Genomic DNA, 72089 nt, shown 5'->3' on the forward strand with positions numbered 1-72089 from the left:
ATTTTATTCCCCTCCACAGGGCTCAAGGCGAAGGCAGGACTTGTTGTGCTTATTCACGTGAATGGATGGCCTATATCTTGTACAGTTTTGGATTTGGAATCATTTGATGTATAGTTGGGAATTAGTTTCCGCTGCATTTGTGACATGTAATTATTGGAGACTTGGATGTATATTTGTGGACCATGTGATGTAATTTTGAGATTTATATTGTAATCTGTTTGAGGAATGTAGTGAACGACTGAGTCCCGGCGAGAGCCGGGCAGGCGGCCCGCCGAACCCTCTGGTTCGCCCTAGGGGAAGGTGGGGTCGTCACACCAAATGCCTGTAAATCAAACCCAGAACCCTGAAATAGGCGAAGATCGGGCTCTAGAGAGGTTTCAGAAGTTTAATCCTCCGAAATTCCTTGGAGGGCCTGATCCGGATATTGCTGAGCAATGGGTAGAGGCCATGGTGAATATATTCACAGCCTTAAACTACACCGAACAAAGGCAAGTGAACTTTGCAGTATTTCAATTTGAGGGACCGGCCCGAGCATGGTGGAATGTAATTCGAGCAAAATGGGAAAGAGAGCAGACTATTTGGACCTGGGCGAACTTTACCAGAGAATTTAATGAAAAGTATCTTCCACCTTTAGTTCAAGAAAGGAGGGAGGAGGAGTTTATTGGGCTACGCCAGGGAACATTAAGTGTGGCCGAATATGAGACAAAATTTACTAGGTTATCCAAGTTTGTTTCTGAACTGGTAGCCACTGAACGACGAAGAGTAAGACGGTTTATACAGGGACTGAATTTGGACATCCAAGAGGCGTTGGCAGCGGCGCAAGTGAATACTTTTACGGAGGCCCTTGAGAAGGCTCAACGAATCGAGAGTGCCAAGGCACAAGTAAAGGCCTCCCAAACTCGAAAAAGGGGTGCATCGGGCAGTGGATTGGAAGAGTTTATTGAAACGATGACGCCTTCTAAAGTGCAAAAGATGAGCCAGTTATCCTATCCGCCATGGACAATAGGGGCGATAGATGAGAGGTCTACTAAAGGAAGTCACATCGGATCTAAGGAGATTTCTCAAGATAGTCAAAAGATGACCTCTCACTTGATTTGCGGTTACTGTGGAAAGGCAAATCACACCGAGGATGCTTGTTGGCGGAAAGGGCGGAAATGTTTGATCTGTGGAAGCAGTGAACATCAAGTGAGCAATTGTCCGAGAAGACATCCACGTGAGGGTAGTACTCAGTCACTGGATGGAACTAAATCGAAACCGGTAAAAGAAAGAGGAAATCGAACAAGTGTACCGGCCAAAGCATATGCGTTAGATAACCGACCAGTTCCGGACTCGCCGGGTGCGAGTGAAGGTGAGAAAAAATTTCGAGGACGAAATTTCCTAAGGGGGGGAGATTGTGAGAACCCGTATTTCCCTAATATTGTCCTAGGGTTTTTCCCTTAATTGCATGTTTTCTGGCTTAGAAAATTTCTTGGTGGATTTTATGGGTAATTATAGTTTTTAATATGATTTTCCTAGCATTGGGTAGTTTTTGAAAAATTAAGAATATATATTGGACGTGGGACCCACTAGTGCGATAAGTTCGGAAAAATTCGGCCAATAAGGTTAAGTTTCGGATACTGTGAAAAATTTATCGGGTGTTAAGAGATAAGTAGGGTGTGTGAAGTGATTGATGTGAGAGAGAAAAGAATGATAAGAATGCATTAATGGAGGTGACAAGTGTCACCTTCTCATTGGATGGACTTTAAGAAACACTATTCACTTTCTTGACTTTTTTGACCAAAGGATTAAATATCAAAAAAATGCACAAAAACCACCATTTTTCTTCTCTTGTTGGCCGGCCATCTTGAGCAAAGAAGGAAGGAGAAACTCTTCAAGTTCTAGCTTCTACTTGGTGCAAATCAACCAAAAACATTTGCTTCCATCCATTTCACTCCATAAAATCCTACCTTCTAGTGCTAGTAAGGGTTGTAGTGAAGTTGTTTTGAAGAGCAAAGGTGTCCACAACCTCTCTTTCCCTTGTTTCTTGGTAAGTGATGCTACAACCTCTCCCCTATACCTAATGATGCTTATAATATGCTTAGAGGTGCCTTGGGTGATGAAATATATGATTTATTTCTTGATTTGAAGAGTTTTGGTGAAGTTTTTATTTTATTGGGAATTTTTCTGGTTTAATATGAAATGATTGTTGTAGCTATCTTGGATGATTGGAAATGGACTATAATGGTTCTAGTGGGTGTGAATTGTGGATAAATGCAATTAATTTTGGATTTGAATGGAAAATTGGAAAGTTAGGGTTCATAAAATCCCAATTCTGTCCGGTTTTAGATCACTGGGTTAGAGGCCGAATTGGACTTTGCTCAAAACATTAAAGTTGTAGGTATTGATGTGTTTGAGGTGCCTGTAAAATTTCAGGTCATTTGGATGAGTGTAGAGTGAGTTATGCCGTTTTTACTGTAGCTGTTCTGCTTTGATCAGAATGCGAAAACTGCGATAGTAATTGGCCTTTTTGACTGGAATTGGTTTGGATTTTGGAGTTGGTGTCTTCTGATGAAATGTAGCTGAATGTCTTAGCTATCATATGCCTTTGGAATTTTGGCATTTGGACCTGTATGGACTGAGATATACCGATTACAGTTTTCTGTGTTTTGCAAACCTGTTTTGGGAATTCTGGGTTAGTATTTGGCATATTTGACCTAGTTGTGTTAAGAACTGGATTGAGTGGTCTTCTACATTGTTGTAGCCCTGTTTCTTAGCTTCGAAACGGTGGGTCTTACATCCCAAACCGATAATTGTAGTGAGAGTTGTGCTATTACCGCATTAGGAGGCCAAAACTGTTTTTGTTATTAGGGCTAATATAGTTACATTTCCTGATTTTCTGGTTTGCTATAGTTACATTTTCTGGGTTGTTGTTATGCCGTCCATTTATTTTCTTGGAAATTGAATGAGTTAAAATGGTTTTGGAAATGTATTTTGTATTAAATTTGGGTGTATTTCCTTGAGAATTTCATTGGATCGTTCAACTAAGGATTCGAGGGCTAAGTTCTAGTTACATTTGTATATTTCTGCAAGGCAACTAATGTGACCATTTTACCATTCGAAAGCATGAAACCCCAAATGTTCTTTATGCCTTTCCTATGAATACAAGTGAATTATTTTTAAGCGAGGCTCTAAGTGTGGAAGTTAACGTATTTTGTCTTCCTTTCGCATGCTTTATAGTGAAGACATTTAGCCTATACTATTTCTTTGAAAATGAGTTGATTTTGAACCACGTGAACAAATTTATTTATCAAGTTGGGTTATAAAGTGTTCTAGTTAGGTATTTTCCGTCGGAAACTTATTAACCTTTTTGGAGTTAGTTTTGTACTTAATTTACCAACCCTAGTTATTTCATCCACTGGCCCTAATGGACTCCTTTCACTTTAAAGTCACCTTTATCTGTTTTACTCGCTTTACTCGTACTTAGCCGAATTCCTTGATTTCACTTACTTGTTTTGCTATATGACTTGTAATATTCTTTTCGTTAAATCTTAGGTTTTCTCGGTGACCGAGGGTAATATCTGGAAGAATATTTTGCACGTTATTTTGCGTAATTAGGTGAGTGTTCCTTGTTTGTTATGTTTCATGATGGTATGGCTTGTATGAATGATTGATAAATGTTAAATGCTTTCAATAATTGCTAAAACGAGTTTTTGAGGCAAGTGTGTACTTTATCGCACTCGGCCTAAATGATTGTGAAAGTTTCAATGATTGAACGATTGAAATGTTATTTGTGCATGAATGTAAGCCTTTGGGCTGAACTGGCCATTGCCCCTTGTTACCGGTCGTCTCGAGCCAGAAGCGGACTCGGTCGGGCGACTAGGGACTTGGGTGATCGTTTCGGTATACTCGAGTATTACCTTGTAGGTTGGTGGAGTCTGGCCAAAAGCCAGGGACGGGGTGAATGAATGAATGAACGAATGAATGAATGAGGGTTTTACTTATATAAAATGCATTTTTCAAATGATTGGAGACATAAGGGAATGAAAGGAGAATGAATGAATGAACGAATGAACGAATGGCTCCTTGTGAGCCCGTATCCTTTTCATGAATATGTTTATCGCTTTATTTGTACTTGTAACTTGAATTGTTGTTTATATGTATTGAATGCATTGATTCTCTTCTTGCCTATGTGTGCGGAACCTCACTGAGCTTTCCAGCTCATTCCTTTAGTTTTTGTTTTCCTTAGCAGGGGAAGACGTGCAAGGACGGAAGCTACTTATAGACTAGCCGGTCTAGAACTTTTGACTTTTTTTTTATGGTTCTCGCCCCAATGTTTGGTGGGCTAGTTGTATGGAGAATAGAGAACCTTTGTACATACGTTGTATTGCTTTTGGGATGGTTATGTATATAAGTTTACGTTTAAGTTTGGAATTATTGTTATTTCGTTTGCTTTGTGGGTTTTATTGCCCTTTTCTTATAGTGACTGACTGAGTCCCGGCGAGAGCTGGGCAGGCGGTCCGCCGAACCCTTTGGTTCGCCTTAGGGGGAGGTGGGGTCGTTACATAGGCACTTCATCAGCTGTAGGTCTGGAGAAATCAGACTCGACCAATAGCTCCTCAGCACGATTCTCAAGGTCAATTATCTCCATGTACTCTGGCAAAACTCAAAACAGCTTCCCAAACTTCAATGGTCGACTCAAAAGGCGTATCCTCAATGAACTCCAAAGCTTCAAACAAGTGTTCAACTTGACTCAAAACATCAATAACACCCAAGTAATGCTCAATTCCTGGCAAAATTCTATAGTCATTGTGCATCATCTCAAAATAAAAGATGCCTTCTTTCACTGCTCCTTCACAAGCATAAGCTGATAAAAAAAGTCACGTTTCTGTTGTTGCAACTTCCGGCGGAGGGAGGGAGAGGTGGAGAGGGGAAGAGGGGGAGAGAGAGAGAGAGAGGAGAGGGGAAGAGAAAAAGCAAAACAAAAATTTCCATCTACTGCTTCTAGCTGGAAGGGGTGGTGAGGGAGGGGGGAAGGGGAAGGGCGAAGAAAAAGAGAGGAAAGAAATGAATGAAAGAAAGAAATAGAAAAAAAAGTTTCTATTTTAAAATTTTTTTCTACAACTTTTATAATAAGCTACAGTAAAATTTTAGGCAAACATCTAAAAAATTCATTTGTCAAATAGGGTCAATGATGATTTTTTCAAGAAAAGAAAAAGCAAGATAGCCTAAGAACAAAAATGTAAAGAAACTGAGAAGCTTGTATATAATGATGATGGCTTGCCACCATCATTTACATCTTTAAGAAGCAAGTTTGATAGAGGAAAGAAAGAGAATACTAGATAAGGAAAAGAAGTTAAATCATTGCCACTGGTGGAGGAAAAAAAGAGAATACTAGATAAGGAAAAGAAGTTAAATCCTTACCATGCTAAATGTCTTGATATTCTCCAAAAAGAAAATCTTTTAAAATCCACTTCATCTACCCTAGAAGTCTTCATGTTTAATTCAGAAGACTTCCCTCCTTTGAGCCGTTCACAAAAACTCATGCTAGACATTTTTCAAAGATATCTAATGCTTCTCCAACCATCTTGCTATCTAGCCAAACCTCACCAATGAATAAGGCAAAAGAAGCATTAAACTAGCAAACAGAAAATTCTTTGGATCAAAACAAAGTATTGAATTCTATCCAAGAAAAATGACTCAGGTATCCTTTAAACTTGATCATATAGAAAATGAGGTAAAACTCAAAATGCATAGACTTCTCATATGATCTCTGTATTAGAGAAAAGATTAAATGGGTTAAATTATGCCTTGCCTACAACTAATGTTCCTCTCTCTCATTTCAAGGAACAGTAGGATAAGGAAGAAAATTTTCTAAAAAGACAAATTGCTAGTCTCAAAAGTACAGGAAAATTCACAACTAAGCTTGAACCTTCAAGTCAGGATACAAGTGCTTTTGGAGAAATCCCAACAAGCTTCTTGCCTACATCTTGTTACTTTGATACCATGCCAGTAAACCAACATATTGTTGTGTTTCCTAGTCAGAATTCTGCACCTCCAAAATAGGAATTTGATATTACCAAGTGGTGCAAAGAATAACGAGCAAAAAAGAAAAAAGTACAAAAGGCTACACAAAAGGCAAAGAAAGAAAAGGGAAAGAAAGAAAAGGGAAAAGATGCCTAAAGAAACTACAGACTCTCTAATGTTTGCATCTAACCCTATCTTCTCTTTTTTACAGATTGTTCATTAGCAACAAATTCCACAAGTCTCAACTATTGAGACACACTCAAAAGATGAATCTTTAGAGTAGCCAGAAAGCTCTAGAAATAAAGATTCTACGGATGGCTCGGTCACTTCTTCAGAATCGAAAGATTCTTCAGAATCAGAGGAATCAAAGGAAATCTCTTTTCCTTAGATTCATATGACGACAAATGAGGGTGAGGTAGAGCATCTAGATGATTACGAAGAAGAACATGTTGGTACTTCAAGCTCAAGTTAGAAGAAGAAAAAAGTATAGGGAAGTATACAAATTTTTACAATTGATGACATACCATCCTCACAAATGGGAATCCAAGTTCCAAGATTTTCGTGCTTGATTAACTATTCAAAATCTTAAAGAAGAATCTCACTTTGAAATTTGATCAGATTTCATAGCACGATTCTCTTGTATGTTAAAAGATTGGTGATCTAGTCTTGGAGAAACTAATAAGTTACATTTTTTGATTAGACAAGATTTTATTGAAAATATAAATATTCTTCATCTCATATTTTTAGGAGATGTGAAATAAAACAAAGAGTTGAAGAGAAAAGAATTTTTTTTTTTCAAATGAAATGTCACTCTTGTGATCGAAAGATCTTAATAAACATTTCAAGAAAATGATTCAACTATTCTTTACTCTTGGAGCAGATATTAATTTAAAGCAAATCTTTTTAAGCTCTCTTCCAAAACCACTAGCTAATAGAGCTAAATTCTACATATATAATAAATATAGATCCATTTAAAATCTTTCTGTAGGACAAATCAAGCAGTCCATCTTCTTGGCCCTCAAAGACTTGTGCCATAAAAGAAGAATAGTAAGAGAATATTTGAAGGGAGATGTCTGCATTGACCAAGCTTGTAAGAAGCCTGAACTAGAAACAAAAGGAGAATGTTTCACATGTAAAACTCCAAAAGGAAAGTTCAAGAAAAGATTCAAAAAGTTCAAGGTTGCTGATAAATCTCCGTACAAGAGGGCTACGTGGAGATATTTCAGGAAAAAAGAGAAAATTCTTTAACAAGAAAGGAGATCAGAAGGGTGGAACATGTTTCATCTGCCACAAAAAGGACATTATGCAAAGGATTGTCCTTAAAATAAAAGGGGGTTCATTTAATTGCAGAAATTACGTATCAATTAAAGATTCATATTCCTGACAATCTTGAGTCTATATTATTCGAGTAAGAGGAGCCTACTAACAATACTCTTTTGACTTTGTAGGTATTCCAAGAAGATTATCCTTGTAGCTATCACTGTAAGGAATTAAACCCTGCAAAAACGTATCCCCAAGCGCTTATTCATATTCTTCCTTCCGAGAAAGATGAACCCATCGTGGCCATAGCTCTTTTTTTTTAATTCAAGAGTGTGACGACCCCACCTCCCTCTAAGGCGAACCCCAGAGGTTAACGGACCGCTTGCCCAACTCTCACCAGAACTCACTTACTAATATTAACTTTAGATATAACATTAACTTCAAAGTAAGCACGAAACTCCCCAATAAATATTACAAACCACCCAACATCACAAAACATCCATACATAGGTATACAGCTAAGCGAAATGAGATACAAGTAGTTCAATCACTTCACTAAATATAAATAGGATTTGCAATTACTTAAAATGAGCTACAACTTTCGAACTCGCTATTCTTTGGATACCAAAATCAATAACACTAAAATTCTTCAAAATAACATTTACATGCTACAAATCGGTCAAATAAATGAACCAAAGTACAAGCTAAAAGATGAGAACTTGAAAACTACTACCCTAATACAGTGCCAAAACTAGTACCCTAATACAATGCCAGCCGATTACAAGTTTAGGAATTTCTATTACAAACTAGTACTATTCTTTTCTATCTCGTCTCGCAACCTGTTAAGGAAAACAAATAAAGGGATGAGCTAAAAGGCCAGTGAAGTTCCAAGAAAATAACAAACAGTTAGGCATTACAACATTCACATGTTGGTATGATCACGTGTTCCGTGGGGCAAGTAATATCCAAATAACTCATTTAACAATGTAAAGTAAATACACATTCACGACAAGGATATAGTCTGCTGTCGGGAGCAAGTTCCATCGCAACTTGTCCAGGATCTGTTGACACTCCGTCAACGATGGAATTATAATAAGTCCAGTAAAGCACCACTGTGAGAACCCAGACAAAAAAAAAATTATTTATTTATTATTTTATTCCTGTGCACCGTTTTCTTGTATCTTCTTTATTATATTACTTTTATCAACATTTTATCAGTAAATATGGGTTTTAAATCATTTTTCTAGTATAAGGTAGTTCGTGAGAAATTAGGAATGTATATTGGACGTGGGACCCGCTAGTGCATCTAGTGAGAGAAATTCGGCCAATTCGGTTAAATTTTGCATGAAGGGATTTTATTACTAGGTGTTAGGAGATGATTAGAAGTTACCTAGATGGATTAAGCCATGAGGGACAAGAGGATAACTATAAGCAAGACAAAGTGCCAAGTGTCCAATCTTGGTTGGACCAAGCTTGCCTAACTTTTGACTAAATGTTCCTTACTTTACTTAAAGTGTAATTTTGACCAACAAGTCTTCATTCTTCATCTCCTCATAGCCGAACCTCTCCAGCCAAGAAGGAAAAAAATTCTTCAACCTTTCATCTCCAAATCCTTGCTAAATCTTGAAAACTAACCGATTGTTTCTTGAATTAGTCCATAAAATCATCTTGCTAAGGGTGTTTGAAGAACTTGGTGGTGTTATTTTGGAAGAAAACCTCCTAAGCTTCACCCTTTCTTGAAGAACTAAGGTATCTTGCTTGGAACTCATCTTTTGTTTCTAATTTTGGCCAAGTGGTGCCTTATAGTAGCTATATACGTGATTGTACGGAAAATTTGGTGGATTGGAGTGAAGTTTCCTAATTTTCTGATTTTTCTTGGAATTTTTCTGTTTGCATATGATGGATATGATTGGGTTTGATTTGGTGGTTCTAAATGGTGTTTTATAGCTCTCTTGTGCGTTAATTGTAGTTAATTGCGGAAAATTTCCGCTTGTGCGGAAAATTTCAGATTTAGGGTTTCAAATTGGGGCTTTTCTATGGTTGATGGTTGATCTTCTAATTGGCTATAATTGAGGGGTATTGTGACCCTAATGAAGTATATTGAATGGCTTGTGAATTGTTTGGGTGCTTGTGGTTGTGTTGGATGGCTTTTAATGGTTGTTTTGTAGGTTGGAAAAGCTGAAATTTTAGGGGAAATGCTGTCCGAGTGTCTAGGATATTAGGTTCTTGTGAGTTGGGCTGAGATTTGATAGAAATGAACGGTCATAGTGTTTGTTTCCACTTTTAACCCTAAATGTTATGTATTTTTCATTTCCAGGCTATATTTGGGTCTTGCCTTAAGGGTCCCTATTAAAAAGGTATTCAACTCGTGTTTGAGTCTTAATTGTACTTTCTTGAATATTATAGGGCGTGCCGGTGATCCAAGGCTCACGTCGGGCGAAAACTTGTGAAATTTCTTTGTCGAACTTGGTGAGTGTACTACTCACATGTTTGTTATTCCGTGGCTTTCTTGTACTTGAATTCTGTGATTTGGACTAGTTGTGATTATTGTTTGGACTAGGTGAGGCGAGGGTGTACTTTACCACTCTCGTACTCTCTGGCCTCTTGACTGTTTATTATATCACTTGAATGCTCTTGAATGTACTTGATTTGGTGTCGATTGGATACCATTGTTTACTGTATCTCTGAACCTTTACTGTTCACTCTGAGCTCTACCCCATTGGAAGTCAATGGACTCGAGCCAGTAAGAACTTGGTCGGGGACATTTGACAAGCCATGGGGACTGTATTTGGGAATCTTTGGGTATGAGACCCTCGATTCCGGTATAGTCGAGTAATACCAATTCTGTACTGGTTGGTAATAGTGAGTGTACTCTTGTCCAATGTATTATATTTGGCTTGTATATATTCTTTTCAGTGATTGTTGGATTACCTGTATTCGATTGGGTCTTGGCGGATGGTGACGTGGCAGTCACTATTCACCCTACGTTTTGACTTTTGTTTTCCATTTTACGATTGTTGGGTTGGCTAAGCGCGCTAATAGTTTCCCAAACGACTGGAGTTCTGGTTTGACCGTTTTAGTAGTCCTGGCGAGAGCTGGGCAGGCAGTCCGCTAACTCCTTTGGTACGCCTTAGGGGAAGGTGGGGCTGTCACAAGTGGTATCAGAGCCTAGGCTAGAATAACCTGGGCGAACCTGAAACCTGTTTCTTAGAACTCTTGGGGATTGTGTGTAGACACCATTAAGTGTGAATATATTGGTTAAGCTATAAACATTTGCTATCTTTGTAGGTTATGGCCGGTACCAGTGGAGCAAGCGGAGGCGAGCCACCTCAGAGGCGCCCCCGAGTCATCGACTATCAGGAGAGACCCGGAGGTCCGATCCGGCTGTGGTATACAGCTAGTCGGACCCGCCGCTGTAGGCGTTGCCAGTTTTACTCCTACGCGGACCACGTGGTTGAGGCGGTACTTGCCGAGCGACGGAGGCTGAGATGTGACGCCGCCAGGGAGCGCACTGAGACCCTTAGGCTTAGAGGCATCATGCGGATGCAGGCCGATAGGATTGGAGAGCTCCAGGGGGACGTGGCCATGGAGCAGGAGAGGACGGACGCTCTGCGAGTGCAGTTGCAGGTGGTGAACGACCGCCTTACTCGCGTAGTCCGGGAGGTGAGGGACCGGTCCGGCGCTATTATCGATGAGTGTGGGGCACTCATCCAGGGAGTGATTGGCGCCAATGCGCCAGGGGGAGTTCCAGGTGGTGGAGCTCCAGGTCAGGGAGGCGCCCCTAGCTCTAGTTCTGGGGGGGAGTCGGTTGGCTCCGTGGAGGACTAGATTAGGGTTCCTTGAGCCTTGTTTTGATCCCGTGTGAGGGACACCTAGGAAAAGCTTTTGGTTAGTTGTTTGTACCTTTTGAGACCTAGGTTGTACAGTGTATTTTGGCAGACCCTCTTTTGGTTTCACGGGAGTACTTGTGTATATATTTGCTTGACTGCTTGTACGACTGTTTGACACAATTATGTGTTCCATGTATAAATGTGCTATGTGTATACGTGCTTTATGTGGTGTTTACTTTTGATTTTTGTTCATGCTTATATGACTATATTGATATGCCCTTTTGATATTAACTTTGTGCCTCGACTTTAGATTGACTTAGAGAATGGAAGGCACTCGTAGTGGGCGAGGCCGCGGGCGCGGGATTAGGCAACCCACCACTGACGAGGGTACTAGGGATACCACGACTGAACCAAATCCTGAACCTAGGATTGACCCTAATGCCCAGATAGCTGCTGCTATGCAGCAAATGACTGACCTATTGGCCCACGTAGTGCAACAGCAAGGCCAACCTCCTATCCAGCAACCTGGGAACCCTGGCCATGTAATAGAGAGTGAAGATCGGGCCCTAGAGAGATTTCAGAAGTTCTCTCCACCAAAATTTCTGGGCGGGCTAGATCCGGACGTGGCCGAAAAGTGGTTAGAGAAAATGATAGATATTTTTGCCGCCCTACACTATTCAGAGGAAAGGCAGGTTACTTTCGCTGTCTTTCAATTGGAAGGGGCCGCGCATTCTTGGTGGAACGTGATACGAATGAAGTGGGACCGGGAACAAACACCAAGAACATGGGTAAACTTTATGAGGGACTTTAATGCGAAATACTTTCCCCCTTTGGTCCAGGAAAAGAAGGAAGACGAGTTTATTAGGCTCCGTCAGGGGACTCAATCAGTGGCTAAGTACGAAAGCCAGTTTACTCGTTTATCTAAGTTCGCCCCTGAACTCATTCTGACGGAACAAAGAAGAGTTCGGCGTTTTACTCAGGGGCTCAATGTGGAAATTCAAAAGGATCTGGCGGTAGCCCAGATCCATACTTTTAGTGACGCCGTGGAGAAAGCTTTGCGAGTTGAAAATGCAAGGCTTCAAGTAAGGAATTTTCAAGTGAAAAAACGGGGGTTCTCTGCGAGTAGTTCGACCCAAGGGGATAAAGGGACCCCTCCCAAGTTTGGAAGAGGAGCCGGTGGAGGAAGGCAACCGAGCATGATACGAGGGACTCCGCCAAGGGGTGGTCACAATGGACGGGGCCCACAGAAAAGCACCTCACAAGGAAGTTCGGCCTCAGTTGCACGCGGACCCTGTGGATTTTGTGGAAAACCAAACCACACTGAGGACAACTGTTGGAGGAAGGAGAGAAGATGCTTGCGCTGCGGGAGTGCAGAGCATCAAATAGCTAACTGCCCAGTGTTACCTCGGGAGGCGAGAGCAACCACCCAATCGTCAAAGGCCAACTCGGGACAGTCCAAGGTAGAAGGGACAAAGCCAAAGGTGCCAGCTCGGGTTTACTCCCTTGAGCAACAACAAGTCCCTGATCCCTCTGGGGTTGTAGAAGGTACGATCCCTATTTTCCATCGTCTAGCTAGGATTTTGATAGACCCTGGTGCTACCCATTCCTTTGTTAACCCCAATTTTATGTGCGGCATTGATATAACCCCTGTTAGCTTGCCTTATGACTTAGAGGTTAGTACTCCTACGGGGAACCAATGTTTGATTACTGGTTCGATGTATGCGAATTGCGAAATTTGGGTAGGAGAGAGGAAGCTTTTGGGAAATCTTATAAGTTTAGCTATTAAGGGGTACGACGTTATATTGGATATGGACTGGCTAGCAAGGTACGATGCACAACTTGATTGTAAGAGGAAAATAGTGGAACTTCGTATACCAGGGGAAGCAACCGTAAGGCTAGATGTAAGAGGTAGTTTAGCCTCATCTGCATTGATCTCAGGTATTAGGGCTAGGAAATTTCTGTATAGAGGGGCCCAAGGGTTTCTAGCTTTTCTGATAAACACTCCCACTGATAAGTTGAGGGTGGAAGATGTGCCTATTGTAAGTGAATATCCGGATGTGTTTCCTGATGAATTAGTAACTTTACCTCCGGAAAGAGAGATAGAGTTTAAAATTGACCTATTGCCAGGAGCGTCACCTATCTCTAAGACCCCCTATCGAATGGCACCTGCTGAACTCAAGGAGCTGAAGTTGCAGTTACAAGACCTGTTGGAGCGTGGGTTTATTCGTGAGAGTGGATCTCCTTGGGAGGCTCCGGTACTATTTGTTAAGAAGAAGGATGGAACTTTAAGACTGTGTATCGACTATCGGGGACTAAACAACTTGACCATTAAGAACAAATACCCACTTCCCCATATCGATGAACTGTTTGACCAGCTGCAAGGCGCAGTGGTCTTTTCAAAGTTAGATCTCCGACAGGGTTATTATCAGTTGCTAATTAAGAAAGAAGATGTACCCAAGACTGCTTTCAATTCTAGATATTGGCATTTTGAGTTTGCGGTCATGCCCTTTGGGTTGACCAATGCCCCTGCCGCCTTTATGGATTTGATGCATCGTGTTTTCAAACCCTATCTGGACCGATTTGTTGTCGTGTTTATTGATGACATTTTGGTCTATTCTAAAACCCATGAGGAACATAAGCAGCATTTGAAGTTAGTGTTACAAACCCTGAGAGATCATCAGCTATACGCCAAATTTAGTAAGTGTGAATTTTGGTTGCAGAAAATCTCTTTCTTGGGACATGTGATTTCAAAAGAAGGTATCACTGTCGACCCCGCGAAAGTAGAGGCAGTGGCTGAATGGAAGAGACCAGAAAATCCCACTGAGATCCGTAGTTTCTTAGGGTTGGCTGGGTACTATAGACGCTTTATTAAAGACTTTTCCAAACTGGCCGGTCCTTTAACCGACCTGACGAAGAAGAATGGCCGCTTTGTGTGGGATACTAGGTGTGAAACCAGTTTTCAGGAGTTGAAGCGAAGGTTAACCATGGCTCCTGTTCTGGCCTTGCCGAATGGGAAGGACAGTTTCGCTGTTTATACCGATGCTTCGAAGGAAGGCTTGGGGTGCGTATTAATGCAAAATAAGAACGTGATTGCCTTTGCCTCTAGGAAACTAAAAACCCATGAACAAAACTACCCTACCCATGACTTGGAGTTAGCTGCTGTGGTCTTTGCTCTGAAAAAGTGGAGACACTATCTTTACGGGGTTACTTTTGAGGTTTATTCAGACCATAAGAGTCTTAAGTACCTTTTCTCCCAAAAAGAGTTGAATATGAGGCAACGCCGGTGGATGGAACTTTTAGAAGATTATGACTGCACGATCAACTACCATCCCTGTAAGGCTAACGTAGTAGCGGACGCCCTAAGTCGGAAGGCTCAAGTAGCCGGGTTGATGGTCAAGGAGTGGGAGATGTTAGGAGCAGCTAGTGAGTGGAACCCTAGCTTGGGATGTGAGAGAATAACTTTTGAAAATATTCGGGTAACATCTGCTATTCTTGATCGAATTAAAGAAGCCCAGGAGAAGGACCCGATGGTACAAAAGTGGAAGGAATAGGTAGAAAAGGAAGCACTACCAGATTTCAATATGGGTCCTGAGGGGATTTTGAGGTATAGGAACCGAGTAGTGGTGGCCAATGATGAAAACCTGAAAAGAGAAATTTTAGAGGAAGCCCATCGATCGAAATACACGATCCATCCTGGTAGTAATAAGACGTACCAAGACCTGCGACGGTTGTACTGGTGGGATAAGATGAAAAGAGAGATTGCCCAATATATCCAAACCTGTTTGATTTGCCAGCAAGTCAAGGCTGAACACCAAAAACCTTCCGGACTGTTACAACCTCTTGAGATACCCGAATGGAAGTGGGAAAATATCACGATGGATTTTGTTTCTGGACTTCCAAGAACTCAAAAAGGACATGATGCCGTTTGGGTGATCGTTGATCGGTTGACCAAATCGGCTCATTTCTTACCTGTGAATGTGAAGGACTCCATGGATAAACTAGCTCGGTTGTACCTGAATGAAATTGTGAGGTTACATGGGGTTCCAGTGAGTATAGTTTCAGACCGAGATCCTCGTTTTGTATCGAGGTTTTGGCAAAAATTTCAGGAGCACTTAGGGACCAAACTTAACCTTAGTACCACTTATCACCCCCAGACGGATGGCCAGTCGGAGCGAACGATTCAAACCCTCAAGGACATGTTACGAACTTGTATTCTGGATTTTGAGGGTAATTGGGGCCAACACATGACTTTGGTAGAGTTCGCCTACAATAATAGTTTCCACTCGTCCATTCAAATGGCACCATATGAAGCTCTCTACGGACGAAAGTGTCGTTCACCCATTTACTGGGATGAAGTAGGGGAAAAGAAAGTTCTAGATCCAACAACCATTCCCTGGATAGAGGATGCGCAAGAAAAGGTTAAATTGATTCGTCAAAGACTCCAAACAGCTCAAAGCCGACAAAAGAGCTACGCAGATAACCGAAGGAAAGATTTGGAGTTCGAAGTTGGAGACCGTGTCTTCCTTAAAATCACGCCACTACGAAGCGTCACCACGGGTAGAGGAAAGAAACTTCAACCACGGTTTGTGGGGCCATACAAAATTCTCCAACGAGTTGGGAAAGTAGCGTACCGACTAGAGTTGCCGCCAAGTTTGTCTCGCATTCATGACGTCTTCCATGTCTCGATGCTGAAAAAGTACTACCCTGATCCAACCCACATTGTGCGATCAGAGGAGATTGAGTTAAATAAGGCACTCACTTACGAAGAGAGACCTGTACAAGTACTCGATCGAAGGATTAAGGAACTGAGAAATAAACAAATTCCATTAGTGAAGGTTTTATGGAGGAATCATGGAATAGAAGAGGCAACCTGGGAGATGGAGGAAGAGATGCAAAAGAAATACCCTGAGCTGTTTAGTAACCCAGGTGAGCAATTTCGAGGGCGAAATTTCTTAAGGGGGAGAGGATGTGAGAACCCAGACAAAAAAAAAAAATTTATTTATTTATTATTTTATTCCTGTGCACCGTTTTCTTGTATCTTCTTTATTATATTACTTTTATCAACATTTTATCAGTAAATATGGGTTTTAAATCATTTTTCTAGTATAAGGTAGTTCGTGAGAAATTAGGAATGTATATTGGACGTGGGACCCGCTAGTGCATCTAGTGAGAGAAATTCGGCCAATTCGGTTAAATTTTGCATGAAGGGATTTTATTACTAGGTGTTAGGAGATGATTAGAAGTTACCTAGATGGATTAAGCCATGAGGGACAAGAGGATAACTATAAGCAAGACAAAGTGCCAAGTGTCCAATCTTGGTTGGACCAAGCTTGCCTAACTTTTGACTAAATGTTCCTTACTTTACTTAAAGTGTAATTTTGACCAACAAGTCTTCATTCTTCATCTCCTCATAGCCGAACCTCTCCAGCCAAGAAGGAAAAAAATTCTTCAACCTTTCATCTCCAAATCCTTGCTAAATCTTGAAAACTAACCGATTGTTTCTTGAATTAGTCCATAAAATCATCTTGCTAAGGGTGTTTGAAGAACTTGGTGGTGTTATTTTGGAAGAAAACCTCCTAAGCTTCACCCTTTCTTGAAGAACTAAGGTATCTTGCTTGGAACTCATCTTTTGTTTCTAATTTTGGCCAAGTGGTGCCTTATAGTAGCTATATACGTGATTGTACGGAAAATTTGGTGGATTGGAGTGAAGTTTCCTAATTTTCTGATTTTTCTTGGAATTTTTCTGTTTGCATATGATGGATATGATTGGGTTTGATTTGGTGGTTCTAAATGGTGTTTTATAGCTCTCTTGTGCGTTAATTGTAGTTAATTGCGGAAAATTTCCGCTTGTGCGGAAAATTTCAGATTTAGGGTTTCAAATTGGGGCTTTTCTATGGTTGATGGTTGATCTTCTAATTGGCTATAATTGAGGGGTATTGTGACCCTAATGAAGTATATTGAATGGCTTGTGAATTGTTTGGGTGCTTGTGGTTGTGTTGGATGGCTTTTAATGGTTGTTTTGTAGGTTGGAAAAGCTGAAATTTTAGGGGAAATGCTGTCCGAGTGTCTAGGATATTAGGTTCTTGTGAGTTGGGCTGAGATTTGATAGAAATGAACGGTCATAGTGTTTGTTTCCACTTTTAACCCTAAATGTTATGTATTTTTCATTTCCAGGCTATATTTGGGTCTTGCCTTAAGGGTCCCTATTAAAAAGGTATTCAACTCGTGTTTGAGTCTTAATTGTACTTTCTTGAATATTATAGGGCGTGCCGGTGATCCAAGGCTCACGTCGGGCGAAAACTTGTGAAATTTCTTTGTCGAACTTGGTGAGTGTACTACTCACATGTTTGTTATTCCGTGGCTTTCTTGTACTTGAATTCTGTGATTTGGACTAGTTGTGATTATTGTTTGGACTAGGTGAGGCGAGGGTGTACTTTACCACTCTCGTACTCTCTGGCCTCTTGACTGTTTATTATATCACTTGAATGCTCTTGAATGTACTTGATTTGGTGTCGATTGGATACCATTGTTTACTGCATCTCTGAACCTTTACTGTTCACTCTGAGCTCTACCCCATTGGAAGTCAATGGACTCGAGCCAGTAAGGACTTGGTCGGGGACATTTGACAAGCCATGGGGACTGTATTTGGGAATCTTTGGGTATGAGACCCTCGATTCCGATATACTCGAGTAATACCAATTCTATACTGTTTGGTGTTTGGGCCCGGTAAGGGGAAAGTGAGGTGGACGGACAATTGGAGTAAAGAGGAGTCTACGGTCATGATTACCTGATATACATTGACGGAGGGTCAATGAAATGAGATCAAGTATGGCAAAGCGGAAAAGGGCTCCTGAGAGCCACCCGTATCCTTTTATTCCTTACACTTGGGTGTGGTTACTATTGCTTACTTGACATGCGTATTTGGATTGAATAATTCTTGTGTTTACGTGCTCTTGGTATATGTACGTGATAGTACCTCATTGGGCGAAAGCTCACTCCGTTAATTTTGTTTTCCTTACAGGGAATTATCTTTTGGACTTTTGATTTTGAAGAATGAGTTGAGTAGAGCTAGTCAAGAGATTTTGTATAGCTCCTCAATAGTTGGAACCTTAATTGTACTTGGACTTAATACTTCCTTTTGGCTTGTAAACATACGAATGTGGTTGGTAATAGTGAGTGTACTCTTGTCCAATGTATTATATTTGGCTTGTATATATTCTTTTCAGTGATTGTTGGATTACCTGTATTCGATTGGGTCTTGGCGGATGGTGACGTGGCAGTCACTATTCACCCTACGTTTTGACTTTTGTTTTCCATTTTACGATTGTTGGGTTGGCTAAGCGCGCTAATAGTTTCCCAAACGACTGGAGTTCTGGTTTGACCGTTTTAGTAGTCCTGGCGAGAGTTGGGCAGGCAGTCCGCTAACTCCTTTGGTACGCCTTAGGGGAAGGTGGGGCTGTCACAACCACTTAACTCCAATCTCCATCCATCGAACAACACCCTACTGGGTCCGAGCTTCAATAGTAATAGTGGGTGGTAATACTCGAGCATACCAATTAATCGAGAAGATAACACTCCACTCAACAAAACAGTAGATTCAGGGTTCGTTATCTAATCGACAAAACCCTTGCCGACTCGACTCGATAACTAGCCGATGGGGTTTAGGATCCAAGCCATTACTTTCAACTCATGCACGTGAATATCAGTTTACTTGTAAACAATTCACTTATAATAATAAAATGGGAATTCAATCAAGTTAGGTCGAGTGTGGTAAAGTACACACTCACCTATGCAATAATAAGTTAATTCAAGTAACAAGTCATATTTGAGCAACAAGTAACATGGGACTTGCAGTTGGAACACTCACCACGACAACAAGCTTAAGTGTTTGCCTCAGTAGCACTTCCGGCCTCACCTTCAAGTCCTAAAATCAAGTATGTAAAGTGCCATGAGATCCACTACTCCAAACCACCATATTCAAAGGAAAAAAAAACACTTCTAAACCAACCGAGTTATCTCCACTCCAATCATAAAACCAAGCTTAAAATGGTTAAACAACTCCAACTTTTGAAGAACAGAATTTTCTCCAGTTTTGAGCAATACTATTTGAAAAATCATATCTCAAGTTTCTTAAGTCTAAAATTTATAAACTTTATACCGTTGGAAAACAGACTCAAAGAATTACAATTTCTCAGAAGACATATTTGTAAGATTCTGCCCACAAATCAGTCAAATTCCAGTCTCAAGTTGCTGCTTCATCCGGTAGAAAAACAGAACAGGTGTGAAAATTCAGTCAATTTTGAAAAATCACAGATATTCATAGGAATTGAGAAAAATTCTGAAATTTTCATGGTAGGAGGTACTCTAAATATACTTTCAAACGCAATAAACGGAACTCAATTTGGATTTTTCTACACCAAAATATGACAATTTCCCCAAGTCTATGCAGTGACCACTGCGAAAGTTTAACAACTAATATATCTTGAAGCAAACTACAATTTCACCATTTAAAGCTCAATCTTTTTGCTCAAATCAGCCTCACATACATGAATCAACATCTAAGCAAGTAATTAAAGCAATTTTTGCCAAAGTTACATAATCAAAAGAGGGAAAACAGTCCAGTTTTGGTCCCTTCTTCTCTAGGCCAACTTGAACAAATTCTAGCCATGGTTTTGGTAAAACAAAAATGTGAGGTTTAAGCCACTTAAAATACATGATTTTGATCAAATTTCAGCACACACTTGTAGACTAAAGTAGTATAACGTATTTTGAGCAAAACCAAGTCTAAATCATCAAGAGAATTTCGAAACAAAGGCTGCAATTACAGCCCTTCCATTTGGCCAGCAACCAGAAATTTTCCTCCCAATTTTTCCAACTTTCCTCCAACTCATTGTCCCAAATTCAGCCGTAATTCCATAGGGTTTCATCACCAACATAACCATAGATATATATGTAGCCATAATCACAACAAAATAGCCATCATAATCACACCACAATCATATGCATAATCAAACCCTAGAATTCAAATATAAGGCATAATAATCATCAACTCATAATCTTTCAATATTCACCATAAAATCTTGCCTTGAATCCAAAAATCCAACTTGTTTCCAACATAAGGTAAAGAAAGAAGAACAACATAACACTTTACCTCTTTGGCTTTCCAGTCAAGATGAAACTTAATCCACTCACCAGATCTTCTCCCTTTTCCAAGCTCAAGCAAAGGTTGGTGGAAACCCCAAGCTATCTTCTTCCTTTCCCCTCAAAGTCCAAGCAAAATTGAAGCTAGTTGAAATGGATCTTTTTCTTCCCTATTTCTCCTCAAGCTCATAGCCCTCTTTCTCTTTTTTTCTCTTGGTTTTTATTTTGTTTGGTCTTAAGTTAAGAAAGGAAAGAAAATGGTAAGACAAGATTGGTCAAACGTGTCTCATAACAAAAACTTGGTCCCTACTTCGCCAAGTGTCACTTCCTTGTGATTTCTAGCTTCCAATTTCTCTAATCTTTTTCTCTTGTGTTGGTTTATTAGGTTTAAAACAAGTAATTAAAGGATAATTGGTAAGAAAGCATGGTCAAAGTAGGATTAAGGCTTGATCAAAGAAGTTAACACTTGATGGCTATGGTGACACATGTCACCATCTAGATGTTTCGAACTCCAAGTATCCTACCTCTTCGTTATTGCACTAAACCCTCTCTTTTTGTCCCAAAAGTTCCTTTCACACCCCACAAAAAGAAAATCGCATTTTCCCCCACTAAACTCCCAAATGTAAAATTTAATAAAAACATTAAGACAAAATCATTATCAAATGGATAAATAAACAAATAGATAACCAAATGAATAAAATTGCAAGGTAAGTCTATCTTTACTTGTCAAACATATGTGAGTTGTCAAGAGGTATTCTAACAATTGCCTCTCACTTCTATATTCTCATGTTATGTTCCTACTAATTTCTTATTCTAGTGTTAATTTCTATAAATGTTGATCCAACACTAACATAGGGAACATCCAAGTTATTTAATCATAAGAAACAATTAACAAGTAAACACAACACCTTCAATTCTAAAACAAAAGCATGAAATACAGAATAAATTTCAAACGGAGAATTGTTTGAAACCAGTATTATAACAAAAAACCCTATCATCATCCAACTTTTACCTAATTACAAAATTTAGACCCATATCCTTGAAGCTGATTTCACAGGTAAAGACATCATCACAGAATTTGATTTCTATGAGAAGTGAGATTTTCTATTAATGCCTGATGGTATTAAATCAAAGAAATTCTTCAAGGAATATAATGATGTTTCAAAAATATATCTTCAACCTCGCAAAACTTCTGAACCTTCTGAACAAATCAATGTCTTCAACGCCCTGATTATTCAACAATCTTGTGCTGAGAATCACAAAGACTTTCTCACAAATGTGACCACTCTCTTTGCAAAAATTCTGACTTCTTTATCAAGTTTCCTTTCAAAAGGAATGAGGATATAAATCCCACTAAAGCCAACCATCCTAGGATGAATCCTAAGCATTCCAAGTTTGCTGAGAAAGAATGTTATAAGCTTCTTGAATTTGAACTTATTGAAAAGTTTGATTCCCAGTGGTCTTGTCAAGCTTTTTATGTCAATAAGAGATCTGAACAAGTAAGAAACAAGCTTAGACTTGTTATAAATTATCAGCCATTAAATCAATTTTTAATGGACAATAAATTTCCTATACCTAACAAACTGTCTTTATATTACAAATCTCAACTGCCAAGTGGTTTTCTAAGTTTGATCTAAAGGCTGGTTTTTGGCAACTTGGCATTCAAAGTGAAGATAGATACAAAACTAGATTTTGTATCCTGAATCATCATTTCCAATGGACAGTCATGCCCTTCGGGCTAATAATTGCTCCTTCACTTTTCCAAAAAGCAATGGGTCCGTTTGGATTAGCTGTTTTTGGGGTTGTTTTTTAAAAACAATACTGTAGCATTTCGTTTTTGAAATACAAGTCCGTTTGGATTAGTTGTTTTTGGGGTTGTTTTTCAAAAACTATATGAAAAACTTTTACTGTAGATGTTTTTTGGATTATTTTTGGAGGTATTTTTAAAACATATTTTTGAGTATTTTATAATTTATAATTTATATATTTATATATTTATATACATTTATGCATTTATAATACATTTATAAATATTTATAAATAAATATATTTATATATTTATATAAAAATATATCAATATATTATAAATGTATTATATTATACATAATACATAATATAAATATATTTATAAATGTATAAATGTATATTATTATAAAGGTATAAATTATAAATGAATATTATATAAATGTAAAAATTATAAATTATAAATTATAAATTTTATATTTTATATAAATATATATTTATGCATTTATAATACATTTATAAATATTTATAATTAAATATATTTATATATTTATATAATAATATATAAATGTATTATATTATATCTAATACATAATATAAATATATTTAGAAATGTATAAGTGTATATTATTATAAATATATAAATTATAAATGAATATTATATAAATGTATAAATTAATATATCATAAATATATATTAATATTATGTATAAATGTATTAATATAATTAATATAAATATATAAATGTATTAATATTATGTATAAATGTAAAATTAATATAATGTATATTAATATAAATGTGTAAATGTATTATATTATATATAATACATAATATAAATGTAAATTATAAATATACATAAATATATATATTATGTATAAATGTACATTTATATAAATGTATAATCTATATAATATATATTATATTATATTATATATAATTTTATAATATATATTTTTTGTATAAATATATTATAAATATATAAACATATACATTAAATAAATAAATTATATATAATTTGAATATATAAATATATTATTTATAAATATTTAATATATATAATATACATTAATATTAATTATAAATATTTGAATATTAATAAATATGGTGTTTATATAATATTTCAATTTGTAATATTTATTGTATATTTCATTATATAAATATTTATATAATATATAAATATATAATATAAAATTTTGCAATTTGTATAATATACATAATATTGTATATATATAATATAATATACATTTATACATTATTACATATTATGTATATTATATATTATACATAACTTTATTATACATTATTATACACAATAATGTACATAATAATGAAAGTACATTAATAATGTATATATTATAATATAATGTACATAATATATTATGTATAAATATTTATACATTTATGTATACAATATTACATATTATGTATATTATATTATGTATAATATTAATGTATGTAAATATTTATATAATATATAATATATAACATATAAATATATAATTTTCAATTTGTATATTTCAATTTATATATTCAATTTACATATTTCAATTTATATATTTCAATTTATATTATATTAATATAAATTGAAATATACATATTAAATTTGTATATTTGGAGTTGTTTTTGATATAATGTTTGGATATGGGTGTTTTTGGAATTGTTTTTGAAATACACATTTACTGTAGCATTTGGAATGTAAAAAACAGTTTTTCAAAAACAGGTGCAAAAACAAGGAATCCAAACGAACCCAATGATTCGTATTATCAAGCCTATTCTCCACTCAGCCTGACATAACTAGGAGTAACTATAGATCCAAATGAATTTCATTCAAAGCTAGACATTCTTCTATCCTTTCAGACAATCTTTTGGCCCTACTTTCTTTCATGAGATATCACAAGGATTTGAAAATATCCTGAGGGATCATCATTAATTTTATGTAAATTTGACAATTTAACAAGTTTAATCAAATTAGTCATATTTGCTTGAATTAGAATGATAAGTTAACAGAAAAATAAAGAATTTTTGGAGCTAATTTCCTAATAATTAGAAATCATCAATCACAAGATTTTATTAATGAAACAAGTTACTAACAGTACTGGAGGATGAGAGGGTACAATGATCAAATTCAACATAAAACATGGTCTTAGATTTATATAAAAAAATATACTAGGTACTTCAATTTGAAAGGCCAAATCCTTTTTTTCTCATTAATATGTCATCAATATCTAATTTGGAATAGGTCCAAAATTTTTGTCAAATAAGGTAATCAATAAAAAAATCTTATTTTTTAGAGGGATGATGAAGCATGAGAAGGGAATATAAGGCCTTGCTTGGATTGTAACTTTCCGTGATCACATTTCCCTATTACCTTTTTCCCTCACATACATCAAATCGCTACAGTAATTTTTCCATGAAAAATCATGAAAAATGCAATCCAAACACAACCTAAGTTTTTTCAGTGGGATGATGAAGCATGAGGAGGGAATATATACGTACTAAGAGGATAATCTATGTGTAGAAAAGAATTTCCTTAAATCTAAGGGGGCAATTTAACTAAAGGAGAGAAGTTTGTAAAATTCAAGGGTGCAAATATAGTACAAACTTAAAAATTTCAAAAAATTTTAAGGTCATTGTATAATTTTATCAAATTTGAGGGTAGGTAATATGTGGCTTTGCCATTGGCTAGATAATTTCTAAACCTTTTAGTTAATTAATTGAAACAATTTAGTAAATTGTTTTAATTATACATTTCTTTTGGTATTCCAAAGTAACAAAGTAAATGTGAAATTTTGACCAAAACTAACAAATTTTTCTTCGATCATAATTGAATGAATACTAATGAGATATGGTAAGATGTGGTACTCACGTTTTACAATTTTGAGAAACTTGGTATAACTTTTAGGACTGGTAAGAACTATTCGAAGATAATAAAAGTACGTTTAAACAAAATTTGGCTACTCATGATTAGGGCTGCAAACGAATCGAGCGACTCGCGAGCGACTCGAGTCGAGGTCGAGTTGGCTCGAGTCGAAATCGAGCTCGAGCTCGAGCTCAAGATATTAAACTCGTTAGCTCGTGAGATCGAGTATGTGTATATATATATATATATATATATATATATATATATTTATTTATTTATTTATTATTATTTTTTTTTCTTTTAAGTATATATTTTTTATTTTAAGTATGTATATTTTTTATTTTTATTTTAATAGTAAAATTACATAGATATCGTTAATATTTTATTGTTTATTAAGAAAAAAATATTATTTTATTTATTTTTAAAAAATAAAAATAATTATTTTTTATTTTTTTCGAGCTCGAGCTCGAGTTCGAGTTCACTAAAATTATGTCAAGACTCGGCTCGACTAGGCCAAAACTTGACTCGACTCGGCTCGTTTGCAACCCTGCTCATGATGAAAATTTTTCTCGTTGTATTAAAAAATAATGAACAATACTATATTTATAATTCAAATAAACATAGAAACTTTAAACTTTCACAAAACTCTATCTAAAATAGGGAATGAAGCCAACATTTTGTTCAAACCGAAGGCAAAAAAGAAGTTGCACGATTTGGTGCAAAAAAAAAACCAAAAGAAAAAAGAAAAATAAGTTAATAACCGACGTATATTATAATCTTGTTTGGATAGTAGATTATTTGAAATAATTATGGTGTGATTTGTGTTGGATGAAAAAGTTATTTAAAGGGATAATATTAGAAATCTCCCCTAAGATTTCTCTTAATATCATCAGTACAGTCAAAGTTTTAAAAATATCACTTACCTCTCTTACTTTTGTTATTTCTGTAACATAATTTTTAAAAACCCTAAACTACCCTTACGCTTGCTAAATAAAAATATTTCTAAACCACTTTATTTACTTCAAAAAAATCATCACCTCAAAAATAATCTCTTGTAGTACTACCACATCACAATGTTATACCCCATAAAATATAAATTTGAAAAATTAAAAAGATATTTAAAAAGAAATACATTTGCATCAATTTAATTCTATATGCTCAAAACCGATTTCTTATGAATTTTTATTTTTTTCCAACGTCTTCTCAACCCTTACTCAAACCATAAGACTGTACCAATCATTATAAAAATCAACTCAAAATAAGCAAATAAATCATGTCCCACTTTGGATAGAGTATTATTTGGAATAATTATTGCATTATTTTTTGTAATGTGATGTATGTAAGATAAAAAGATAGTTGCAAATATAAAAAGGTGGGTTGGGAAATGTATTTATGATACAAGCGAAATATTATTTGGAATAGAAAAAAGGGGATAATTGCAAAAACCTCCCATAAAAGTGAAATATTACAAGCGAAAACAACTTGAGGGGAAAAGAAAAAAGGGATAATTGCAGAAACCTCCCATAAGGTTTCTAATAGTTGCACTCACCTCCCCTACAATTTTAAAAATAGCACTAAGCTCCTCTGAACTTAATGTTTTAATAGTAGATTCAACCCATATCAGAGAAAGTACAATTTAAAAAGTATTTTGAGAAGTGAGATAATACTTTTGTTCCATTTATACCCTTTTTACCTCTTATGAGGTTATATTAGTAAAAGAAAACATTAAAAGTTGAAAATAATTAGTGAAACTTAAGAGGATATAAGTGCAAAAAGAATAAGTGTAGCAATAACAACTAGAAAAAGCAACAAACATATGTTTAGAAATCTCAATTTCTAAAGCATATAAAGTGTACAACCAACTCAAAAAACTTTCCTTTAATAGTGTGTGTAGAAACTTCTTAAAAACCAACAGAGTAATTTTTTTTTTTGTTGGTTAGTTTGCTAGCTAAAAGTGAAGTAGTGGTGCCACAAGAATGGCCTCATCAAGCCACAGGGAAAAAAAAATGGAATTCACCAAAGTGGCAAAGTCACAACAACCAAATGCCATAGTTAACACACTACTTATCATCAATTTGATAATTACTTTGATGATCATGGTTGTTGTACCTTTATTTCTGCTTTATTTCTCCTTTCGTTTCATAAATGTTTAAGATGAAGTGAGATCAATCAAAATCACTGGAGGTTATTTTCTTATAGAGTCTTGTTTGGAGGTTTTTTTCCCTGCCTTTTTCCTACTTTTGCTTCTCTTCTACGCATATAATATATGACTTGAATTGTTCTATCAAGTACTGTCAATCACAAAATGGTGCCATGTTGGAGCATCAATTGGCACTATTTTGTGGCACCATTTTGTCAGTGCACTTGTAGTACCTAATCAGACAAGAAATAATTGTTAATCTTATTTAATTAGTTATCATGAATTTGTTTATTGTCTTAATTTTTTTGTCCAAAATTTGTTCACTAACAACCTTAAATTCTTAGGGTATAGAAGTAAATTCATCCTATTTTAGCTATAGGCCTCAAATTCATGTTAGGAGAGGTTAGTGCTATTTTTGAATTCGTAGAACAGTTGAGTACAATTGTTAGAAATCTCGAGGGAAGTTTCTGCAATTATCCCAAGAAAAAATTACGAAACCAAACACACAGATCCCCTGATTTCCGACAGCTTCCTCGCGAATCTCCAGATCACACGTCGATTTGGCTGACAGGTCGTATTTCTTTCACCCTACCTTTCACTCTACACAACAGAAAGCCACATCCCGGTACCTCTTTTTCTCCGGTCTCTCACTTGCTAGTGTCTAACGATCCATCATTGCTCTACGGTCTAGTGCAGTCGAACAAGAGTTTCCTCCAACTCTCTGCTAAAAGGTAGGTTCTCTCTCTCTCCTATTTCTTTCTAATTTTTTCCCAATATTTTGCCCTAATCCTTCCTTTTTATTTTCTGAAAATTTCTGTCCTAATTCTTTCGGAATCTTTTCAGTGTTGGGTGCAATCACCTCCTGTATGGTTATTTACATGATCGATTATTTCATTTGCCCAATTTTGTTGCCCAAATTATTTTTCATTTTAGCTGAAAGTTTTTGCTCAATTCTTCTGCGATGGGTTGAGTTTTAATACTAGGGTTAACTGTTAAAATCTAGAAGTTGAAGGATATGCTAAGTGTTCACGAAAGAATCAAAGACAGGTTAATTGGGGCAGAACAGGAAATAATTACCCTGAACCTGATTGAGTTGGCTGGGTATTCATCATGTGGAGGGGCTCTTGACTTGAATTCTCCTCTGGTTATTCATTTTTGTAGACTTTCTAGTTGGTGTTGTGCGCTTGGAGATATATAATTGTGGGATTAGGTTAAATTAAAGAAAAGAGAAAGGACAAAAGGAAGAAAGAAAGTGATGTAAACAAAAAATCCCCTGAAGTTAGAGTGCCAATTTGAGTCAGTCGAGTTATAGAGTAGGAGATAAGCTCTCTTCTCTCTTTCTGTCCGTCTATCTCTAAACAGTAGTAAAATTTTTCCTTACCAGACCCTCTCCAGTCTCCAGTGTCCAGTCCTTTTCGGCTGTTGACCATTGAACTAAGAAATTTGTGTGGTCACCTGCCTCTCGCTGTAAAACACTGTCCTCCCAGCTCCTCCTCCATTCCCCTAGCTATTTGCTGAGAGATTGTGGCTTTTGTGTACAAGAATAAGTATATATAGTGGTGGTAAATAAGTATATAGCTTTTATTATGATCTTTTCTTTTGGCAAATGCTGCAAAACATATAATCATCTGGCATAATTTTTTTATGGAAGTTCAACTTCAGCTTGATAATTTCAATAATTACTTCAAAATGATATGTACTATATTCTGTTTTGCCTCGGATATAATCTGTATAATTCTTTCTATTGCCAGGACCGTCAATGTAATTTTAAACCCAGGTATATTAATACTCAAACAGCTTGACTTTTTCTACTTTATCAAATTAACTTCCTCAAGTTTAGGTCATTCATAATGTAAGCAGGATGATAATCTAGCAATATTACTTTTGAATTTGCTGAACATCAATAATATATAAATAGTTGTTAGGCTTGTTTTGACCTAGTTTTTTTAATGCTCCTCCAGCTGCCGTTGGTCCCTTCAAGTTTGTCTTAAATTCAGTACTTGATCTAATGCTTTTGTCCTTATGCATCATCCAAACATGACATATTCAATGTCTTATTGATGGTGCATCACATGTTGGCCTATAAGTGCTGAAAACAACTGTTGTAGTAATCTGAACTTTCAATTTACACCACTAAAAACTGAATGCTAGTACATTTGGTGGCTTTTTTCCAGGAACATGGTTCTGTTTAAACATGCGTTTGTATGGCTGAATTGTGAATAAAGAAATTTGTTTCATGTGCCTAAGAGTAGCAAAGATGAATTACCAATGTTGATCTCTGTCCTTGCCAATGGCATTTGATATTTCATTTGGGGGACCATGGTAAATGTAATGATAATATATTTTGTTCTTTTGGTTCATTATTTGACACAAAGGGTCTTGCAAGATCAGATTTAATACTTACTGCTTAGTGGTTTAATACTTGTTACTGCTTTTACTATTTGATGATAGCAATTCTTACTAAGGGTCTTAAAACAATGCAGTTATCATATTAAGTTTGGAATGTATAGCTTAGAAATTGACTGTTGCCTGTATTAAGCTAGTTGAATCTGTTTTAATACAACAACTGTCTCACTCAAACCGGACTTGAACCCACCTTGGATACAACAAAATAATAGTGACGTAATTTTCCATCAAGAGTTGTTGAGTGAAATCTGGGATTAAGAGTTATAAAAAGGTGAAGAGTTAATTAATGAAGAAAATTTAAAAACTTAAATCCTGATTATTTCATAATTATTAGCTTGGCCAGATTACATACAAGTTTAGATGTTTTCTTTGGACTTTAAAAAAAGCTTGAAAAAGTTGTAAGGTTTGAACTTTGAACTAGTTTGGAGCCACCACCGAACGGAAAAAAAGGCACTCTTCCAAAGATAAGAAACTCCTACAATATAGAGAAAAAGGTTAATTATGTCGTATTCAACCTATCATATATTTGATTGGGTGAATGCTAACATTTGGTATTTCATGAATTGTGTGAAAGTTGTATCCTGCTTACGTATTTCACGTATTGTGGTTCTTGCATATAAGAATGAGTATATAAAGTGTTAGTAAATAAGTATATAGCTTTTATTAGGATCTTTTGTTTTGGCAAATACTATGCTATGGAAGCATGGTTCATATTCCACCATAAACAGTTCATGTATTACAAAGAGATAAAGTTATCATGCAACAGATTCCATCTAATTCAACACATGTTGGATGCTTATTCACTACATTCTTCTGTATTTGACTTCTTACTTTCTCTTGGCCACTAATTTATGGACACCTAAAAATCTGATGACATCCCATAATATTACCAAAAGCTGAACCCTCACTTGTCTTTTCTCTCTCTTCTCTCCCCTGTTGTTGGGTGTTCATCTTGCAAAGGGTGGATTTTCTCTGGACAACAGCTTCGGATATTGAGTAAGTTTCTTACTTTTACTCTTTTGAATTGTTACTGTTTTTTTTTTAATATTCTTCTGAATTGTTGTTCTTTAGTTTGGTCTTATGTAACTTATGGAGATTGACCAAAAGTTAGCTTTTGCTGTTTGTTTGATATGGGGAAAATATAGAATTTCCTGCTTTTCAGGATCAGTGATGAAAAAGGTGGGTCCTCCAATGAAAAAGAGAATGACCCTTTTTGGATTAACTGGGGATATTTCCCTGGATTACATTTTCCTGAAATAAAGATGATTTTGTGGCTATATTCCCTTTAAATTGGTTATTGCCCCCCTTTTTTTTCCAATGACAATTTTGCAGAGTTATTGATTGCCGGCTACAGTTTGTTTTGATTAGTAAGGAATCATTGGAGATATAGATAGATAAACGTTTGTTTTCCAATGCTTATGACAATAATGTTTAAAGGGCCTGTATCAAGTATCAAAATAAGATGATATTCAATAATCAAGGTGGTAAATTAGTAACCACTCATATAGTATGATTAATCTGTGTTCATATAAATTTGATTAGTCTATGCTAGGGAAGGTAAAATGGTTTTAAGCTGGGTAATGAATTGTTTACGGCATGCATTGCTTTCTTCTGAATCAAAATAGACCAACTTCTATGTGGCATTTATGCATTTGATATGAATATTTTTTCTTGGTGTTCATATTCTGCAAGGTAGCAAGCTCACCCATTTCCTTTTTCATTTTGGATTTGTTTTTCGAGGAGTTCCATTTTTTTTGTATTTTCAAAGATGTGTTCGTATTTTAAAGCCATGAATATACTGCTGTGCAACATACATACCATTTCAAAGTCTGGAGTTTGATTATTATCCTTAAATAGTATTTGATGGTTACCAATTGAGCTGCGTTGTATTTTCTGTTAGAAGCATTTTTTAGATCTTTAATTTTCTTAGAGATGTAATTGAAAAAAGTTTTTTCTTTAAGTGGAGTTTGAGGTGGATGTTGATGTCAACGGTGAGGTGGTTGGGAGTTCTGTGGATATTGATGGCAGGACCGATGATGAAAATGCTACTGCAGGAAGCCCTGTTGATGGGGTGCTTCAACATTGCCCGGATGTAAAGGTGGATCAACATGTTTCCAGAAGGGAAATAGTTGAACTAGAAGAGACGCAAGCTGTCAATAGTTTGGTTTCCAATGATGAACCTTATGTAGGCCAGGAATTTGAGTCTGAAGCAGCGGCACATGCATTTTACAATTCATATGCTACAAGAGTGGGTTTTATAATACGTGTGAGCAAGCTTTCTCGATCAAGGCGTGATGGATCTGCTATTGGCCGGGCACTTGTCTGCAATAAAGAGGGCTTTCGAATGCCTGACAAGCGTGAAAAGATTGTAAGGCAAAGGGCAGAAACAAGGGTCGGTTGCCGAGCCATGATTTTAGTTAGAAAAATAAGCTCTGGAAGATGGGTTGTTACGAAATTTGTTAAGGAACATACTCATCCGTTAAATCCTGGAAAAGGCCGGAAGGATTTAATCTACGACCAATATCCGGTTAGTACCTTTATGTTTTTCCTTTTTTTTTTTTGAATTTTTGCTTTTGTCCAGCAATAAAATGCAATGCCTTGCATTTCAAATAATAGAGGGTTTTCAATTTTTATGGCTTAGTCTCTGAATTTTGAGTTTCAATGTTTGGAGGAATTGTTCCACACTTTGATACACTTTGTAGTGAGTAATGTCCAGCATTTGGTGTTAGAACATAGAGAGATGTACATAAAGATGAGCACACATATTCATGGATGTATGCATGCTTATATTGATATTTTTGTGTTATATGCACAAGGAAAATTTTGATGACATGTCTGTGCATTTTTTTGGTTTTCTGGTCTTACTTCTGAATTCAAACATGAAAGGAGGCTTTGTCCTCAATAAAGCCATAAAGGCAAACTCTTAACCTTAGTCCTGGGATAATGTTGTCAGCTTTTTAAGATAAATGCAGGTTTCCTGTGGAGATAAGTTTGTATTTGAATAAAATTTGAGATATTCCAAATGGTTGATCTATGGGACATAATTCGGGGGCCAAGATGGAGCCGGTGGTTTGGGAGAAAAACCTACATAATCGATGGTTTGGTGGGCGGGTCCTAGTGTCTAGATTTGAAGTCTGAGCAAATCTTTGATGTTGATCTAGATGAGAGGATGATGTTATTTTTACTTTCTTTATGTACATCTTTAGAACTTAAAAAAGAAAAGTAATTTTTAAACACTGTGCAACTTAATGATCTTGAAACCTGTCGGGACAAAATAAATTTAGTGAAGAATAGGATTTATATGTTGTTGGCAATGCTATCACAATAAGTGATGCAACACTGGTGAAACGCAAAATGGAATTCTGTTGCAAAAATCTCCTCAATTACAATGCTTCATTTCTGGTCTTGAATCCTTGTGTTTATGGACGTTGGAAGTGAAAGATTTGAGTTAGAACCCCTCTGATGCAGGATGCATACGCGAGCATACGCGAGAACTTGCTAGAACCCCAAATGATATATCATTTGAGTTAGAACCCCAAATGATATATTTTCTAACTTGCTGCTTAGAATTTCTAGAAAAAGGCAGATCTTCCTTGCTCATTTTCTTTGCATTTCAGGTTATTTTGATCTAGTGATTGGTAATGTACCGTTAGAACTGTTAGGCAAGAAGAATATTCTCGTAATTTCAGCAATAGGTTCTTGTAAGCATCAAAGTTTCAAGTGTAGAGTCAAAATTGGTGGCTGCCTCCTCTGAAGTAGTCATATCCAATTGGGTTTCTTTTACTAGAATATTTGGATTAACATTTTCAGCAATAGTTGGATGTTTTGGATATACAGTTTTCTCAGTCAAACTTTGTTTGAAGACTAGCAGTTTTCTTGGTCCTTGACTGGTTTTGAAGAATAGCTCTTTCTTAGATACTCTGTTTCCTTAACCCTGTATATGTTATAGTAGCGTTATGAGGTTGGGAATGAATTGAATTTGTTCCGTTGCCTTTTTTTTTTTGGGAGAATTGAGGGCAACCTAAGCTTGGCTGGTTAGCCATGATGAGATCTAGGTGGAAAGCCTAAAATGGCTACTTCCTGCTACTCTTGCTCTCTATCTCAGATCCTTAGGTTTTTGCTTCTATAATCAGATGCTCTGAAGAGTTTTATATTCAGATCTTGTCTGCCAGCTTTTAGGTGCTGCTTCATACTTTGACCTATCAATTCTATGTGCTTATTATAGGGGTAACGAAATAAATAATGGCAAAATTTGATTGCATTTTTTTTTTTTATGTTTTTGGGGTTGGGGTTTGAACACATCAATTTATTCCCTAGACAAACTGTTTATGTGGCCTGAGGAGAGTAGATGCAGGAGAAGTTCTATGAGATAAGAAGGATAAAGGTAGATGAGGATAAAATCCAAAATAAGTTACAATTGATCAGGATGAGAAGATAAGGTTTTAATGACAGTTAGGCTTTATTGCAATGTAACTTACAATAAGATTCGGATGAGAGATAAGACTGTATACTGAAACTTCAGGTATATAGATGTCACTGCATATTTGTCTTTCTAAAAACATTTACATCTTATATAGAACCCGTTGCTCTGTTACTTTGTTCATCACTGGAAGTTCTATTCCTCCGTCTAGCACTTCCACCTGGGTCGTCAGCAGAGGGGACAGTGGTCAGGTAGCATCTGATATTTGATAACTATGATGCTGAAACCTCTAGTGTCTTTTTCTGGGTATCTAGTTTTATGTGAGTGCTTGTGCTGTATCTTCTGTTACTGCACTGGTTGCATACCTAAGATTCTTTTTTGTTGCTGTGCACTCAGTGCTAGCTAGCTGCTGATGTCCTAGAAGGTTAATGCCTTGCATTCTGAGGCTTGATTGGGGTAAATCACCTGAATTAGATCAACCTGCCTGATGATGAAAGGCTTCGAGAGCTAGTTACATTAGTATTTTAGCGAGAATAGTGTAAATGTGTTTTCAGTAGTAAGTCCCATATTCTGTAACATGCATATAATTCTTAAATTTACCAGCCTTTGCTTTTTCCCCGTCTAGTTTCACTTAAAGGAATACTATGCCTGGTTCATGAATCATACAACATTCTTTCTTTCTGTGTGCTTGAGTTTCTCCACTCCCTCCTCCCTCTTGGTGCTCTTTTATGGCTTCCGTAAGCATCATAATTTTTCTGAAATATGTAATCTTCACCACCAAGTATTCTACATTTTGCCCCTTAGTCTGCATGTCTTATTCAGCAAACATGACCTGGCTTTGGCTGTGCATGATTTTGTAGTAAAATGTTGATAGATGTGGTCTTTCAGTTTTCCTCAGGTTCGCTGTTTTCAGAATTTGTCAAGAGTATTTTCTTCTCGGTCGTATTGACCCTTTATAATGTAGAAGTATTGTGTGAGTTCACTTTAAACAGTGCCAATTTCATGTTACTTAAATGTGCTTGTTGAAAAGGGATGTCATTTCGTTTTAAAGTTCATTTATCTTGTAGAATGTTTGGTTATTGTTGTAAAGGTCCAGTGTGCCTTTTAGTTTTAGCACATTCGTGTCTATATCTCACTAATTATTTTTCTTTATCTCTTCTCTAGAATGAGCATGATAAAATTCGGGAACTTTCACAACAACTGGCTGTTGAGAAAAAGCGAGCTGCGACCTATAAAAGACACTTGGAAATGATTTTTGAGCACATTGAGGAGCACAATCTATCTCTTTCTAAGAAGATCCAGGATGTTGTAAATAATGTGAGGGAAATAGAGTCTAAAGAGCATCAGAGTCATAGATAGTTTTGAGTATGTAAACTACTTTACATTGGATGGTGTAAAAATAAGCAAAAATTACAGGCCTTGTCTTCAGATGCAGTTAGGTGAAAAGGCATTACAACGATTGTAGTTCTGTTACTAAATTATTTGATGTCTTCAGCCCTCAGATTTGGATGTCCCTTGAATGCTGAAACTGGACACTCCTGGTTATTTGTACAATCATGCACATTGTAGGAAAATATTAGATAGACAACACGTTCCTTGTGTCATTTTTGGAGCTTGGGAAATCACAGCAAATTTTCCATCAGACGTGTATGAACTTGTAATGAGATTAACCCATATATATTAGAAGCAGTCGTCTGTTGTAGTTTGTATATGTTCTTGCATTCATGAACTACGGGGGAAAATACCGGTTTTCATCCCCAAACTTTCGGCACAAGACACATTTCGTCCCTCATCTTTCGGGCATGACACATTTGGTGTCTGAATTAACAATTTTTGACCAAATGTCATCCTCAGACGGCAATTTAGCCAACCTTTAACGGACCGTTATGTAAATGTGGCTATCTGAAGCAAAATCAGGTGAAAAATGCCGTTGTCTTTACTTTCTCTTTTTCTTTCACTTCAACAACTTCCTCTGCAAATTTCCAAGACTAAGCTCCTACTGCAAATTTCTCTGAGAGTAAACCCCCTCTTCCAATTATAAATATATAATTATAATTATTTAATACATATAAATATTACTTATACTAATATTTTATATAATTATAATGTATATTAGATATTAAAGCTAATCATTATATAAACTTATATTCATAATAATAAATATAATTATAATTATCTAATTTATTAATATTATATACACATATATATTATAAGGGATAATTTCAGAAACCTCCCCTAAATTAGCTTATGGAAAAATGGGAAAATGGATAATTTATGGAGAAAAGTTGTAAAGAGCTGGTGTTTTATTGGAGAACTGGTTTATTTTTATTTTATCCGATAAATAAATTTGTTTATGAAAAAATGGGTACTCTGTTCTTATAATAGAGGAAAGCCATAAAGAGCTGAAGTTTTATTGGAAAATGAGTTTATTTTTATTTTATTCGATAAATAAATTTATTTATGAAAAAATGGGTACTCTGTTCTTATAATGGAGGAAAACCCTAAAGAGCTAGTCTTTTATGGAAAAGTGATACTTTATAGAAAGTGACCGCGATTTGGTTTATGAAATTATCCAAAAAAAAAAATTAGAATGAATTTGTTTATTTAATTAAATAATTATTATATATATTTATATAATGCATTATATAATTATACTAATATTATTATAAAATATATAATTATAACTATATTATATATATAAATATTAATTATACTAATATATTATATGATTATAAAGTATATTATATATTAATTATAAATTTTAGTATATATTAGCATATTTATAATAATAAATATAATTATAATTATATAATATATTATTACTATATACACATATATATTACAAATATATGCACATACAATATACATTTATAAATATATATATATAAATATATTATAGTTATTACCCTAAATATATTAGAGTTATTAGGGTATAGTTATTATAGTTATTATAGTTATTACCCTAAATATATTATAGTTATTAGGGTATATACCCTAATAATATATTTATATATATTTATAAATGTATATTATATGTGCATATATTTTAATATATATGTGTATATAGTAATAATATATTATATAATTATATTTATATTTATTATGATAAATATACTAATATATACTAAAAATTATAATTAATATATAATATACTTTATACTCATAAAATATATTAGTATAATTATATAATGCATTATGTAAATATATATAATAATTATTTAATTAAATAAACAAATTCATTCTAAATTGTTTTTTTGGATAATTTCATAAACCAAATCGCGGTCACTTTCTGTAAAGTATCGCTTTCCCATAAAAGACTAGCTCTTTAGGGCTTTCCTCCATTATAAGAACAGAGTACCAATTTTTTCATAAATAAATTTATTTATCGAATAAAATAAAAATAAACTCGTTTTCCAATAAAACTTCAGCTCTTTATGGCTTTCCTCTATTATAAGAACAGAGTACCTATTTTTTCATAAACAAATTTATTTATCGGATAAAATAAAAATAAATCAATTCTCCAATAAAACACCAGCTCTTTATGGCTTTTCTCCATAAATTATCCATTTTCCCATTTTTCCATAAGCTAATTTAGGGGAGGTTTATGAAATTATCCCTTATAATATATATGTGTATATAATATCAATAAATTATATAATTATAATTATATTTATTATTATGAATATAAGGTTATATAATGATTAAATTTAATATCTAATATACATTATAATTATATAAAATATTAGTATAAGTAATATTTATATGTATTATATAATTATAATTATATATTTCTAATTGGAAGAGGGGGTTTACTCTCGAAGAAATTTGCAGTAGGAGCTTAGTCTTGGAAATTTGCAGAGGAAGTGAACACAACGTCATTTTCCACCTGATTTTGCTTCGATTAGCCACATTTACTTAACGGTCCGTTAAAGGTTGGTTAAATTGTCGTTTCAGGATGATATTTGGTCAAAAATTGTTAATTCAGACACCAAATGTGTCATGCCCAAAAGATGAGGGACGAAATGTGTCTTGTGCCCAAAGTTTGGGGATGAAAACCGTTATTTTCCCGAACTACGGCTACGATGTGCTTGGCAGTTTAAATGTGTAGATTCTGAGATTTAGAAGTATGTGATTTTGGGAGATGTCATTCTGGTGACGTACATGTTATGTGGTGTTGCATGGTTAATTTTGTCTATCAACATTTTGAGATGGTGATGGGCGGTAAGTAGACAGATCCTCCTTTACAAGAGGAAAGCAAATATTTTTCCGGAGTTTGGCCGTTCCAAGAGGAAGCGAATCATGACCGACATTTCCAATTCGCCCGTTCTCACGGTGAAGGACGATGTAACGTGGTACATTGATTCTGTTTTTTCTTCCCAAGACTAAGGAAAATATAATTAGCAAAAACAAACTGATAATCATAATAACTTAAAGGAGAAAAAAAAAACTAGGGAGTTTGTAAGTTAACTAAAAATGAACATTTTTGGCTTTTGTTTGGTTAACGCTTATGGTGATTTCTTGAAAAGATTTCTTGTGTGTACTTTTTTCCATTGCATATATTTTTACTTAAAATTTTATGCACTCATACATTGCATAAAACTCTATCAATAAATGCAATTGTATCTATTCCTCTCTTTCCATCCAAATCAATATTCCTGGTATCAAAATTTTATGAGAAATCTCTGTTAGTGCACAATTTTATCAGAAATTTCTGTTAGTGCACAATCTTGTAACGCAAAATTCTTCTTTCTTTTGCCCATTGTAAGCAAGGTGTTTGATCATACATCTATTTAAAAGTATACCACTAAATAATATGATTAAATTTTGTAGAAAGTATATAATGTAAGAGTTCCTCATTCTGAATGGTGTCAATTTCTAGAGACAAAAATCTTCGTTCCCTGTTTTAGCTTTTCCGTGGGATTAATCTTCATGTACACCAGTAGGCTGCAAACGAACCAAGTTGACTTCGAGCTGACTCGAGTCAAATTTGAGCTCAAAATATTAAATTTGTTAGACTCGCGAGCTCGAGTATATATATATTATTTTAATAGTAAAATTACATATATACTTAATATTTTATTATTTATTAAGACAAAATATTATTTTATTTATTTTTTAAAATTAAAATAATTATTTTTTATTTTTCAAGCTCGAGTTTTAAATTGTCCGCTCGTCGAGCTCGAGATCGAGTTCGTGTTCAATAAAACTAAGTCAAGAATCGGTTCGATTAGGGCAAAACTCGATTTAGCTCGGCTCTAAATCTGCGCTCTATGTGCAAATTTGAGAGTAAGATTTAAGTTGGGAATATTTGTCATGCGTACAAGCCGATGAATGTAACATTGTTAGTACATAAAATATTAATTCAAAAATTATAATATAATATTGGTATTGATTTCATTAGGAAAAAAATAAAGGGGGCTCACAGGTTCTTAGGTGTTAGTTTTTTCACAAAAGTAAAATTAATTTTTTTTTAATTTAGAAAATTGTCTAAATGAAATTATTGTATAAATGCGAGTATATGCATTCACATAATAAATTATATATAATGTAGGTGCATTGATCTATTGGAGAGCACCCATTAGGGAAAAAAAATCTAAAAATAAATATAGACAAACTTGCAATTCAATTAAATAACGTGGTCAGAGGCGTATTCATCAGATAACCCTCTAATTCAAATGGACTGGTGTGAAAGTCAATTCTTCAATTGCAAAATGGGTAACGTGATAATATTATTGTTATTGATTTTCAAAACATGACATGTAATTTGTGACATCTAAAAAGTATCATTACCAATAGGCAAATTAGTGATTAATACTAAATAGCTATACTAAGGTGTCCTTAAAAACCTGTTATTCTTGGAAGCACTAAATCAAATTTATTTCGAAAAATTTGTGTGATAGCCAAAAAATCACGAATTTGAAAGTCTGATAGAAGTTAGAACGTCCAATGCACGTTTGGAAACTACCAATTCGTGCATTAAAAGCATCACAGCACTGTTGTTTTGAATTTGACAGTGCAGTAAATTGAATGACTAACAGGGACTCATATGGCGTCGGCCGTGGTCAATTTATTATGGGGATACTTACTCCCATCAAGCTCCTGTACACTGTGCAGCAGCCTCGTCCATGGTCGCTCAAGCCTCAGCTTGATGTGTTCTTGGCTAGTAACCATGTGAGAGATACCTCTGACTTCAGAATTATTGGATGCTGTGGCCCTCTTTCCTTTAGCGTCTATACATAGAGGACAATTTTATTGCAGAGGTGAGTTTTCTTTGCTTGTCCTCATATCAGTTGATCAGTCTTGAAACTCATCAAAACAACCAATCTTGTTGAAATAATACAGGCGATGGACAATGTGAGTTTCCTAGAGTTGGTGTTCAAAAACAGAAGAACCTTTACTTTAGGACTTCGTCCAGGTGTGGACAATGCATTCATCACGTCACTGCTTGTAATTCTTAGTGAAATCAATAACTATTATCCGTACTACTGGTGAAAATTTCTTTTGTATTTCGTAATTCGGTGGAACGTGAGCCCTTCGGTGTGTGGAACATTTTCTGGTTCTTTTCGTAGCATTGAAAACCAAGATTTCTCCTTAGTTAATCGTAAAGAGACAGGTATTTTTCTTTCTTTAGCGATAGAAATTGACCTGAATGATTAATTACATGACTCTTGCCAAGACTAACGAAAAAGAGTCACCCTTGCTTGCGAACTATTAATATTCTAAATCAGTTTTTCATATATTTCAAATAAACCATTGTAGAGAAGTTAGAAGCAATTATGTTTCCACAAAGAAAATTGGGTTTTGTACAATGCCAGATAGTGGTGCAAAAAAGTTAATTATTACGTTGCAAAAACATTTTTGCGGCGCTTTTTTGATGCATGGACTACGCAGCATAGGAGTGGCCGTCTCAAAGAAGACGATAACATTTTACGTTGTAGAGCAAACAATTGCGGCACTTTTTTGAATTAAAAGGAAGAGCCACAAACGTATATATGTAGCAATTCTTGTATTTTTTTTTAAAAAAAGTATTGTGCTGCAAAATGTGTTTCCATTAATCCCAGCTTCTTGAAGGATTTTTGCGTTTTCCACCGAAACTTGCGTTCTGTGGCAATCTTTTGTTGAAGCTGCATATCAAACTCAAAATAGCAACCAAATTTCAAAAATTTTCAGCATCCATAAACTGCTTCAATACGAGTAAAGTTCATAGAACTCGTAAAATTGCTTTAATACAAGTCAACTTTAAATATTCATAATAAATAGGGTCATATAATGCTCGAATATAAGTTAACTCATAAAATCATAATAACATATTAATAGCAAACATATTGAACTAAATCAACTGCTGTTGACCTTGGTCGATCAATCCTTGGTTTTGATGATTAACAAACCAAAATGTAGATTTGGGCTAATGTTTTTATGTGAGCAATTTGTTAGAACAGATTCTTGTGGCACAAAAGAAAAAACAAAAATAGGGCACTCATGTCGGACGTCCGAAAGGAAGCTATCGGACGTCCGAAAGGATGAAGAACATCAAGAAGGAAACTCTGTCGGACGCTCGTGAGGAAGCATCGGACGTCCGAGAAATTTCGCAAAGATTTGATGACTCTCTGACAACGTTCGGACGCAGGGTTCGGACGTCCGACAGGTGATTTGGACGCAGGGTTCGGACGTCCGACAGGTGATTTGGACGCAGGGTTCGGACGTCCGACAGGTGGTTCGGACGTCCGACAGGCCAACGGCTAGTTTTGACAGCATTTAATATTTGACCGTTGTAGAGTCTTTTGGAGCCATTTCTCACCTTCTATAAAAACCCCAAAGCACAAGAAGACAAGAGACTTTTGCCAACACAAAATACAAGCTTACAAGTGAGATTTTTGAGTAGAAAGATTCTTTGTTGGTTGTATAAGGGGTTGGGGAAGTTGGGTTGTGAGGTTGCTCAAGTGAAGGTTACTCTCTTGGAGGAGTAAAACCTTGGTGAAGGTGAACCTATCACTTGAAGTGGTAAAACCTTGGTGAAGGTTGCCTCATTTATATAAAATAGTTCTTAATTGGATGAGTGATCTTTCAAGTGTAGGTTGTTGAGGGTTAACTAGAATAGTTGTAAAACTCCTTGGCTCAACCAAAGAGTGTTTGGGGTGAGGAAGGAGTGAGACTTCACTTGTACATCTTGGTTAGCATCGCCATCTATTGAAGAGGCTATTGGATTGATATTTGGTTTGCATTTCTTATCTTTTTTCTTTAATTAAGTTTTCTTTATTGTGCTTAAATTTGATATATCTTTGTGCATCATTGTGAAATTGTTTGTACTCATTGGGTTGCACCGGGCCTTACAATTGGTATCAGAGCTTGGTCTCTTTTGATCAAGCTTAACCCCTTAGAGTAAAGATCATGACAACCATAAAAGTTTCTTTTTTAGAAGGGCAATCTATTGATAGACCACCTATGTTTAATGGTTCTCATTTTAGTATGTGGAAACAAAGAATGATGATTTTCTTACAATCCGTTTATATTGAATTATGGTATGTGGTAGAAGATGGTCCTTATGAAGCCAGAATAATTGACTCTACCACTAATTTGAGTAGATTAAAGACTAGACAAGAATTGAATGAAAAAGACAAGAGATACCTTTCTTTGAATGCCAAGGTCATGCGTATATTGTACAATGCATTAGATGTAAATGAATCTAGTAGGATTAAAGGTTGTAAATCAGCTAAAGATATTTGGGATAAATTGTGTGTATTTCATGAAGGTAACCAAGATATTAAAGAACAAAAGAAATCTTTGCTTGTTTCTCAATATGAATTTTTCAAAATGCATCCTCTTGAAAATGTTGATAAGATGTGTAGTAGATTTTGTGACATTATTGAAGATCTTAAATTGCTTGGAAAAGAATATTCTTTGGGTGAGAAAAATAGAAAGATTTTGAATGCCTTGCCAAAAGAATGGGAAAACAAAATAAATGCTATAGAAGAGGCAAAGGATTTAAATTTTATGTCCATTGAATCTCTTGTGAATTCCCTAACCTCTTATGAATTAAAGCTGAAATTCAAAGTGCAAGAGGAAGAAAATGCAAGAATGTATAAGAGAGGCATAGCTTTTAAAGCATCTCAAGTGAGGGATAACCCATCCTTCATGGATAATGAAAACATGGAAGTGGACAATGATATAACTCCTCATATCAAAAGTTTCAAGAAGATCTTCAACAAGAGAAGTTCAAAAGGAGATTGCAAAATTACATGGGATGAATGCAATTCAAAAAGAGAAAAAGAAGAGTTGGCACAAATGGCACTAATGGCCGTTGGAGAAGATGAGGTAAGTTCTTATCACTCTTCTTGTGATGAAGATAATGAAGATGATGATGTGAAAATTCTTATGATTAAAATGCATAAAAGTTTGAGAAAATCTTATGCTAAAAATAATGATTTGAAAACAAAAATAAATGATTTGTTGGAAGAAAACTCCAAACTTTTTCAAGAAAACAAATGTTTGAGAATGGAAAATGATGATTTAAAAAATCAAAAAAGTGTTTTTGATTGCAAAAATAATTTGAAAAGGAAGTTGGAAGAGAAAACAAAGTTTTATGAAAAAATGTTGGAGGAACGAAATTTGTTAAAGAAAAGAATTAATGACTTGAACGAGTTTCTCCAAAATGAAAAACAAAAGTTTTCTCAAACAAAAGAAAGCAAATCTTTTCAAGGCACAAATAAGTTTGCTATGATAAGAAGTAAGAAAATTAGTTGCATTAAATCCACCTATGTGCAAAATACTTCTATCATGTGTCACTTTTGTTGCAAATTTGGACATATGCAAAATGATTGCTATGTAAAGAAAAATATGAGAAAATGCATGAAATCCATGTGGATTGCTAGATCATGTCGTATTAACTCCCAAGGACCCTATAAAGAAAGGATACCAAATGAAATTTCTCATATTTAGGTACATCATGAAGATTTGATCCAAGAAGTGCTAAATGGTTGTAAGTATATTTGAAAATTTTGATATTCAATATGGTCTTGATTTGAAAAATAAAGGGGGAATTTGTTTTTTTGATTGATGCCAAAAAGGGGAGTAGGATTTATTGAAATTTCTTTGTATGTTGGCACTTTCTAAGGGGGAGCTTTATTTGAACTTATTTGATAAAAGAAATCTTCATTTTGTTTGTCATCATCAAAAAGGGGGAGATTGTTGATCTTGGTCGATCAATCCTTGGTTTTGATGATTAACAAACCAAAATGTAGATTTGGGCTAATGTTTTTATGTGAGCAATTTGTTAGAACAGATTCTTGTGGCACAAAAGAAGAAACAAAAACAGGGCACTGATGTCGGACGTCCGAAAGGAATCTATCGGACGTCCGAAAGGATGAAGAACATCAAGAAGGAAACTCTGTCGGACGCTCTTGAGGAAACATCAGACGTCCGAGAAATTTCGCAAAGATTTGATGATTCTCTAACAATGTTCGGACGCAGGGTTCGGACGTCCGATAGGTGGTTTGGACGCAGGGTTCGGACGTCCGACAGGTGGTTCGGACGTCCGACAGGCTAACGGCTAGTTTTGACAGCATTTAATATTTGACAGTTGGAGAGCCTTTTGGAGCCATTTCTCACCTTCTATAAAAACCCCAAAGCACAAGAAAACAAGAGACTTTTGCCAACACAAAATACAAGCTTACAAGTGAGATTTTTGAGTAGAAAGATTCTTTGTTGGTTGTATAAGGGGTTGGGGAAGTTGGGTTGTGAGGTTGCTCAAGTGAAGGTTACTCTCTAGGAGGAGTAAAACCTTGGTGAAGGTGAACCTATCACTTGAAGTGGTAAAACCTTGGTGAAGGTTGCCTCATTTGTATAAAATAGTTCTTAATTGGGTGAGTGATCTTTCAAGTGTAGGTTGTTGAGGGTTAACTAGAATAGTTGTAAAACTCCTTGGCTCAACCAAAGAGTGTTTGGGGTGAGGAAGGAGTGAGACTTCACTTGTACATCTTGGTTAGCATCGCCATCTATTGAAGAGGCTATTGGATTGATATTTGGTTTGCATTTCTTATCTTTTTTCTTTAATTAAGTTTTCTTTATTGTGCTTAAATTTGATATATCTTTGTGCATCATTGTGAAATTGTTTGTACTCATTGGGTTGCACCGGGCCTTACAACTGCCAATCCTTACAATAGACTTGATAAAGTAGAGAGTGATAGAGAAGAGGAAATGAAAAAATGTTGTATTAGATAAATTGTGTGTTTACAAGTACATGATGTGCCTTATATAGGTATGGTAAGATATGATAAATGTAATAGTTGTGGTAGTTAATAAATGTTGTAAATACATATGGTTGGTGGATGGTAGAATACACTAGATGCAACATAGAAAACTCTAGAAATATGAGTTAGTTGGTAGCTATATTTACATTTAACATCCCCCCTCAAACTCAAGGTGGTAAAGTGGAGATCAACCTGAGTTTGGGAACGAGAATATGAAACTGTCTTGGTGAATGGGATTTTGTGAAAAGATCCGCAATTTAATTTGCAGACACCACAGGTACCAGAGAAAGAGTTTGTTGCATGAGATGGTGCTAAACAAAATGGTAGTTAATCTCTATGTGTTTCATCCTTTTATGGAAGACGTCATTATGAGCGATTTGAACAGCACTCTTATTATCACAATAGATAGGAGTACTAGCAGAGAATGGAACACCAATGTCATGAAGGAGCCAGTGCAACCATAGAAGCTCAGCAGTAGTATCAGCAAGGGCACAATACTCCGACTCTGAGCTAGATTGAGAAACAACTGATTGCTTCCTCCTTCGCCAAGAGATAAGGGAATCTCCAAGAAAGAAACAGTAACTTGTTGTAGAGCAATGGTCAGTAGGATCATCAGCCCAATCAATATCAGAATATGAGCGTAACTCTAGAGAAGAAGATAAGAAAAAATGCAATCCACGATAGATGGTTCCTTTCACATAGTGCAAGATTTGAAGAACTACAACATAGTGAGTGGAACGTAGACTTGACATGAATTGGCTCACCAAGTGTACAACATAAGATATATCTGGTGGAGTGATAGTTAAGTAGACTAGACTCCCGACTAACTGACGATACTGAGTAGGGTCACTTAAAAGTTCTCCATCATTTGGACATAACTTGATATTAGTTTCAAGTGGAGTGTCAATAGTTTTGGAATTTATTATACCAGCATGAGAGAGAAGATCTGATGCATACTTGGTTTGGGATAAATAGTAACCCATAGAGGACTTGAAGACCTCAAAACCAAGAAAGTATGAGACTGTCCACAAATTCTTCATCTCAAATTGTGTGCTACGGAATTCCTTTAAGGTTTGAATTCCTACTCTGTCGTCACCAGTGATTAGCATATCATCCATATAGAGAAGAAGCAGACTAATTCCAGATGAAGATTTTTTGATGAATAATGCGGAATCATATGAGCTGCTAGAAAAGCCAATTTTCCAAGGGTGCCGCCAAATTTTGAATATCAGGCTCGAGGAGCCTGTTTAAGCCCATAGAATGCTTTCTTCAGACGACAGACTTTGTTTGGATGATGATCATAGTCAGGAGGAGGAGACATGTATACTTCCTCAGAAAGATCACCATTGAGAAAAACATTTTTGACATCCATTTGAAAAATATCCCATTGATGAACAATAGCAATAGCAAGCAAGAATCTTACAGATGTGATATGGGCCACAGGAGCAAAAGTTTCTTCATAATCAATCCCATGTTCTTGGGTGAATCCTTTTGTAACCAAACGAGCTTTGTAGCGTTCGACAGAACCATCAAAACTAGTCTTGATTTTGTACACCCATTTGCATCCAACTGCAAACTTTCTTGGAGATAGATCAACCAATTCCCATGTATGTGTTTGAGTGAGAGCCTACAATTTCTCAGCCATTGCTTTCTACCAAATGGAACTAGAACAAGCCTCTCGATACGTTTGGGGCTCATATAGGGTAGCAAGGGTAGGATAATAATGGTAATCTTTTAAATAAGATAGAGCAACTCTTACTCTGGTTGGCCGACGAGTAGTTAAAGGTGGTGATGATGAAGATTCTACAAAATCTATAGCCTGATCAGCATGGTTAGAAGGGTCATTAGGAGGCTCGGCAGATGAGCTGTCAATACCTGCATCAGATGACTTTTCTTCTGGAAACAGATCTATAAGATTATTAGTAAAAAAAACATGGAGAATTAGATAAGATATGAAATGTAGACATACATGAAAAAGATTTATGCTCCCAAAAGAGAACATGACAAGAGACTCTAAGATGTTTAGCTATAGAATCATAACATCTATACCTCTTGTGTTGAATTCCATAATCTAATAAACAACAGAGTCAGGATCGAGGTTCAAGTTTTGTTCGTTCACGTGGTTGAAGCAGAATGAAACAAGCACTAATGCAGATTCAAATCTCCAAACTCCCACTCTTGAAGAAACAACTTGCACAGGCGGTGGAAGGATCTATCTTGATCAGGTTATGAAACAAAGTTGATGGAAAAAATCTCGATCCTTCTAACCCGTGAAGGTATGAACCTTGAATTTAATTACAACCCATGACTTAACAAGATACTGAACCAAGATTTGTTGGTAGAACGGCGCTACAATTCAATGTGGTCTTGAATTGATAAGCCAAAACTACCAACAAATCTTGGTTCGCTATCTTGTTAAGTTATAGGTCGTGGTTAAATTCAAAGTTCATACCTTCCCGTGTTAGAAGGGTTGAGATTTTTTTCATCAATTTTGTTTCATAACCTGATCAAGATAGATCCTTCCACTACCTGCACAATTCATTTCTTCAAAAGCAGGAGTTTGGAGATTCAAGTTCGCATCAGTTGGTATTAACGTTTTAGCTCTTGATCCAGATTTATATCCTTTTCTTTTTCTTGTTTTCCTCTTTGTTCTTCTACCAAACCCTACCAATTCAAAAAGAAAAACTTTGTTCATCGTTCTAGGGTTTGAATTTTGTGTGATCATCTTTGTTATCCTTTGTTCAATTTGTTTCTCGTTAAGTCATCTTTGTTTGTGTTTTATTGAGTCCAAAAAAAATTGGTGCTGTAACATCATTACTATTCATCGGTACTGTAGCATCGTTACTGTTCATTTGAAATAAAAAAATTTTTTATACCTTGTGTTTGTCTCTTTTTGTACCAAAACTTGTAGTTTGTTGGTGTTTCTCGAAATTCTTGGATTGTATTGTTGTGATTCTTAAAAACCTTGAATCAAAATTTTCAAAATCTTATGATTCTTGAAACCCTAGTTCATCTTCTTAAACTTGGAATTGCGGCTGTTCTTGTTTCTTGATTTGAATTGAAAGAAAAAAAGGAGAAAAAAATTGATCCCTAAAAAAAAAAAGAAGAACCAAGTTCTTGAAGGGATCTTAGTCTTGAATTTGGAAACAAGAAAATAGTCTTGAATTTGGAAGTCTAATTTGACTTGGATTGTTGCCAAAATCTAGTCACATAAATCCTTGTCCAATTTGGTTTGTTAAGCTGCTTGACACACTTAAGAAAGCTCCTTAAAAAAACTTCTTGCTTTCCAAAAGTAAATCCAAGAATCAATTGATCTGAGCTTCCAAATTCTAGCCAAGTACAATTGGGTAGTCTCTAAGTTTCTAAATTTCTGCCGAGTCTCTGTTTTATTAATTGTAGCCATTTGTTTCTTCTGTTCTTGTATAACTTCTTCCATCTTTGAGTCATTTTTTGAATTTATTTGAGTCAAGTCTAATCAACTCCTAACCATTTGTCTTAAAAATCCTAGCCATTGCCACTGTGTTGATTAAATTGTTAAGTCAAAACTTGAACAAAAGAGACACGACTCACTTTGTATTAAGGGACGTTCCCAAAGAACAAAAAAAGAGAAACTCTCAAATTTTATTCATAATCTCCTTACTTTGAAAAGTTACATAAAGTTGGCTATTTATAGTCTTATATGACTCAAAAAACCTACTCAAACTTGAAAACAATTGAACTACTTTCCTAACCCTGACTCGACTAGAATAGAAAACTAACTAACTCAAATTGTTTCAATAATGGTTCACTTGACCTATAGCCATTTATTCAACCAAACTAACAACTTAATTAACTAATTAACCACCTAATATTTGCTGAAAATAAGAAACACAAATCACTGAAATTTTCCAAGCAAACGACACATAATAGTTATAAGCTAAAATAATGACAGAATATGGAGAGCTACTCTAAACTAAGGAAGGGATCCCGATTTGTTGAGATTCAAAGGATCAACCACTCTTTTATCTTGAATCATCTTTAGAATTTAACGCTATTGATCACATGTTCATATCAAGCACAACCAAAAACTTTGAGAGCTTGATAATTTGGACGTGTGCCATATAAACGCTCATAGGGAGACTGATTTTGGATTGCATTTTTATTCATTTTAAGTTTCATTTATTTTATTTAATTTTTTATGATTATTTGAGAGGCATTAAAATGCCAAATTGTAATAGATAGGTGCTATTTAGCTAGCTTATATAATAGATAGGTTTTAATTTTTGCTAAACATGTATTTAGTTAGATAAATGTAATAGTTAGGTTATTATTTTTAAAGTTCCCCCCTTAGATTGTAATTAGGGCCCCGAATGTAATAGTTAGACTTTTATTTGCGTTTATTTGTTTGTGTGCTTGCATGCTTGTATGTTTACGTGTTTATTCGTTTTCATTAGGATTTTGCATCTAGATGTTATGTTTATGTGTTATGTGTTCTATGTGCTTTATGTGTTTACTTGCTTTAATTATGTTTATATGATTTATTTAGTTATATTAAATGCAAGACGTTACCACAGTAGTCCAATGCTAGTTGTGGCATTTTCCCTCGATTTTTCGCTAGTCCAACGCTAGTGAAGACTTGAAGAAATGAGGTAGACCAATGCTAGACCATTTAGGCCCTTTTTGCGCTAAAATTCATACTTTGCGTGACATTCATCGCATTTCATACATATTTTTCATTTTTAAGATATTTTCTCATCTTGCAAGATATCTCTTATATATTACCTCCCTTATTCCTATGTGTGCAAAACATGACATTTAAACTTGCATTCCATTTAGGAAATTAGAAATATGTAAGTTCATTTACATGATTAGGTAGAAGATGTAGACACCAAAAATTTCAATTTTATTTAATTCAATTTTAGCTTTATTTATTATTTATTTTTATAAGTTTGTAAAATGATAGTTAGTATTTATTTTTTCTTATTTTTATAAATTAGGTTCATTATTTTTCTTTTTAAGATAGTTTTGCATTAAATTTCTAGGAAAATTCTCACAAAAATTTAAAAATTTGTTTTTAATCCTTTTAAGATTTAATTTCTTTAAAATAAATGAAAATTTTGCAATACAATTTCAACTAGGAAGTAACATTTTTGTTTACTTAAATTGATTTTGAAAAACATAAAATAAATAAATAAATAAACAAAAGAGGATAGACGGAGGCCATGCACAATAGCTAGGTAGGGTGAATGCAAATGAAACAAGTGTCTCTATTTTTCTTTTGACACCACAACCTTCAAAGGATAGGTGGCTATGACATTTGGAGGCTTAGAAAAATTCTAGAAAAAAAAAAAGAGGGAAAGCTGGCAAAGGGTGAGGCCATGGGCAACAGAAAAAACTTGGAGAGGCTACGGGACAAAAGCAAAAAAAGGAAGGAAAAGAAAGCTAAGGGGGGAGGAAGTTAGAGAAATTTCCAATTTTGTGATGAATTTTAAAAAAATTCTACAAAAGGGGTGATTTTGGCGAAGGAATCCGTCGGGGGGTCTTCGCATTGGCGGAATGCGAGCTCAATAGAGCCCAGAAAATATAAATAAAATTTTTGTGCTTATTTTTTTTCGGAGGCAGAGATTTTTTTGTATTAAAACAAAATGTTTAAAGATCTCGCATTCGCATTCATATTCCTTAAAAAAAAAAAAATTTCGGAGGTCAATAGAGCTCGCATTCGCGGAATGCGAGCTCAATAGAGCTCTCACACTAAGTATAATTTAATTTTTTTTCCTTTTTTTTTGGGAGCTAGAGAATTTTTTCCAGAAAATAGTAAGAGCTAAATGCGAGCTCCTAAATGTTTTTTTTTTTAAAATTTTTCAAATAGCTCGCATTTGATAAATATGACCTCCAAAAATTGTATTTAATTTTTTGTTAGATTTCGCATTTATAAGTATGACTTTCAGAAAATTAAATTCAAACTTGCTAGAAAAAAAATTTAAAATGAAATTTACGAGCTCAAAAAAATGTAAAATTAAATGTAAATGTTGTTTGTTTTTGTAGAATTTGCCTTTACTAAAATGCTGTCGGTAGTAAAATCTTATTTTAAAATCTCTACTAAAATCTTATATTTCAGAGAAATGTTAGAGAAATTTTATTTAAAAATCTGTAATTAGCAGAGGAATAATTTTTTTTTTATTTTAAAACTTGCACATGCCTAAAGTCATCAAATATGTGCTCTAAAAAAAATCATATTCACAATAATCTTTTTAATATAATTTACTATACATGCATATTTCTTTTATATTAAAAAAAATTGGTAATTGTACGGTTGGAAATACGTTATTTTATTATAATACATTTAAATGGTGGAAAAAGTACACATGCATAGTTCTTTCTGTTTCATAGATCAATGCAAAAATAGAATGAAATTGTTAACATGTAAGGTGTTGACTATATTTTATGAATAAAATACTAACTTTTTTTCCTTTTTTATCAAATAAATTTTTTTTATCAAATTCTAATTTTCCTTTGTTATTAATGAATCGTATTTATTTGTTGACACCGATGAATATTAGTTATAAGAATCTAATAATTAATAGGCATTACTATCTGTTACAATTTCAACTGTAATTTTAGAAATTCCATAACGCAATGTTATTTAAAAAAATTATATAAGTTATTTTTATGAAGTGCATGTTATTTGTTTGGTAGTTGAAAAGGTAAAGAAAAAAAATTAAATCAAATATCTAGCGATTAAATCTTGCGTGTTTTACCTTTTACAATTATTGGCAGGATTACTATTTTGATTAAAAATATAAAGCGATAATCAAGGCAAATTTATTGTCATGCAAAAATCCTAAAACCCTAAGTGTTAAAGCCGTAAAACACTAAATCGTAAATCTTAGAAACCAAAACCTTGTAAACCCTAAAACATTAAATCAAGGTTGTTGGGTTTATTAAAATCCATTAAAAAATATTTTTGCGGCACGATAGGATTACTATTTTAATTAAAAATCTAAAGTCCTAATCAAGGCACACTATTGTCAAACTAAAATCCTACAACCCTAAACCCGAAAGTGCTATTCTCCTAAAACACTAAATCTTGATCTCTAAAACCCTAAAACCCTGAATCTTAAAAGCCTCAAACCCTGAGTGCTATCTCTAATGTAGTCAGTAGCTGATATTATAATTTATGTTTTTTCCATCGACATTTATAAAAAACTAGTTATAAGAGATATCTTATTTAAAAACTTATTATTAGTTGAGGAATATATCCGTTTCTTTTTAAAACTTGCATGAGTTTGAAGTTCGCAAATATGAGCTCTCACAAAATTATATTCAATTTAATTCTTTTTATATAAATAACTGTACATGCATAGAGACAGATTACGGTTGGAAATACCTAATTTTATTATAATACAATTATTTTAACGAAATAACTACACAGCTTGCTTCTTTATTTTCAAGGTCAATATAAAATAAAATTAAATTGTTAATAAGTTAGGGCTTAATTTTCATGAACAAAATTGGAATCTTATTTTTAACTTGCCCATATGAGAATATTAAAGTTTGTTCCCTATATTTAATGGGGAAACTATGAATAACAAAAGGTAAAAAATAACAATATATAAATATATTATAGATAGTATGTTTAATTTTTTTTTTGTGAAGTTCCGACATGTAACTAACTTACCGTGTATGAACTAGAGGAGAGGTTAGTATAGTTTACCTTTTTTATATTTATTCTGTTCATGGGAAAAAGAGTATTTCTTTGTAATTTTATCATATATTTTTGGTTTTGTTTAAAAGAGTACTCATATAAAGTGAGAAATAAGATACGTGTAATGGCATTATTCCACTCATATTCGTGAAATTTTAGAATATATACAAAATGTCACCAAAAAAGTATGTAATCCATAAGTTAGGTTATTTATACAATAACGATATAAGTAGCATGCCATCAATGCTGCCCAAGTTTTCCATGAGTACCACATGTTGTTGGTTTGGGTATTCTTTGGCTTCGACGTGGTTGGTTTGGCACTACTGTATGGACTTGAGTAATATGTGTCAACAGTGTAGCATCTTGAATTTGAGTGCTTGTGCCTTCACCTCCTTCACATTGCTTAGAAGTATGCTGATATGTGTCCCTATAGGGCGTAAACTCTGGAAAAGTCACAGGGGGTCTAGAATGCCCAATCGATACACCTCTCTCATGCATGATTTCGGTTTGAGGTGTGACAAAAGTAGATGTGCCAGCTTGGTCCTCAATAGCCAGCGAACCTCCATGGAATCCAGTTTGTATGGCGGGTTCTGGTGATCGGAGTCTACGACGTCGTCCACCACCATGCTGACTTTCGTGGGTATTTCTAGGAGCTCGTTGAACACGACACGGATCAGCATATAGTGGAATCTCCTGTGGTACTTGTGGAGAGCGAAATGCAAGTCGGTGTGACTCTGCTACATGATGCAAAGATGTGGATGTAAAGTCCCTCAACTGTTGAAAATATCTGTTGTGTTGTTCATCACTAACTGCAAGAGAGTCCTGTGCCATGAAATACATGCGAGACATGGCATCGCTCTGGAGAAACAAATATAAGAATAAGAATGAGATACTGTGGTAAAAAATAGTTAAAAAAGTGAGCAAACTCAAAGTGATTATTAAAAGTGGGTTGAAAATGAACTTACAAGATATTGTGCCCTAACGCTATCACCCTGAAAGCCCTCTGGGAAAGCGAAAAATCGACTTGGATTTGAAATATAAATCACCGTCCGCTCCCGATACCACTAAACATACTCATTCGATGGATATGTAGTATCTTCAATTACAGTGCCATCTTATACATGCACACGTCGATCAGTCCAAATATCAATATATTGTCTATGCATGGTGCTCCAGTCTTGATTCGCCCTACCACGACGATCTAGAGAATGTAGAGCTGCCTGATTATCTGTCAATCTCATATCAGGCAGGGACTGATGAAACCCAAACTGCCGCATAACTCGATGAAGGAGGTGCGGCTCAACTATATCCCAGCAAATAAGATACGTTATGGACCTCCAAATGTCCCGACCTGTAGTATAATATGCAAGAAGAGAGGCGAGAACGTCCTCCGAATATGGTTGCCATATAAACTGAAAAAAATATAAAATCAAAGTTGTTTCATTTTTTCTATTAAGAAATAATAAAACTTCCCAATATTCAAATTGGACAATTTCATGAAAAAAGTGCTAGTCTCCGGTCAATTAAAAAATTTTTGAATTTCTAAAACAATTTCGGCAGAATCTCCCATATAACTGGAGGTTAACTCCCTGCCAACAAACTCAATTTCCATTCACAAAATGCAATCTGACAAACTTATGTTTTCAGTTGACAAGAAATATTACGACAAGACTACTGGCACAACTTTTTAAATATTTCTATTGTCCGGACATATGTACAATACCTCTTCAGGACGCAGGCCTGTCAATTGATCTCGGAATGTGGGCACAACATGCCTAACAACTCTGTGTACGTCCAAGTCATTATTCCACCTATATTTAATAAAGTAGGAACCTGTTTAGGACAAATTAAAGTTGTTTCGATAACAAATGCCATTAAAACAACCGAAATAAGGGCGAAACGCGCATCTAGCTCCATATGGACCAGGGTAATGCTCCAACGGCGCGATTCGGTCCGGACGCATGGTTGGTATGTATTCCCAAATTCAGAGCTGTTAGAAAATTAGAATCAATGTTAAAATTGCAAAATGATAATATGCAAAAAACCCAAAACATATCATTATTGGGTGCAATGTACCTGTAGCAAAACTAATTGACCGGCAATAGCCGATTTGGCAGGATTCGTGGCATCACAAAGTGATCGATAGAGAGTCGCCAAACACGCACTACCCCAACTATATTGCCCAACAGTTTCCAAATCCCGCAGTAATGGAAGATACAACAAAGGGACTTTGTTGCCGGACTTATCGGACAATAAATGTCCACCTAATATTAATAAGAGGTAGATGCGCGCATGCTGCCTACATTGGACATCTGAAGCATCGAGTGGCAACTTTGTGTCTAAGGCTCTTGCTAAACATCCTAATTTTAGTCTATGTCCATCAAAGTATTCAACTGCAGGAGAAAATCCAATGAGCTCCTCACAAATGGCTCCCCACTCCTGAATGCTGCGGTACGTGTCTATCCCTATAACCAGTGGACCATCGATGTGCAACCCCCACAACACCTCTACATCCTGTAATGTCACGGTAGCTTCTCCAACCGGTAAATAAAATGTATGTGTCTCGGGCCGCGATCCTCCACTAAACTTGTGATCAAAGAATGATCAACCATCTGATATCCACTCTCAAGCACCCCCTCAAATCCAGCCAAGGCAATATAACGACGAACCCGATCAGGAATAGGCGTATGCTCCCAAAATCCTCTGTCACACCGTCTGACATCTAACTGATTGCCCTCAATATGTCCTTGAAAAATGGAATGTGCCCAGTGTGCAGTTCTCGCCGATATAATGTCGTGCACGTATGGTCCTGGATGTAGGCCAGGAGGGATAGGAGTGTCGGCCAAAATCCCAAGCAAATATCTGCATTGATTAAATTCAATAGTTATGCATAAGTACTTTCCAAAAGTTTGTGTATACAATTTTGACCTATAAATCGTGTTCAAGACTTTTTTTTGAGAAAATTTTGACCATATATCCCTTATAAATCGACTAAAACTCCATGCCAATCAATTATTTTTTTTGAAAAACGTTTGTTATCCCTCTATGTATTCATATACTGCAGCAATCTATTTGTAGTCATATTTTAAAAGTTTTAAAAAAAATTTGACAGAGTCTCCCCTATAAAGCGGCCATAAATCCCTGTCAATCAAACATCAAAATACCATATCCTGCATATGCAAGAGCATTAACACATATAACACACCATCCGAGCATTCCTTTAACAAATATGTCAACAAATCAATGGATAGGGGATGTAGCGATAAATGAATAAAACTGTTGGGCTGCACGTTTAAACTGGTTAATTCAATACTTATTATAGTCAAGAACGAAGCATACATTTGACAAATGAACAATGAAAGTCACTAATGTAATTGTTTGAAATAAATCCTGAATCGAACACAAATGAACTAGGATGAACCCTACACCAAACTGGAGTGCACTGACATGAGTTTCCAATTTCTAGGAACTCGATCAAATCAAGACTTATAATTCGGACAATTTCTCCTATTGTGACCCGTCTGATGACAATTTTGACATCTTCTTGGTTCGTCTGGATCCCTTTCATCCATCTCATTCCGAATTCTGCTAGCTCGAACCTGCCTTGCCCGATGTGCAACAAACTTGCTCCTGTCTGCCTGCGACTCCCATCCAGGATGGAGCCAAGTATCTTGATGTGGCAGTGGGTTAAACTTCCCTGAATACTGCACGGCCCACCTCGTTTTGGTAAACTGCTGATCCACAAGCAATCCCAGATTGTCACCTCTATTCCTGCGCACCGCCAAAGCGTGTGAACAAGGAAGCCTGTAATTCTGCCACTTTCCACAAGAGCATGTCTTATCAAAAAATCTAACGGTTTGCGTATTGCATCCTTTACCATCGACACGTCGGCTTGTGATAACCTTGTATACGCCCGATGGGCCATCGAATTCAATGACTCTGTGGGCGCCTGCCTTCTGCTCAGCATTCTTAAAACGCCGCCATATCTTTGGAGGAAAAGGATTGCGACAATATGAAGCAACTTCCCTTCTCGTCTTAAATAACGCAACTGTCCGATGGAATGTCATGTCAATGCATGCACGAATTGGTAAATGGCGTGCCCCGCATAAGACATTATTATAACTTTCGGATATGTTGGTAGTTAGAATACCCCAACGATGGGCATCGTCGTGTGTTAGGCACAACTTTTTTGGACTAATGGCAAACAGATAATTCTAAGCATTTGGAAACATGCTTCGTAGTTCTCTTCTGAACATCCGCCACTTGCGTAATTGTCTTGCCCTTCCCATTGCCCAACACAACATTTTAAGGTGTAAATCTTTGAAATGTGTCATCAAATTACTCATAACATGTCGCAGGCAAAACCTATGGTAGGGCAAAGGTTCCTTCCAATAGTCAAAGTGTGTCATGGTATAGATGATACTATTGTGGCGATCGAAAATGACACAGATAGGATGTCGATCAAGTGTCATATTATATCTTAATTGTTCCATGTACCACGACCAACTGGAAATCGTCTCCTCATCCACTATGGCATAAGCAATTGGCAGAATCTTATTGTTCGCATCTTGAGTGACCGCAACAAGGAGTTTTTCCCTTGTATTCGCCACGCAAATGAGTACCATCAACACATATAACCGGCCTGCACATGTGGAATGCTTCAATAGCCGGTTCAAAAGCCCAAAATACATACTTAAAAGTCTTAACTCGATCCGAACTATCCGAATGATGCGACCACTCCACCACGGTGCCTAAATTTGATTGCACCAGGGCATCAAGATACTGTGGTAGTTCGGCAAAATTCACCTCCCAAGATTCAAACACAAGCTCAATTGCTTTACGTCTGGCATACCAGGCTTTTTTGTAAGACACATCAACCTTCAAGTTTTCTTTAACGAAACTTAGTATGTTCTTGACCTTTAATCTATTATCATCTTCAATGCTACGGAGTATGTGCCTTGAAATAACGGAAGCCGTTAGGCTTGTATTGTTATTTCTAATCATGTCGCCTAAGCAGTTATGGTTATTGATCCATTTTGTAATTTGCCACATTCCATGAGTCCTTTTCTTTACGGTTCTAACACACCAGTCGCATGGTGGATACGATAGCGGTTGAAATGGAAGGAGTTCTTTCAATTGATGATTTGCATTTAGCAAACCACGTGTTACTCTTACTCTCAATAATTCTGAACTCCCTATTGTGATTGATGGACCACATCCTAACTACCCGGCTGAATTGCAGCTTACTCTCAAACCTCATATGGAGACGTATATTATTATTCTCCTCACTGAATGTGACAATACGCTCCAATCCATTCTTCTCTTTTATATCATCATCATCTATGCTTCCAAGATCGGAGAAAAATGCCATTTCTCTTGGAACATATGCAGAGCTGCCAGCTGTGCTATTACGTCTGATATCTCCGCATTCTGTGTTGGCAACCCGATACCCAACAAAGGGTTGTTGGGTATCGAGGTTTACTCTTAAACCCCCACCTTCATGCTTATCATCCGAATCACTACCAGACACATCTTGCGACTCCGACTCTTCAACCTCTTCCGCATCAACTTCCGGATCATCTTCTTCAGAGGCAAGGAGCCTATCATGCCCACTAGCATATACATCATCTTCAGCTGAACTGCGATAACCTTGACCATGGTTAGACTCGATCCTATGTGGAGAAATATGGCATGATGGCCCTGGATCTCCAAAACTTGGAATCGAATCCAGGCCATGAAAATATTCCTGGGCACCCATGGACCCTGATGTGAGCCTTGGTTCTAATGAATCCATAGATCGATCATCATGCATATAGTGAGATGCCGATGAAGTCTCTGGAACGACTGAACTAGAACCGGAGTTAAACTTTGTTGGATCCATGAATGCATGTACAAGCGACATCATTGGACCAACATTACCTATTGATCCAGTGAATACGCTATTAACTACAGGCATTTGGACGATTTCTTCCTTCTCGATATAAATCTCCGTCATGTATGAAACTCTTTTGATCCAAAGATCGTACATTACATCAAGAGTTTCATCATCCACCACTGCGGAAATAGTATATTTGGAATTCTCCAACAGTTGACGAAGAAATAATTTCAGCTTGAACATCCCTTTATCGACCCCCATATAGTGATAAATCCTGTCAACCAACTCCCCGTATCCAATTCTATGTCTCAAAGTGAATGTCCAATTGGAAGTACGAGGCAAATAACAAACAAAATCACCCTCGTAATGTATTTCTCCTCCCCAGTATAGGTTTACCCGCAGAGGTCTTTCTACAGACATGTCTGTGAAATGAATCCCTATTTTGGGGACAATAAATTAGAATTAGTAGTCCAAGAGTCCAAACAAATGAAAGAGGGTGGACTCTAGGTCGAATTTGGCATTATTAAATAGACTAATTTCGATCCAAATGTTTATGAAAAAATTGAAAAAAAGTATGAAATATGCTATAAATGACGATATAAATAGCCTAAAACTCCTAACGAAATTTTTAGAAAATTTGGACAGAGTCTCCCCTAAAAATAGACTAAAACTCCTTGCCAACCAATCCAAACAGGGTTTATATGAAGTTGTAATGACATTTGCCACACTACATATTGTCAAGAGGCCCTATAATTTTCAAAGCACAAGTATAAGAAAAGTACGGGAAGTTATATATATTTGGGCTCCACATTCACATCGCATAACAAGATCCACATTCACAATGATGTGATATTCTAGCAATGAACCTTACAAAATTAATGTTTTTCCCTATAGCAGATTTTGCCACTTTTTTAGCATTATAGATTTTGCCAATTACAAAAAATACTACAAGGTTGGTCATTGACTTTAAATCCATCAATTCGCCTTAAAATAAATCTGTATTTCATATTCTAACGCCCTTTTCTACTAAAAGAAAATTTAACAAACTATACTCTTTCAATTCGACGGTAAATATCCAATAGTTGTAATATAAAATAAATTACCTAATGACTTGTATCAAATCCGAATGAAGCCAACTTCTGTGGGTTAAATTCTAGAGGTACCAAACACAACCTCCTAAACTTGTATCCCAACCTTGTTTTACCTAGATGAAGAAATAATTTACAACAAAAAATCACTTAAAAATATAGAAGTTGCAACATGTATTTGTAATAGTCAGTTGCCCTCACAAAGAAATATCTACAAAAATTTCGACAGAGTCTCCCCTATAAATGGGTTAAAACTCCCTGTCAAACAATCCAAATTACTGTCATTTCAAATTGCTTAAGACGTATTAAAGTACTTTAAATCCATCAATTTGCCTTCAAATAAATCCATTTAATTTCATTAACGCCTTCGTGGTTTGGAAGAGTTTTAACAAACTATACTATTTCATTGTTTTGACGTCCATAATATGTAGTTGTAAACTAAAAATTAATACTGAATGGCTTGTATCGAATTCGAAAGATGGACTTCTGTGGTTTGGGCGACGGACTTCCCAACCCAGGTCTCTATGCCTCCCAAGCTTGTGTCACCAACCTTGTATGCACCTATATGAAGCAACAACTGCTCAATATGCAAACCATTTCATATAAGTTATTTGCATCCCAATTAGTAATAGTTAGTTAACGAGGATTACAAAAACTTTTTAAAAATGTCGGCAAAGTCTCCCCTACGGAAATTGCTATAAATATTCAAAAACTGACAAAGATATTTAAAAACAAATTGACAAGGTCTCCCCTATAAGTAGGCTAAAACTCACTGTACCAATGATACAAATAGGGTCTATATTAAGTTGTAATCGGTCAATACCACACTGTATAATATATATGTCCCCTATAATTTAGAACCCTAACAACTATGAGCTGCCTACGAATTGCAAAAGAGAGTTGATTGACATGCGATTTGAAAGAATATTTAATCAATTTTTGGGCTCCACATCCATATAGCTATACAAGATCTATGTTCATATACGTATGCTATTTTCATCAACAACACAATAAGATTTTTTTGGCTATATCCAAAGGCCACTTGACAGCATTATCTATTATTTCCCTAACCTTGACATGCATATATTTTAAATATAGACTACAAGATTAGATTTAACTTTAAATCCATCGATTCGACTTAAAATAAATCCGTTAACGTGTTCTAACGCTCTCTTCTACATCCAGAAGTTTAACAAAATATACTATTTCAATTCGACGTCAAAAATCCAAAAGTTGTAATATAAAATATATTACGGAATGACTTGTATCAAATTCGAATCTAGCCAACTTCTGTGGTCAGAATCTTAGAGGTACCAACCCCAGCCTCTAAACCTCCCAAGCTTGTGTCACCAACCTTGTATGTACCTATATGAAGAAATAATTTATAATAAAAAATCATTTAAAAAAACAGAAGTTGCGACATGTATTTGTAATAGTCAGTTGCCCTCACAAAGAAAACTCTACAAAAAATTCGACAGAGTCTCCCTTATAAATGGGCTAAAACTCCCTGTCAAATAATCCAAATATCCATGAAATTCAAAAGCTCCAATCTATAAACTACATAATGTCAATAAAATTTCTAAACTTCAATTGCAAAACATACAATGTCCAATGTAGATAGTGTTTCGACCAAAAATAACAGCTGCAAAATAGATTTAAAAACAAAAACTGAAAAGTGGGCACTTGCCACCCAAATTTGGTACATAACCCTTGCCCCCACATTGAGTGTTAGAGACTTTGTCTACTATGTGCTTAGCATTTTAGAGAATTATTTTGTACATTAAAATAGTCAGAGATGATTAATTATTATCATTTTAAATTACACAAGACATATTAAAGTACTAATTATTGTAATTATTATCATTTCAAATTATACAGGGCGTATTAAAGTACTAATTATTGTAAATGGCTTTGATAACTACATTAGTGAAAAATAAGTATTTGTCAAATATATTTATATACACTTGTTAAAGTACGACAATAGTGTCTAAATGTATATAAAAAATAATTAAATGGCATGCTAAGACTGTTAAAGCAACGGAAATGCATCCAAGACAACTTCAATGCTTGGCATCAAATTTTGGGTCACGCTAACATATATTGTAATTTTAGCAAAATTTATTTTTTCATTTTAGTTCAAGGCCCTTATTTTTCTAAAATCTTCTCTAGGAACACAACTCTAATGTACGATTTACCCATAGCTGCCATAGAGAAATTCGTTTCTCATTTGCATCTCATGTTTAATTCCCTTAATTAGAACCCATTTTCTATTTTAAATGGAACTTGCCCCTTTTTTCTTTTTTTTTTGTTTTATCTTCTTCAACACAAAAGAATAGACTTTTTTTTAAAACGTTATTTCAAGTTAGTCCAATGTTAGAATATTTAGTCATTTCCTATGCCTTGTCGGAAAAATCATGAACACCAACCCGTTTGTAGTACCACTAGCTCTCTATCCGCCGTAGACAATAAAATGAGACTAGCACCACTTTTCTTTTTAGAGTTAGATGTATAGAAAATAAGTTTAACCTAAATTTCATTCTAATTTTAAAAAAATTTTAAAAAATAGTTGAAACAATTAAATGGACTTTTTCCTTAAAGGGGTTTTAGCTTTAAACTATTTTGCAATATTTGTCAAAAAACTACTTCCTTCTTTTTCCAGCTCCACTGTCCACACGGACACAATTAGCGCAACTACAACAAATTGGAAACAGAAAAATTGCAAGAATTCGAAAAATGTAACGTATATCCTCAAATCCACCACAAAAATTGCAAAAATAAGCACAACCCACATCAAATTTAAACCCAAATTTCACAACAAATCTGAACTTGCCGTTGGATTCAAGTATTCAAATATTAATTAAACTTAAAATGCTATAAGTGAGGCATTGCAAATGGAAAAAGCTCACCTTTATGCTGTTTGGCAGTCGCAATGGGACGGCAATGCTGGCAAATGTTGGGTCGGCAATGGGGCGGCAGTGGGTGGGCAAAGGTGCAAATGGGTCGGCAATCTGGTGGTTGAAGAAGCTCTGAAAACCGGCTGCAATCTGGAGGGCTTGCTTCAGCGAGGCAGAAAGAGAATGAGGCATGGCTTCCGGCGGAGCAGAACAACAGAGACGGTGGTGCCGCTCCTCCTATTTCTGCCGTCCGGCATTTTGGCAGCACAAAATAGGACAAATGGTGGCCAGCTCCGGTCTTTGGATGTTTCGATGTGCAGAACCCAGCTCAGATTTTTCAATTGCGAGGAGGCTATGGCGGGGGTTTGGTGGCCTGCTCTGTTTTCTTTGTTTTGCTGTTCTTTGAAGATTTCCGAATCGATATTGTGTTCTGCTTCTTTGACTCACTTTTCTGGTCTTTTTTTTTTTTCCAATCAGACCTCGCATTCGCGGAATGCGAAGACTCCATTTCAAGAACAATCTCCAAAAACCGCGCCACTTGTAGAATGCCTTTTTTTTCATCATAAACTAAGAATTCTCCCAATGTTGCAGAGAAAGAAGATGACTTCGATACTTGCATGCAAAATATTTCTAAAATTGCACCTTAGCCCCTCAAGTTCTACACAATGCTACTATGGCCCAAAATTTGAGAAAATAAAACCAGTTTTGTCCCTTTAAATTTTGATTTGCCTTGGCATACTTTAATATGATTTTTTAGTATGATTATTTAGAAATTTTGGGATGAAATTTAAAGGTTTAACAATTTTTGATAATTTATAGTTTTTGATTTGGATTTTTGTAAAAATGATTTAGATTTGGGTAATATTTTTGTTTTGGGGTTTGATGAAAGGATTTTGATTTATTTTGTGAACTTTAGCATTTAGTTTTGGTAGGCTTCATCTTAAGTCTTTAACTTTATCTTAGTTTAATTTCGCCCTTTAATATTTGTGATAATAATGATTTGACCCCTCAAACTTCTTTAATTCTTTCAATTGGGTCCTTGTTTGTTTTAATTTGTTGAATATGGGTTGTTTACTTTTATTTGAATGCTTTGATTGATTCAATTTTGTGTTTATTTCCATTTCATGTGATTTTTAGTTAATTAAAGTGATGCATTGGCCTTTTTCTTTGTTTTGGAGGGTAAATAAGAAAAATTTCATTTCGTTAAATCATCAATTCAAGGGAGATACACTCTACTCCTTTATTTTGATTTTACTTGATCCTATATGCTCCTATGTGATTTGATGCGTGCAATTGCATGCTTTTTTTTTGAATGTTTTCTTTAGTTTATTTATTTATTCACTTTATTGGTTTTAATTTTGTATATTTATTTTAATTTAATTTTTTGGTTATTTGAGAGGCATTTAAATGCCAAATTATAATAGTTAGGTTATTATTTTATTTTATTTCATTCTTTACCCCTTAGATTGTAGTTAGGGCCCCCAAATGTAATAGTTAAGTTTTTATTTGTATTTGCTTTATATGTTTTGCATGCTTGTGTGTTTATGTGTTACCTGCTTTCTTAGGGTCTTACATCTAGATATCATGCTTATATGTTATGTGCTATATGTGATTTATGTTTTTATTTGCTTTTATTATGCTTTATATGATTTATTTGATTATAATAAATGCACGTCGTCACCACACTAGTCCATCGCTAGTTGTAGCCCCTTTTTGATTCTACACTAGTCCAACGCTAGTCGTGGCCCCTTTTATTGATTTCTCACTAGTTCAATACTAGTGAGAACTTATAAACATGGGTTAGTCCAACGCTAGACCCTTAGGGACCATTGACGCGTTAGATCATGTTTGTGTGACAATCACTACATTTTCATGCATATTTTCTACCTTTTAGGTTTTTTTCATTTTGCATGACATTTCCCTATATGTATACCCCTTATTCCATATTTCCCTTATATATATATATATATATATATATATATATATATATATATATATTCCTTACCCCTATATGTGAAACATGACATTTAGACTTGCATTCCATTTAAAAATTAGAACTAGATTAGATCATTTGCTTGATTAGATAGGAAAACACCTCTCGAATATGGGATATGGACGAGTATGACTTCTAACCTTAGTACGCTCGTATTCCCTCTATTAAAGAAAAATTAAAAACACGAATTTTAGCCCCCCGCAGCTGTTATAATTCATTTCTTTAGGTAATGTATATTTGTATAATTATTATTTTCTTTCTTTCGAGTCTCATATTTTGCATATTCGTGACCTCTTCAAAAAGTCACTCTTGGACATCACAATTAATGTGATTTGCACCAATTAAAGCTTTAAAGAGATATTCCGACCCCCCGAGATCCTCCTAGGTTTAGGTTATGCATCCATCTAGTGACATCCAAATGTGATAAATTTTTAGATTAGAATAAGAAAAATTTTGACTAAATCACGCAACTAGCATTGGTTAGGTTGAAAGGGTGATTTGAATTTTATCCTTGCCTTCCCTTTCTTCAAATGTGACTTCCGACCCTTTTTCTCTTGATTTTCGCAGACTTGGTGTCGTTTAAAAAGGGTTTTGTACTATTTTTTAAAAATTCATTTTTGGTGACTTGGTACACCTTAACTCGATATCAAGTGGCGACTCCTATATTTTCATTAAAAATCTGTTTTAAACTATTATTTTGGACCAAAATCATCACATTTTAAAGCCCCATTTAGGTCCATTTTCTTTATTTATTTTCTAAAAATCAAAAACTCATTTTTTAATAAAAAATTAATCAAAAATTCATTTTTATAAAACATGTTAATTTTATTTTATTCAAAAATGGGGCGCGACAGGAGAGTTACCCTTCAAAATGAGAAATGGATGAGTATGGCTTCTTAGCCTTAGCACGCTCGTATCTCTTCTTTAGAAAGGAAAATTGAGTCATGAATTTTAGTTCCCCGTACTCGTTGTGTTGCATTCCTCCCTTTTAGCTCACGTATATTTATATGTTATAATTCTTCTTTTCTTCAAGTCTCATTTTTGTATATTCGTGACCTCTTCTAAGAATCATTTTGAGCATCACAATTAATGTGATTTGCACTAATTAACTTTTGAAGAGATATTTCGACCCTCTCGATATCCATTAGGTCTAGATTTGCATCCATATAGAAACATCCAAATGTGATAAGTTTTATAGGTCAGATTAAGAAAATTTTTAATTAAATCACGCAATCAGCCTTAGTTAGGTTGAAAGGGTGCATTAGGTTTGATTCTGTCAAATCTTTGCCTTCCATTTCTTCAACTGTGACTCCCGAACTCTTTTTCTTGTTTTAAAAAACCTGGAGTCGTCTAAAAAGGGTTTTATCTATTTTTTTTTTATTAAAAATACATTTTTAGGTGACTTGGTACACCTAAACTCGATACCAAGTGGCAACTCCTATTTTTTCTTAAAAACCCTTTTTAGACTATTATTTTAGGCCAAAACCATCGCACTTTTTAAGTCCCATTTTAGGCCCTCTCTTTTCCTTTTATTTTTCAAAAAACTCATTTTTTTAATTCACTCAAAATTAAGCATCATTTTCAAAATCAAAATTCATTCTTCTAACACCCAAATTAAATTTATTTTATTTTTCAAAAAAAAGGGGCGCGACATTTTCTTTAACCTTGAAGGTGGAAACATGAAATCAAAGGACTAAAAGGAGGACCTCTTAGCACCATGCCATTTAGGAGAAGGAAAGAGATATCAAACGCAAAATATAGGGAAGAGAGATTGAGAGAAACTTGGTTGAGAAAGAAAAGGGAAGCTTTCTATGATGGAACATATCTATATTTCTAGAGCCAATTGCCAAATGTCAGAAATTTAGGAGAGTACTCTGGAAAGAACAATTCTCCGAAGGATAATCACATAGATAGGCAACCAAAGTATGGAAAATAAAGGCCTAAACAAAAGAGCAGGAGAAAAAATCCACTTAATTATCACCTCACTGCACTAATGTTGGAGGGGAAAAAGAAAGGAAACCAACCATAAACTCGCATGCAGGGGAATTAGCAAGCATTAACGACCAAATGATGATACAGAGAATGGGAAAGAATACTATAACATAGAGGAAATTACTTTGAGAAATTTTAGAGACTTTTGTTACATAACAATCTCCACTTTTTCCTTTTGTAAAACTACAATAGAAGAAGAGAAAACAGAAGCATATAAGGCTTCCCCTTTTTTATTAGCGAGTGAAGACCATGAGAAGAAGAAGAAGAGGAAATTCATGGATAGAGGAACAAAGTCTTTCGATTGAAAATCAAGAGTGTGGGTTATATGGGACAATTTTTTTTTCCAATTGTAGCTACTATATAACAAATTAATAGTTCTAACATTTTATCAAACATTCGATAAATAAAACATTATTATATAATTATAGTACTTTAGAACAGAAAAGGGGAAAAAACAAGGAAAAGAAGTAACCCCACGTACAAAAAGACACAAAAGGGACCGACACATGAAATACACAAATAAGTCCAACATCTAGTGAGGATTTATAAATTTTAATTTAAAAAGGTTCAAGGAAACATGTCATAAAACTAAACTTTCCAAGACACAACTAAGATGATCAATACTTCACAATAACCAAAATTGAAACTTATATCTAATAAGTCATGAAAAGAAATAAATGACCAAAAAAAATCCAAAGCGATCTCTTTTGTAGAGGAAAAAATATAGAAAAGTAGAGTATAAATTATAATCACATATATGCAAATAGAAAAAGGTTTACTCAAAATATTCACCAATATTACATAAAATAGGTTGGGAATAGTGTTGATCCATAGCACCATATTCGTAGTTTTTTTGAGAGAATCAAAGAAAATTCCAAATTTTGGACCTGCAACATCACCAAAATACACAAATTATATAATCAAACACGAGGAAAAAATGAACTTAATCAAATTTGTTAAATGCATTTTGATGTTCTTTAGTCATGGCAAAAATGATGGAAATCAGGCAAAAGTAAGGGGAGGAAACAACAATAATAACTCTTTTCACGGCTCCTTGGGTTTAGAGTGAACTTCACGGCTCTATAGATATACATAACTAAAATAGAAAATAGACATATATATACTAAAATCTACGGTTAGGGTTCTAAAATCATTTCTTATAGGAGATGATGGAGAAACGGCGCATTATAGCACAACAAAAAAAGAAGGCTGAACACAAACTCAGAAGCATACTTAGGAAGAAAAGAAAAAACAGTAGATCTTTGGGTTTACAAATACTTCCGACTTTCGGTGCTTTTGGATGGGTTAGGATGAAGATTTTACTGTGGCTTTCTTTGTTTTACTCAAAGAAGGAGATGGAAGAATGGTATTTCAAACCTCTGGGTTATTAATTGAAAAATTAACAAATCCTAACAGTAAAAATGTCTTTCTCTTTTGAATAAAGGAAACTGTAAAAATTTAGGGAAATATTGGAGCTTACCAATCAAGATGATTTTTATGTCTCATGCATTTCGCACCTTCAAATCCAGACCAATTCTAACAAGGGAAAAAAATCAGTTAGAATCATAAAATTGAAAAAAGAAAAGAGAAGAACGGGAAAACGGGGGAAATAGGAAGGAAAGACAGAGAAAAAAGGACCAAATAAAAAACAACAAAAAGAAAGAAAGGAACAGAGAAAAAAAGAAGAAAAATGGAAGGGGAGAGGAGCTCTGAAGAGGAACGAAGCGGTAGAGAGGAATGAAGGGAAAGAAGACGAGAAACCCTAGAACAAAACTCTTGGCACGTGAGAAACGCTTAGGTGACGATACATTCTGATGAATAGTAGCGTGCCACATCAGCAGCCTACCACTCCATTTTGACAATTGCATTTACTAGATATGTAGTGGTCTTAAAGCCATTTTCAATTTTGCCGTTGAACTGATGATGTGGAAATTCTAGATCACTCGGTCTACGACTAGCATCGTGCCACTGGCTATTTGGTCCAGTGGTCATCACCATCTTTGGTGATGCTGGAGGTCAGGGGTTCAACCCCTGCCTCCCACAAACTTGTCACTTTACGTGGCTGGTCTTCTGCCCCCACGGGATAGCTCAAGCGGTCCGCTCCCCCTCCTTAGGGTATGACGACCTACCTGGCTTGTTCAGGGTTCGAGTCCCGTTGTTAACGTGCTCGGTGTGGAGTGAGGCCTCCTCTCCCGGGCCGCAGGAGATTAGTCGAGTCCCGTAAGAATTGACCTGGACACCCCTGTGTTAACAAAAAAAAAAAGGACTAGCATCGTAGATTGGATCTAGCCAGTTTTGGCCTTTATTTTTACAGATTTGAGACAAAGTGATAATCGGATCAAAAGCCCACTAATTGTATAGGGCCTGGGCCGTTCACGCAATCTCGGCGCTGCGAATGCTTTTACTGTACCAGCGACTGGCAGAAAGTGAAAGAATACCAACACGTAGGACCGTAACAGAAACATAAATACTGAGCGATTTTCCTCTGAAAACCCCAGAGGAGAAAACAAAGGGAAAATAATTCGAAAAAATGGCACATTTGATGAAGAACTTGAAGGTGCCGCCGAACTCGACGAGTCGGGAGGAAGCTCGGAAAAGGACCTTCGATTTCTTCAGGTTGGCCTGCAGATCCATCCCAAACATTATGGAAATCTACAACCTCGACGACGTCGTTACCCCCTCTCAGCTACGCTCCACTGTAGCCTCTGAAATCCGCAAGAATGCCCACGTCACCAATCCCAAGGTTTTTTTCTTTTCTTTTCTTTTTTTTTTAAAGGAAAGTTTTGGTTTCTAATTGAATTTGATATGAATTAGAGGTTTAGGGTCAAGATTAGATTCTCGTTGCAATTTTATTATATCTGTTGGGAAGAAGCTGATGTCATAATCTTCAATTGGAAATGGATTTTTCTGTCTTTCTTGATTCTAGAATATGGTAGTTTTAGTTTCGCATAATTGATCACTTAGAAAATTATAGTTTTATGTCAAAATACTAATTTGCAAACCTCTAATCCAGTTGAATTAAGACAGAATTCAAACTGACTGCATTTTTCTGAATTGCACTTGAGTTTATTGTTTCTTTTATGCTTTTTCTACTGTTAGTGACTGCATATTTCTCCCTTTTACCTTATCGTGCAGAGAAAGTTAACAGCGGATTGTCATGACTTTTAATTTTCCAACCTTTCCTGAGGGCTGTTTAGAGTTAAAATTTTCCAACCATTTTTTAGTTTTTGGTGTCAAAAGTATAAAAAAAAGTTAAATTCTATCTGAATCCTAAGTTGCTCTTCCATGGCGATCCACCAATTATAAAGTACTGACCCTCTGGAAATTAGTCTCACCCCTTCACCTCCCTTAAGAAAGGGTGGAAGACAAGGCTGGCTATCATTTCTCCTAAGTTATAAACCAGTGGAACATTAATTAAAAAGGTGCAGTGGAAGAGTTAATCAACAAGGAGTGCTTAAATTTGAACTATTTAGTACTAGGGGCATTTTTACTGCATTTGTACTTTTTTTTTTAATGGATGCGAATACATTTGACCTTTATAATAAATAGTTCAAAATTTTATCCTCTTTAATAAATAAACCATCATTGTGCTCCCTTTATGACCAATACGTCAAGGTTATAAATCAGTGGTTTCTGTTGTACTCTATCCAATGCCTTGTTCTTCTTGAGGCCAAGATCAATAATGTCCCATCTCCCATGGGTCCAGCTGGCTGGGCTTTTATTTGTCTATAAATTAGATAAATTGTACTTGGTGTTCCTGAATTCCCTGACTCCCGTAGCTGATCCAATTACCAAGCATCATTCTTATGTTTGTTGTTTGCTTAGAGTACCTTAACTTAGCAGTACTTCTCTATTTTCTATCATTTGCCGTTTAATCCTCGCCTTCAAAAATTGTCTTCTTTATTGTAAAACTCTTCCAATGTAGATACTTTTTGACGCAGCACGAACACGTGGTGGGCACAACAGCGTTGTAGAAGGGCTTATATATTGAATATCACCGAACTTAAAATAGCAACTTGAAATAGGCTGGCAGATTATGCTTAAGAAGGTAAAACTGGTTGGTAATTCTAGGAATCACTCCTAGGAATCTTTAGGCCTCACACCTAAAGTTGGGATGCATCACACAGCCCTAAGAGAGACGTTAAGTCTGCAGGAATATTTTATTAATGACCAGAAACTGCCTTCTCTTTGTGGAGAAGTTGATATTCATAGACACTAGGACAAATCCCTTTCCAATCCTAATTAGGATTCCTAACTAGAATAGAATTATAACTAGAAAGCTAGAAGGCTAAGCTTTCTTATTCCCTATAACAACCAAATTACTAATTACCAAGAACAACTACTAAACAAAGAATTACTGTAAACATAAAATTCCTGCAGCTAATTCAAATTACTAAAATATCCCTGCCGACAGAAATCAGAAAATAAACTCCATAGGATTCAGGCCAACTCCCAAGTTGGTTCCTTGTCATCAAAAGCATGCCAAATCAATGCCTGGGCATTCGACATATCCTTCCCACGTCTCCTATAAACCTTAGTGGACTTTTGCCACTTATCGCTATCATCTCCCCGGCTTGAAAAGACTCGACCCCGACAAGTTAATGGCCTGATACCTCTCATAGAAATCTGGATCCAACTTCTGAAATTCAGATTCGGTAATCCATGTACAATCTGTGCGTGGGCGTCCCCTCCAATGAACAAGAAACTTTTGGTAACCACCCCCTCTAGTGGACACAATTTGGTGGTCAAGAACATCTTCAATTGCTTCACGTAAGCGTGTAGGAGGTGGAAGAGCAGCCTTAGAAGTCCCACCTGCTGAATCGTCTAAATGCCCATTATAAGCAGTCAAATCTTCAATATTGAACACATTGCTAATCCCCATATCATCAGGTAACTCAAGAACATAAGCATTTGAGCTGATTTTCTTGAGAACCTTGAAGGGGCCTGCACTTCTTGAATGTAGCTTCTTGTAGACGCCCTTAGGATACCTCTCTGGCCGAATACGAACCATAACTTCATCCCCTTCTTCAAATTCTGCGAATTTCTTCTTCCTTGTCTCGATCACTTCATTAACTCCTGGCTTGTCTTGTTTGGTTGATTTCTTCTCATGAAACTTCTTCATAGTTTCAGCACTCATAGGCTTTAAGACAATCTGCTGGTCATTAAACTTGAATGAGTAAGTATTTGACTTTCCATTATGATTCACATCTCGATCATATAGCCAAGGTCGACCAAGAAGTATGTGGGAAACGGTCATTGGAATAACGTCACACCATATAGTATCGCTGTAAGGTCCATGTTTAATGGACACCAAGCAACGTCTCGTCACCGGTATAGAGCTACTGTTGATCCAAGCAACCTTGTAAGGTTCAGGATGTGGCTCTGTAGGCAAATTTAACTGTTGTATGGTAGATTCTGAAACCACGTTCATGCTGCTGCCACTGTCAATAATTAGCTTTCTAGTCTCTTGCCCACAGCACACTAAGGTTTGAAAGATTGAAGTTCTTCGCCAGTC

At 35.4% G+C, this 72089-nt stretch overlaps 3 protein-coding genes and 2 long non-coding RNA genes across 5 annotated transcripts in view; 2 read left to right on the top strand and 3 right to left on the bottom strand.

Annotated features, from left to right (window-relative positions):
• Positions 1-27363: 27363 nt before the first annotated feature.
• LOC140037679 (uncharacterized) lies at positions 27364-35406 on the top strand. The gene is made up of 5 exons (XM_072082536.1): positions 27364-27707; positions 28728-28753; positions 30343-30378; positions 31344-31909; positions 34967-35406. The coding sequence occupies exons 1-5, from the start codon at positions 27367-27369 to the stop codon at positions 35159-35161; spliced, it is 1164 nt and encodes a 387-aa protein (XP_071938637.1). The 5' UTR covers positions 27364-27366; the 3' UTR covers positions 35162-35406.
• A 9953-nt stretch (positions 35407-45359) lies between these two features.
• On the bottom strand, positions 45360-46166 carry LOC140037902 (uncharacterized mitochondrial protein AtMg00810-like). Its single transcript, XM_072083066.1, has one exon. The coding sequence runs from the start codon at positions 46164-46166 to the stop codon at positions 45360-45362; it is 807 nt and encodes a 268-aa protein (XP_071939167.1).
• A 13857-nt stretch (positions 46167-60023) lies between these two features.
• On the bottom strand, positions 60024-64297 carry LOC140037680 (uncharacterized). The gene is made up of 3 exons (XR_011841660.1): positions 62602-64297; positions 60950-61060; positions 60024-60256 (listed from the first exon to the last, which is right to left on the bottom strand). It is a non-coding gene; the product is annotated as an uncharacterized lncRNA (long non-coding RNA).
• A 2999-nt stretch (positions 64298-67296) lies between these two features.
• On the bottom strand, positions 67297-68418 carry LOC140038098 (uncharacterized). The gene is made up of 2 exons (XR_011841906.1): positions 68055-68418; positions 67297-67461 (listed from the first exon to the last, which is right to left on the bottom strand). It is a non-coding gene; the product is annotated as an uncharacterized lncRNA (long non-coding RNA).
• Positions 68419-68999: 581 nt separating this feature from the next.
• The window catches only part of LOC113735767 (NADH dehydrogenase [ubiquinone] 1 alpha subcomplex subunit 6-like), a 7937-nt gene continuing 4847 nt past the window's right edge, over positions 69000-72089 (top strand). The window contains exon 1 of the mRNA XM_027262755.2: positions 69000-69317. Coding sequence (XP_027118556.2) covers positions 69105-69317 — 213 coding nt within the window. The 5' untranslated portion in view covers positions 69000-69104. The remainder of the gene's footprint in view (positions 69318-72089) is intronic.

The sequence above is a fragment of the Coffea arabica genome, chromosome 3c (genome assembly GCF_036785885.1).
Source record: "Coffea arabica cultivar ET-39 chromosome 3c, Coffea Arabica ET-39 HiFi, whole genome shotgun sequence".
Lineage (NCBI taxonomy): Eukaryota > Viridiplantae > Streptophyta > Magnoliopsida > Gentianales > Rubiaceae > Coffea > Coffea arabica.

Bases quoted from the DNA above. Each gene is read 5' to 3' on its own strand.
- LOC140037679 (XM_072082536.1), top strand. From the start codon at position 27,367: ATGTTAGGAGAGGTTAGTGCTATTTTTGAATTCGTAGAACAGTTGAGT. The intron at 27,708-28,727 runs GTAGGTTCTCTC...TTCTATTGCCAG, and splicing joins CTCCAACTCTCTGCTAAAAG to GACCGTCAATGTAATTTTAA. The intron at 31,910-34,966 runs GTTAGTACCTTT...TCTCTTCTCTAG, and splicing joins TAATCTACGACCAATATCCG to AATGAGCATGATAAAATTCG.
- LOC140037902 (XM_072083066.1), bottom strand. From the start codon at position 46,166: ATGGATGATATGCTAATCACTGGTGACGACAGAGTAGGAATTCAAACC.